The 72089-nt window shown below is 43.7% G+C and overlaps 6 non-coding genes across 6 annotated transcripts; 3 read left to right on the top strand and 3 right to left on the bottom strand.

The window, feature by feature from the left end:
* Positions 1-13980: 13980 nt before the first annotated feature.
* Positions 13981-14095, top strand: LOC136752076 (U5 spliceosomal RNA). Its single transcript, XR_010817245.1, has one exon. It is a non-coding gene; the product is annotated as a U5 spliceosomal RNA (small nuclear RNA).
* A 7073-nt stretch (positions 14096-21168) lies between these two features.
* LOC136752081 (U5 spliceosomal RNA) lies at positions 21169-21283 on the bottom strand. The gene has a single exon (XR_010817250.1). It is a non-coding gene; the product is annotated as a U5 spliceosomal RNA (small nuclear RNA).
* A 10359-nt stretch (positions 21284-31642) lies between these two features.
* Positions 31643-31757, top strand: LOC136752055 (U5 spliceosomal RNA). Its single transcript, XR_010817229.1, has one exon. It is a non-coding gene; the product is annotated as a U5 spliceosomal RNA (small nuclear RNA).
* A 12354-nt stretch (positions 31758-44111) lies between these two features.
* On the bottom strand, positions 44112-44226 carry LOC136752092 (U5 spliceosomal RNA). Its single transcript, XR_010817258.1, has one exon. It is a non-coding gene; the product is annotated as a U5 spliceosomal RNA (small nuclear RNA).
* Positions 44227-52032: 7806 nt separating this feature from the next.
* LOC136752116 (U5 spliceosomal RNA) lies at positions 52033-52147 on the bottom strand. Its single transcript, XR_010817279.1, has one exon. It is a non-coding gene; the product is annotated as a U5 spliceosomal RNA (small nuclear RNA).
* Positions 52148-57941: 5794 nt separating this feature from the next.
* On the top strand, positions 57942-58056 carry LOC136751964 (U5 spliceosomal RNA). Its single transcript, XR_010817147.1, has one exon. It is a non-coding gene; the product is annotated as a U5 spliceosomal RNA (small nuclear RNA).
* The last annotated feature ends 14033 nt before the right edge of the window (positions 58057-72089 follow it).

Genomic DNA, 72089 nt, shown 5'->3' with positions numbered 1-72089 from the left:
CTTTACGACCACTAGGTACATCCAGCAGGTAATGCCACAGGAGTCTGCGGTCGCTGAGGTAAGACACAGTCTCTGGGTGCACTGTGACTTGGGCATCCCGAAGGCTGGAAGAATGGGTGACACCTGGGCATGGCTCAAGTGCTAGAGCAGGCTGTGGAAAAACACCTGGAACAGGTAGTATATCCCTCTGGACAGGAGCTGTGGAAGAAAGAAGAGAGAGATACGGCATCGAGTGATGACTGGAGCTCGCTGGAACTGGAAGTGGGTAAGGGACGTCTCCAGACATGGCCGTCAGTGTTGATGGCGGACTGACAGGTGTATCATCAGGATCTCTAAACAGCTGTGGAGGTGCTTCTGGATGAGCAGGTAAGTCAGACCAAGGACCTTTGTATGCCTTCAGCCGATTGTATGATTTGGATCGTGGATCTTTTGGGTCATTGATTTCATAGGTCACGCCAGGACAACCGTCTTTATCCAACCTCTTCAGAACTCTATATGGCCCTTTCCATTTAGGACCAAGTTTATTCCTTTGATTGGCAGGATCATCAAGGAAAACAAGATCAAATTCAGCATAGGGGTTAAAAGCAAGCTTTTGATCATAGTGAGTCTTTTGCAGTAGTTTAGATTCTTTCGACTACTCGGTGGCCATGTCAAAAGCATGTGACAGGTGGTTAAAGACTTTCTGGGCATAAGCAGCTGGTGTGCCCGGAGTTGCTTGAGTAGTGAATGAACTGCAGTTCAACAAAACGTCCACAGGCAGACAAGGTTCCTGACCATGAGCAATGAAAAATTGAGTATATCCAGTACTGGAATGTATACTTGAATTGTACGCAAGTTCCACCTGTGAGAGGTATTTATCCCATTCTCCTCCATTTTGGTAGATTTATTTAGCTAATTGGTCTGTTAATGTCCGGTTCAGTCTTTCCACCATGCCATCTGATTGGGCATGGTACGGAGATGTTTGTGTCTTCTCAATTCCCAACTTGCTACACAGCTGCTTCACCAGATCAGACTCAAACTGTCTGCCCTGGTCAGTGTGGATGGACTCAGGTATACCATGTTGACGGATGAAGTCTTCAAACAAGCATTGAGCTACACTTGTTGCACACTGATCTTTTAAAGGAAAGAGATTCACATAGCATGTAAAATAATCCATTACAACAAGAACATACCTGTTTTGCAGCTTTTTGGGCAAAGTTTTTAACGAATCGTCTGTAATAGGAACAGAGACCCACAAAAGCTCTCACCTCAGTAGGTGTTCTTGGTGTTGGCCAATCTTTCACTTTGTCCAGCTTCCTGGAATCTGGTCTGAGACCACCCTTGGTGATTACATGTCCCAGGAAAGAGACTTCATCCCATGCAAGCTGACATTTACTGGCCTTCAGCTTTAGTCCTGCCTTTCAAAAGCGAAGAAAGACATCTTCCAAACTCTACAGATGTTCAGGAAAGGTTTTGCTAAAAACCAAAACATCATCCAAACAGATGAGGCAGATCTTCCAGTGTAGACCACGAAGCACAAGCTCCATTAAACGTTGGTAGGTGGTGCATTGGTCAGTCCCATTGGCATGACCTTAAAATGGTATAAGCCGCTGCCGGTGGTAAATGCGGTCTTCTCCTGGTCTTCTGATGCCAGCTGAACCTGCCAATAACCACTTGACAGGTCCATGGTACTAAACCAGCATGCCCCTGTCAGGCTGTCCAAAGCTTCAGAAATCCGTGGTAAGGGATGCGAGTCCCGTATGGTGACAGGGTTTAATTTCTTGAAGTCATTGCAAAATCTGTAGCTGCCGTCCTTTTTCTTGACTAAAACAACAGGTGAAGCCCAAGGGCTGCAGCTCTCCTCAATGAGGTCATGGGCCAGCAACTGCTGAACTTGTTTTTCTATTTCCTGCTTCAAAGCTGGAGAAGTCCTGTAAGCATGTTGGCGGATCGGTAGGGCATCTCCAGTTCGAATGTGGTGCTTTACAGCATCTGTGCAGCCATAGTCATGTTCATGTGAACTAAACGCATCACAATACTTCAAAAGTAAGTTCTCCAGCTGGTCCATTTGTGGATCACTCAATTTAGACTGACTGAAGTCCACTGTGGGTAACTTTGTGCCTTCTGTCTGCCTGATATTGTGCACAGTAGCCTCAATAAACTGGAACTCTTCACCTCCCTGATTTATCAGAGAGTAAAAGTTTCCCAGTGGTGTGTTACTTGGGACATGGCAGTCGTCATTGGTAGGATTCATGACACCAACGGTTGTTAATCCTTTCTTCGCTGGAGACATTGTTCTGGCAACAAACAGAACTGGGTAGTTGCATGCTTCAGGTTCCAGTATTCCTAAGTAATTTGGAGTTGAGATTTGATTTTCTGTAAATGGCTGCAACTTTGCCATGATATTCATCTCAGTCATTGCAGGAATGTTGATTGGCGCAAATGTCACAGCATTGCAACAAAGAGGTGTGATTTGCTTAGAAAACAACAGTGGGACTTTCCAGTTCCACAACTGTAATTGTCCTTGTACATCAATCACTGCATGGTGTTTCTGCAGAAAATCCCATCCGAGTATGACAGCTTGATTGGAATTTCTTATCACTTGAACATCATGATGAAAAACCTCCTCTCCAAGTCTAATACTAATGGTTAGTGTTCCAAGAGTATCAAGGCACTCACCAGTCACTGACCTTGCCAACACGTATGACTTTCTGATGGACTTTGTCTTCAGTGCTGGAATTGACACTCTTAAATTTTCACTGATCAAAGAAATTTGTGAACCAGTATCAATGAAGGCTTGAACAGCAGTGTCTTCAATAACAGCAAAACAATATGAGGTTGGAGACTCTTTTAACGCTGAAGCTTCAGACTCTGGGTCCCTGTTATTCAATGTAGCAGCTACTTGGCCCGCAGCACCTGCTACCACTCGTTTCCCTGATAGGTGGGATCCTCAGAATCAAAGCAAAGATGACGTTTGCTGTATCTGCAATCAGGCCTTCTCTCATGGTGATGTGGACTGGGTGTTCTCCTGGTGTACCTGTCCCTTGAGTGTGAGTAGGATGCAGATGGACTACGAGAATATCTTGAACTGCAGTGCTGATCAGGGTGAGATGAGTGATAGCGATTGCTAGGACTGTTAGTTCTTGAATAGTAATGGTTGCTAGGTGATGAAGACCACCTTTCATATTTTTGCCTATGTAGGGAATGATGTCCAGGTCATGGTCCAGGAGACATGTTTCTATAAAGGTGAAGAAACATCTCTTTGTGATCTAGAGGAAGAATTATACCCATCAGGGGATGCTTTTCTTGATGCACGATATTTCTCTTGTTTCATCCATTCTGGATAGGGCTGACGGTCCTTTCTCCCCTCTTTGTACTGGCTGTGCCCATGTTTGAGATTTTCTTGCTGTTGCTTCAACTGGCTCACCTCTACTCTGAATGCTTTAACATCTGCAGTTAAATCTGCAATAGCTTGTAGTAATTTGGGGGATTCCTCTGACGTAGATGAAATGGACTTGCTTGACACCATAGCTGTTAGGATATTTCCAGATTTACATATAGATGGTTGTTCCAGAACCTTCTCATTTATTGTGCTTTAGAAATGTGAAGAGGCAGTTCTTAATGCTTCCTGACCCGCTCCCACTTGCAAGCCATTTTTAGGGCTTCCTCCAATCTACTTGCACCATGCTCATAACACTTTGCCTGCAGCACTGGGTCTAAACCAGCAACAAAACGTCTAAAACGCTCCATTTCAATAGCTGGCTGTCCGTAATTGGGAAACGCCTCTTGCACAAGTCTGCTTACTTCGGCTGCATAAACTTCTAATGCTTCTTTAGGCTGACGGGGTCTTGCATTAACAAAAGTTTGAAAATGCAGTAGGTATTCTTTTCTTCCAAAGACTTATTTTAATGTCTCTACTGTTTTAGCATAGTCTTTTTGCATTTCAGAGGGTAAAGAAACCCAGTATGACAGTGCATCAGCACTTAAACGTGTTGGTACAATTGTTGCAAGATCCTGGTGCTGTTTGTGCAGCTTTTACAGCCAATTCCAGACGCGTGTTCCACAGAGAGAAACTTTCTTTATCCTTCCCATCTCCGTGAAAGCAAGGAGGCAGCTCAACACGATCATGTGTTACTCTGTCGTATTCGTGCGTCTTTCTGCATTAATCGCTTCATTTCCATTTGCTGCGTCAACATTAATCAATCTGTCTATCGGATTTTCCATGTTTTTTTTTTTATACTTGTGTAACTTAGCTATTTGCGGTTAAATGACTTGACATAGCGGTTTATTACTTTCGTAAGTTTTTTTTTATTATTATTTTCCGATTTTAACAGTACAGTTCACTCACCACCGACATGGTTTTGTCTCAGTCACCCGCAAGCACAGCTCACTGCATCCGGCCTCGGTAGAGAAAAAACAAAAGCAAACAATATCCCTCGCTGCCGCCAGTCTGTAAACCGTGAAACGAGTCTCTTCGGAGGTAGACATGTTGTTTGGGGTTCAGTTTACATCAGGACTCCTTGACACAATTTATTGTTCCTGGCACTTTTGTTTATGTCTCTTATGAACCGAGTTGCAGGTACAAATACAATGCCGAGCACAGCAGTGCAGCGCCACTACTCCTCTCTATCCAGAACACAAAGACGTGCGTCACTCTAACCTGTCCGGCTTTACAACATGCGACTCAAATAATATGTTCTTGGGGGAACAACATAACACATAGCGATTCCTCCCTGCTATAAAGTAAAATAATGTATACGGTGTTTCTAATTTCTTTTACGATACCTTTTCATATATATTTATATTTTTCAATAATAAACTAATGTCACAGTAATACCAATGAGCTCAAACAATGCCTAAAATAATAATGCGTTTATCTTTAATAGTGAAGATATTGTATAGATGTATATCTTTCATATACACAAATAGAACTGAAACTTTCAGACAATCCATGAAAATGTAATGTAAACATTTACACTTCTTAACAATTCTATATATCAATTATATTCATAACCCTAACCCTATCACTAACCCTAACTTTAAGTTACAATTGTTCCCTAAACACTTTTCCCAATTTTGCAGGATCAATAAAAAACTGTCAAGCAATGTGATGTAACTTTACGGAAAATAATAATCTGTATATATTTAATTGTTTTGACAATGTTAATATATAATGCATCTTTCACATAGGGAACATTTGTAACATGATATGAAAAACTAACAAATGATGTAACTTTGAAAATATTCAATATTACAGCATACAGTATAATCAACACAGAACTGTGTCTATACTGAAAAGCTGTTGACATTTGAAAAGTGACAGAGGTTTGAATTTGAAAGTATCAATTCATAAAAGATACAATGAGCAGGAGCAGGAGCTGTGCGATCCAGTACCCAGAGCACCTGAAGAACGCTCAGGCCAGGAAGAGTCTCAGACAACACATACTGAAGGACAACCCAGAGACTCTCAGAGCCGACTTCTCTCAGACTGGAGAGCAGCAAGTCACCAGCAACCTGGTCTTCTACACCGAGCACACCGACGCCTGGCACGCTGCCATCTGTCAACTGTACAGGCACATTAAAAAGAGAGGCATCAGTAAAGGAAGGCAGGTGTCAATCAGTGAGGAGGACGACCCAGACACCTCCATGCTGACAATCAATCTGTACCACACTGGAACAGTCTTAATACAGGGCAGCGAGGGCAGCCTGGGCACCTTTGAAAATCAGTTCCACTCACTGAAAACGCTGGCTGACAGAGAGAAAAAGGAGAGACGTGTCCAAAAGAGCACAGACGCAGCCACACAGGAGGAGAGTCCAGCCCCACACTGCCCTGCCAACGAAGGGGAGAGCGCCGCGCCAGAGAACAGCGAGGAATCCACACGCAGCCCAGCGCAGGACACCCCTCAGACACCTGACACAGTGTCCCAGCTGAGGGAGAATATGTCCCTGCTGGAGGTGGAGCTGATGGAGCTAAAAGAGCTGGTGCTGGCCAAGCTCACAACCTCCAACACCACAGAGCAGCTAACAGACCAGCTCAACAGAGTCCAAGACGAGCACAAGGTCACAGTGAGGGAGCTGAGGGAGGAGGTGAGGGAGCTGCAGCAGGACAGGGAGGCCATGAGGAGGGAGCTGACGGCCCTGAGAGAGGAACTGCAACGCAGAGACAAGACAGTGCAGAGCCTGAAGGAGAAGCTATACAAATTCACTGCCCACAACAACCAGCCCTCAAGAAACCCAGCAGTGCACAATGTGCAGAGCCCTCCCACCCCAATGACATACTGACATACTGACTCTCACACAACACACCACTCACACACTGCACCCAACACACACACACAACCCGACCCGAACACACAGAGTGCACCCAGCACACACACACACCCTGAGCACAACACACACAGTGCACCCAACACACACACACACCCTGACTCAGACACACACACTGCACCCAGCACTCACACACACCCTGAGCCCGACACACACAGTGCACCCAACACACACACACACCCTGACTCAGACACACACACTGCACCCAGCACTCACACACACCCTGAGCCCGAAACCACTCACAAAACCTGCGCACCACACACACAGGCTGAACCAAACACATATGAGACCCCCTCACGCAGAAAGACTACCATGAAGAAGAACACTGAAGTAGCCCTGCTGATAGACTCAAATGGCAAACTCATAAATGAGAGGCGGCTCTTCCCTGATGGCAAGATCTCCAAGGTCTGGTGTCCGACCACAGAGAGGGCCATTCAGCAGCTGTCCGAGGAGAGCCTCGGCTCCCCCAGCCATATTATTATACACACAGGCACAAACGACCTGAGGACCCAGCAGGACAAGGTGGCCAGCTCCATCAGAAGAGTGGCGGAGAGGGCCACTCAGACCTTCCCCCACGCCAAAATCATCATCTCCACCCTGCTGCCCAGGAAGGCCTTCCACCCCAACACCATCCACATGATCAACGCTGAGATCTCTCGGGGATGTGCTCTGATGCCAAATGTGCACCTGGCACACCACCCCACTCTTGGGGCCCACAGCTTGTTTGACAACGTCAATCTCCACAAACAAGCAGTGAGCGTCTTCGCAAAGACACTCAAAGACATTGCCCTGGGCCGAAACCCAGCCCGCCCCCCACATGGCCACAGAAGGTTCTCCAGCACCCACACCACCCAGAACAACCCAGAGCCAATTAGGAGAGCGGCCCCTGGGAGCCCCCACCCTCCACCTGCACACCACCTTCCCCAGCACGGACACCGCAGACCCCAGCCTGGATACGCCCGACCACAGAACAGCAGACCCAGAGTGGAGCCCATCCAGAACATGCACAGAGCAGCCCAGCAGCACAGCCAGCGCTACTACGCAGCAGCGGTCAGCAGAGTGGCCGACACCGACACCGGGGAGCCGCAGGAGATCCAACACCTGCTCAACCTCATCTGCACTGATAAGATTAGTAACTGTGCATAACAAAGAAACCACTGCAGGAGGTGACTAGCTATTACCACATCCGAAAATCACCCCTGTATAAATGTAGTTATATACTGATATATATGGACATATTTTTAAAAAATTATGTAGATATATGGATGCTTACATATATGTGTATATATGTAGATATATGTGTTTATGCGTATGTATATAGGAGTGTAAGTCAGGAGTTTTTTATTTTTTTATTTATTCATTTCCTATTTTTACATATCACCAGTATTACTATTTATTTATTTGTTACCTTTCAACCTCACACATTTCCAGATATATCTCATTCCAAAGGAGTATATAAATTGCTTAATTAGAGTAGAAAGAAATGCGATCCCTATCTATCACCATGTGGAACATCCAGGGCCTGGGCTCCTCAGTATTCGGGCTGAAGAACACAGACCTGGAGTTCAGAGAGAGAGTGAGAGACAAGGATGTCATCATCTTGCAAGAGACATGGTGTCGGGCAGACGTGTCCAGTCACTGTCCCTCAGGCTACAGAGAGGTCATAGTGCCCTCCCTGAAGAAGCCCTCCGTCAGACACGGCAGGGACTCCGGGGGCATAATAATCTGGTACAAAGCCGAGCTCAGTGACTCCATACAGCCCATCAAAACAGCAGAGTCACACATATGGCTTAAAATAAGCAAAGAAATCATTTCTACACAAACCGATGTGTTCCTGTGTGCCGTGTATGTTCCCCCCTCAGAATCCCCATATCACAATGAGGAGATCTTCCCCAACCTCCAGACTGAGGTCTGCCACTTCCAGGTCCAGGGAAGTGTGCTGATCTGTGGGGACCTGAACGCCCGGACAGGCAGCCTGCCTGACTTCACCAGCACACAGGGAGACAGCCACATATTCGGCCACACCCCCTTAAACACCCCCATCAGCTCCCTCAGACACAGCCACGACAGGGGAGTTAAAAAAAACGGGCAAAAATTACTGCAGCTCTGTCAGGGACTGGGCCTGTATATCGTGAATGGCAGGATCCGGGGAGACTCTCTGGGAAGATACACCTACAGCTCAGCTCTTGGCAGCAGCACGGTAGACTATGCCATCACAGACCTAGACCCCTTCTCTCTCAGTGCATTCACCTCTATCAGACCACAGCCAAATCACTGTGTTCCTGAAGAGGACAGAGCACAGCAGCAGCGCTCACACACAGCCCAGCAAGCTGTACAGCCTCAGACACTCCTACAGATGGGCTCCAGACAGCACAGAAGAGTACCAGAAAGCAACTGGCAATCAAGACATCCAATCACTAATACACACCTTTCTGGTCACCCCAAATCAACATAGTAAAGAAGTAATACATCTGGCTATAAAATACTTAAAACATATATTTGAAAAAGCAGCTTTACAGTCAAAATTGAAAATTGAAAAGAACATCCCAGCAAAATACAAAGAGGAGAATTGGTTTGACAAGGAGTGCAATACAATAAGGAAGGAACTGAGGAACGAAGGAACACTTAGATCAAAAAGAACAACACACTCGAAAGCAACTGACAATAATCGAAGAGTCTATTAACACAAATAGATTCTGGGAAAACTGGAAAAAATGTAATAAATTAAAACCTGAAGAATTGGCCATTCAAAATTGAGATATTTGGAAAAACCATTTTGAAAAACTTTATGAAAACATTCACCACACTGAGAAATCAGCTCAGCATGACATCAGTGTGAAACTAAAAAGAATGGAATTGGCATTTAAAGACACCCAGAATCCCCTGGACTCAACTATTACTGAGCAGGAGTTGCAGGAGAAGCTGCGCGCCCTGCTGCCCAGGAAAGTCTGCGGGCATACAATATTTGCATATTTCATAGATTTAAAAAAAGCATTTGATTCATTCTGGCACGAAGGTTTATTTTACAAACTTCTCCAAAGTGGTGTAGGGGGTAAAACATATGACATCATCAAATCAATGTATACAGGAAACGAGTGCGGAGTTAAAATTGGCAATAAAAGAACAGAGTTCTTCACTCAGAGGCGTGGGGTGAGGCAGGGCTGCAGTCTGAGCCCAACGCTATTCAATATTTACATCAACGAATTGGCCACAATGCTGCAGCAATCTGCAGCCCCCGGCCTCACTCTACATGACACAGAAGTCAAGTTCCTGCTCAACGCAGATGACCTGGTGCTGCTGTGGCCCACAGAGCAGGGGCTCCAGCAGAACCTGGCACTGCTGGAGCAGTACTGTCAGACCTGGGCCCTGGCAGTAAACATGAAAAAGACAAATACCATGATATTCCAGAAAAAGGCCAGGCCTCAGGGAACTTGGTACCACGTCACTTTAGCAAACAGCACCATCGAACACTGCACCCACTACACATACCTAGGCCTCACACTCAGCTCAACAGGAAGCTTCAACACGGCGGTGAAGACACTGAGAGAGAAAGCGCGCAGGGCCTTCTATTCCATAAAGAGATACATTTGCATAAAAATACCTGTACAAATCTGGCTAAAAATATTTGAATCCATAATCCTGCCCATTGCTCTCTATGGCAGTGAGGTGTGGGGTCCCCTCACAGGGCAGGAGTTTGCTCAATGGGACACACACCCAAAAGAAACCTTGCATGCAGAGTTCTGCAAAAATATCCTACAGGTGCAAAGGAAAACACCGAACAACGCATGCAGGGCAGAATTAGGCCAATACCCATTATTAATCAACATACACAAAAGGGCAATTAAATTCTGGCTCCATCTAATAAACAGCGACACACACTCCTACCACCACAAGGCCCTGCAATGCCAAGAGCTGAACCCAGAGAGGAGCCCCCTCAGCCAGCTGGTCCGCAGGCTCACTGCGCAGACACACACCGACACCGGCCAGCCTCAGGACAGCAACACACACATGCACACAATCAGAGTCAACCAAATTATCACACAGCACAAAGAAAACTACATCACCCATTGGGAAACACACACACAAGCACAAAGTAAACTGCAGTGCTATCGGGCCCTAAAAAGACACTACACATTGTCAGAAAACCTAAAATTAATAACGAACGAAAAACACAAAAGGATCCTGACCAAATACAGGCTCAGTGAGCACAGCCTGGCCATCGAGACGGGCCGACACAGGCAGACCTGGCTGCCCAGAGAGGACAGGCTGTGTCCCCACTGCCAACGCCGAGAGGTCGAGACAGAGCTGCACTTTATTCTAAAATGTGAAAAATATAAACATTTATGAGCAACATATTTCCCCAAAATAGCAGATCTCTATAAGAAATTTCCAGACCTGCCAGACTCGGAGAAAGTGCCAGTCCTTCTGGGAGAGGAGACCAGCTGCATATTACTGGCAGCCCAGTATACAGCTGCCTGCCACAGCCTGAGGGACACAGTGGACACTCAGTCCACTCACACAGGGGACACCCCTGGACACAGGCAATGACACCTATGCTACACCCAATTATTACTATCAATATCAGTTTTTTGTCTCTCTGAACTATGATTGAATTTAATTAATTGAAATTAATCAGTTACCTGTTTTTAACATACATATTGTGTATTTATGTATGCAAATGTACATATAAATGTTCAAAACTGTTGTTTGTCACCATTGCTTTGGCAATACTTCTTTTTGTTCATGCCAATAAAGCATGTTGAATTTGAATTTGAATTTTGGGAGAGAGAAAGAGAGAGAGATAGAGAGAGAGAGAGAGAGAGAGAGAGAGAGAGAGAGATAGTGTGTGTGTGTGTGTGTGTGTGTGTGTGTGTATGTGTGTGTGTGTGTGTGTGTGTGTGTGTGTGTGTGTGTGTGTGTGAGTGGGAGTGTTGGTGGCTGTGTTAGTGTCTGTCTGCCTGTCTGTCTGTCTGTCTGTCCGTCTGTCTATCTCTCTCTCTCTCGCTCTGTAGATGCATCATAGGGAACATATGTAACAATCTCTCTTTTTGTTTACCAAAAATGTGAATGAACGTATTTCAAGTTGATTTTGCCTTGGTTGGAAACGTTTTAAGATGATTTATGAAGTGTAAATTGGATAAGTCTCAATTCTCCGTAGTTTTCAATGTATGTGCCATTCAGTAGCGTTCATGTTACAGATGTGTCCTATGCAGTTGTAGTGTCAGTAAAATGTCAGTAAAACTTTATTTTAGCAATAATACAGGGAATCAATTGCAAATAGAGGGTCCTCACTAATTATCTAATTCACCAACAACATTTAAAATTAGGTCTTGCGAAGCTGTAACAAATGTTGTATAATCGTATGTGTGTTCATTCACCACGTGCTAAAGTCTGATAGCATTGATTATATATATTTTTTCTCATGAACAACAAATGCTATTTGCTTGATTTTTACAGAGTATGTCATAAATTCCATTATTATGAAGCCTGACAAATTGTATGCTGTAACATTAAATATATTCAAAATTACATCATTTGTATGTTTTTCCTATCATGTAACAAATGTTCCCTATGTGAAAGATGCATTATATCTTAATAATGTCAAAACAATTAAAGATATACGGATTATTATTTTTGGAAAAGTTATAACACATTGCTATTAACTATGTGTGTCAGTAAAAGTTTAAAAAATCCTGACAGTTTTTTATTGATCCTGCAAAATAAGTGTTTAGGGAACATTTGTAACTTAAAGTAAGGGTTAGTGTTATGAATATAATTGATATATAGAATTGTTAAGAAGTGTAAATGTTTACATTCCATTTTTCATGGACTGTCTGAAAGTTTCAGTTCTATATTCAGTTTGGAAACCGTTTTTTTTCTATTTGTGTATATGAAAGATATACATCTATACAATATCTTCACTATTAAAGATAAACGCATTATTAATTTTGGCATTGTTAAAGCACATTGGTATTACCTATGTGTATCTTTAAAAGCTTAAAATTCCTAAAGGTTCTTTATTGATCTTGCAAAATAAGTGTTTAGGGAACATTTGTAACATAGAGTTAGGGTTAGCCACTGGGTAAGGGTTACATCTGACACAAGGGTTACACAAGTGCCGGAATGAGGTCAAGGACTCTGCTGTTTTGACATCGGTGGTGGAATGACCTGCCCACCAAAGTCAAAACAGCAGAGTCCTTGACCTCATTCCGGCGCTTACTCAAGACGCATCTCTTCCGACCGCACTTGTAATATTAGTCCTCTATCCCTGCTAGATAGCACTTCAGCTTATTATGCTCCTCTCGTTCTTGAATGTTTTCCTCCTTGCTCCCTTTCCTGTAGCCCTAGTCTGTAACCCTACATCTTGACAGCACTTAGCTTTCACCGTCCAGGATGTAGGAAGTCTTTTACTGTACTTGTGTAAATTGTAATTGGAATTTTTAAAATGTATTTTGAATTGCGATATTTTTTTGCTAAGTTGAATTTGTAATGATTGATGCCTTGTACTTCTCTGTATTTTTGCACTTATGTTGTAAGTCGCCCTGGATAAGGGCGTCTGCCAAGAAATAAAAATAATGAAATAATAATCTTCAACAGTAAGTTTATTCATGTTAATTTTTCTCTTCGATGTTAAAGAACAGAATTAACCAGCTCACCACAAAGGAACATGGTAGGTGCTATTGCAACATGGATTACACAAAAACATTGAAATCCAAGTTTGCAGTGGTCCTTGGGCCATTGCGTGGTGATCCAGATCACTTCAGCACGAATTTTGCAGTGGTCTGGACTACAACTCCAGGGACTACTGTGCAGTGGTCCAGACCTCAGAAACTGTATGCATATGAACAGTGAAGTAGGCATCATAACTGTAGCCAATACTTTGTGGTTAAAATGCTTAATTTAATCCCTGTATTGTACAGAATAATAATAACAACTGTAAAACATAAGAGAAGGGCCTGATAATAAATACAATACACAATAGACTAGAACCCTTAGAATATAATAATATGAACATTTTCATTATTAGTTTTATTGTAGTTTGGATGATATATTAATGCATGTTGATAACATATTTTACAGAAAATGGGTTTAAGGAATTGTGTCAAAAAACTAAAAGAATTGCTTTAGGGACCATTGCTGCATTTTTCCAGACCAATGTATAGCCCACTTTTCTTTTAAATTATGTTTAAAACAAAATTGAGGAAGCAGTGGTTAGTTCTGAATCAAACATATTGACCCCCTCACTCAATCTGTAAGTCCTGCAGCAAACATTGGAATATGCATAGATATTTGCTCAGACTGGTATAAATGTCCCTAATAAATAACCAAATGCCATTTTTGTTGTTTCAAATGTGCCCAACAACTTACCAGTATATGTCCTTTTAGTATGTCACAAAGGTTCCCTAATTCGTTTTACAAATGTTCCCTGTATGATATGAATGTTCCCTAAGCATGTGACGAATGTTCCCTAGTTTATGTTACAGATGTGCCCTAGCACTCTCTCTCTCTCTCTCTCTCTCTCTCTCTCTCTCAATTTATTGCATTTGTATTGTCAAAGCAATAAACAATATCATTATAAATCACAATAAGATGTAATAAAGTACAGAAAAACAAAATGTAATAAAATGTGATCTTTAATACACACAAATATGTATGGCTGGTCAGAAGCGTCTTGGACTCGGGTTCCTCTGCATTACTTATAACGCTTTTGCCTTTTGTTAAAGCTTTCCATGGATGGGAATGTGGATGAGTTTGTACCATTCTTGAGAGGCTCTGCCTTGTTGGGGCGGAGCTGTGATCCAGGTGAACAGCAGATAGGTGGGCATGTGGGCCGAGGAGGAGGAAGGCCGGTCAAGCAAATAAGCTTGCTAAGGTACGCAGCAGCAGCAAACAGCCCCCCCATCCAGCCAGCCAGGCAGTCTGGCTGGCAGTGACTGAGTGGTTGACAGACGGCAAGCAACGGAATGCACGTGCTCTGTGATGTCATAACAGTCAGCTCAGAGAGAGGTTCGTGATGTCATCGCTGAGATGGCTGGCTCTGTGTGTCTTGCTGGGTTTGTCTATGTGTGTGTGTGTGTGTGTGTGTGAGAGACACAGAGAGAGAGAGAGATTTTTTGAATATTAACATGTTTATTTTACTAAAGAAATACTAACAAAACATTTAAAACAAACTAGAAACACCTAAAAAACATTAAAAAAACACAGCCTATTCTAAAAACCCTCAATAATAACCACTACACACGTGCTACCAGTAAAATATTCAAGTGAATTAAACCAGTTGGTTTAAATGTCCAAAGTCAATGGCACAGAGGGCAGCCCCGACCCCCCACATCTGCAGAAAAGTGTCCAGGTCTCCCGTCAGGCTGTAGAAATTGTAATCCAGTCGCACTCTGGAGCTTACAAGAGACCTGAAGAGGGAGAGTGCACACTGTTGCTGCCGCGTTCAGTCTGACTTCTCCTACTGCTCAGGATAGCCAGCTTAGCCTGCCCCACTAGAAAGTTTGCTAACTGACAAACATGTCTGTGGCGCTGCTTGTACTGGACTCCCAAAATAAACACAGTGCGTGAGATAAGGAGGCCCAGCTGCTTGAACAGGCTCTCCAGTGCAGTGAACAGCAGCTCTAATCTAGGGCAGTGGCAGAAACAGTGAAAAAGTGTCTCTATCTCCCCGCAGTAGGGGCAGGTGTCGCTCACTCTGGGGTCCAGTGTATGTGCAATAGAGTTTGTTGCGATGACGCCATGCAGAAGCCATGCAGAAGCGGGGGCTTGTTCAGGCTCCTCCAGGCCGGGCAGGCATCTTCCCCCAGAGCCAGGTGCTCCCTCCAGGGGGTCTCAGGGAGGGGCTGCAGCTGCTGATGGTGCAGCTCCCTCACACTGAGCTGATAGAGCTGCTGACGCTGAGCTGTGGAGACAGACACACTACAGAGACTGTGAGGTGACAGAAGGCGGCCTGATGAGCTAGGGGGGACTGAGAGACACAGACAAACAAGGGGAAAGACGGTGTCAGGGTCCTTGGGCCAGCAGTGCTGCGTGAGAGCCTGGAAAAGCCGCTCCACAGCGCCTATGGGAAGGGCGTTCTGTACTGCCCAGAGAAATCTGGTTACGACTCTCAGTGACCTCATACCCAGCCTGGCAGCCAGGCTGTCGGCACCAACCCACTGTCCCCTGTTAAAATCCAACAAATCCCTCAGCCGGATCACGTCGACCTTAAGCAGGACTGACCTGAGGCTGCTGGAGAGCAGGAGTGGACAGCTAAAACCGGGGTTCCAGAGCAAAGTTACAAATGTTCCCTAAAAGCTTATTTTGCAAGATCAGTAAAGAACCTTTAAGAATTTTAAACTTTTAAAGATACACATAGGTAATACCAATGTGCTTTCACAATGCCAAAAATAATAATGCGTTTTTCTTTAATATTGAAGATATTGTATAGATGTATATCTTTCATATACACATATAGAAAAAAAAACGGTTTCCAAACCGAATATAGAACTGAAACTTTCAGACAGTCCATGAAAAATGGAATGTAAACATTTACACTTCTTAACAATTCTATATATCAATTATATTCATAACACTAACCCTTACTTTAAGTTACAAATGTTCCCTAAACACTTATTTTGCAGGATCAATAAAAAACTGTCAGGATTTTTTAAACTTTTACTGACACACATAGTTAATAGCAATGTGTTATAACTTTTCCGAAAATAATAATCCGTATATCTTTAATTGTTTTGACATTATTAAGATATAATGCATCTATCACATAGGGAACATTTGTTACATGATAGGAAAAACATACAAATTATGTAACTTTGAATATATTTAATATTACAGCATACAATTTGGCAGGCTTCATAATAATGGAATTTATAACATACTCTGTAAAAATCAAGCAAATAACATTTGTTGTTCATGAGAAAAAATATATATAATCAATGCTATCAGACTTTAGCACGTGGTGAATGAACACACATAAGATTATACAGCAATTGTTGCAGCTTCGCAAAACCTAATTTTAAACGTTGTTGGTAAATTAGATACAAAGTGAGGACCCTCTATTTGCATTTGTTCCCCTGTATTATTGCTAAAATAAAGTTTTACTGACATTTTACTGACACTACAACTGCATAGGACACATCTGTAACATGAACGCTACTGAATGGCACATACATTGAAAACTACGGAGAATTGAGACTTATCCAATTTACACTTCATAAATCATCTTAAAACGTTTCCAACCAAGGCAAAACCAACTTGAAATACGTTCATTCACATTTTTGGTAAACAAAAAGAGAGATTGTTACATATGTTCCCTATGATGCATCTACAGAACGAGAGAGAGAGAGAGAGAGAGAGAGAGAGAGAGAGATAAGTCACTGAATGTATGAGCTCCTATCCACACAGCAATACCAACAGAGGCCAGCCAAACATACATCCCCCCGCACTGGAGCACACGTACCACGATGCCGCAGCACCGGCCAGCCCCCCATCACCCAGCCTCCCACCCGTCCCACGAGCACCAGGCACAGCGCCCATCAGAAGCCGCTCAGCTATGCCGCAGCCCTGACCCAGGCCGCCACTCCGGCCCCCACCGAGCTGGGGGAGATCAAGCACCTGCTCAGCCTCCTCTGCTCCAGACTGCTGAGCTGAGCCAGAGAACTCGGGTAGGGACGGACAACCCCACTTGTAAATTAAAAATAAATACCTGTGTACATACAATGTAACCATACTTTACATAAAACTAATAATTATTATATTTGAAATTCTAGTTTAAACAAAACCTTAGATTAAAAAGTTGTATTGTTGATAGGCATTTTATTCCACCAAGTACAATGTTAGCTAAAATGAGCTCATTTACAGTCAGCTGCTGGAACATTCAGGGCCTGAACTCCTCGCCTTTCGGGCTAAAGAGCACAGACCCTGAATTCATTAAAAGCATTAAGGAATTAGATATCATAGTTCTGTTGGAGACATGGTGTCGTGCAGAGGTGCCCACACACTGCCCCCTGGGCTACAGGGAGGTTATTGTGCCCTCAATTAAACTGAGCACAGTGCGGCGTGGCAGGGACTCTGGGGGGATCATAGTGTGGTACAAAGAGGAGCTGGCGAACCACATCAGCCCAGTCAAACAGGGCCCAACGCACACATGGCTTCAAATTAAGAAGGGAATAGCCCAGTGTGAGAACCATATATACCTTTGTACAGCGTATACCCCCACCTCTGAATCCCCCTATTACAATGGGGAATTTTTTAACACCCTCCACACAGAGATCGGCCATTTCCAGGCCCAGGGGATTTCAATGCCCGGATAGGCACCGAGCCCAACTTCATCGGCACACAGGGAAACAGCCATGTGTTCGGTCAGGCCCCTCTGTACCTCACCCCCACCACAACCCAGAGGAACATCCCCGACGGGGTTTAATGGCAGGATCAGAGGGGACTCTTTAGGGAGGTTCACGTATTGCTCAGCTCTTGGGACTAATGTAGTCGACTACGCCCTCACTGATATGGACCCCTCCTTCATCAGTGCATTCACTGTCAGGCAGCAAACCCCCCGTCAGACCACAACCAAATCACAGTGTTCCTGAAAAGAAGAAGTCAGGCCAGCAACACACAGACACAGCCCAGTAAGCTGTACAACCTTAATCAAACATACAGATGGGCTCCAAACAGCACAGAGGAATTTAACAAAGCAATCAGTTCTACAGAAATAACAGACATCATCAACACTTTCCTCAGCTCACAGTACCAGCCTGACGTGACAGGACTAAATCTGGCCATAAATGATATCAATCAAATATTTCAAATTGCAGCCACAATGGCAAATCTTAAAAAGACAAAGAAAAAGATCAACCAGAATCATACACACACACAGACATGGTTTGATGATGAGTGTAAATCAATAAGAAACAAATTTAAGGCACCTATCCAATCAAAAACATCATCAACCACAAGACACAGAACTATGCCAACAGTACTGTGAGACCCTTAAACACTACAAACACACCCTTAAAAATAAAAAACAGAAACACACAAACAAAACACTCAAAGACATAGAGAAATCTGTTGACCAAAACCAGTTCTGGGAAATGTAGAACAATTTAAATTCAACAAAACAACAAGAATTGGCAATACGAAACGGAACCATTTGGAAAAAATACTTTGAAAACCTTTATAAAGATATCCAACAAAATGATCTGACACACAAACAAATTGAAACCAGGGAAAAACTGAAAATACTCGAACAATCAATTAAAAATAATCAAAACCCAAATGACGCTCCAATCACCCTACAGGAACTATCTAAAAAGCTCCAGGCACTTCCACCCAGAAAAGCCTGCAGCCCAGACAGCATCAGCACTGAAATGCTCAAACACAGCAGCGCACAACTGCAGGAGGCTGTGCTTAAATTGTTCAACATGGTCCTCAGAACTGGTTACTTCCCTGACATCTGGAAGCAGGGGCTGATCACCCCAATCTATAAGAGTGGAGACAAATTCGAACCTAACAACTACCGGGGCATCTGTGTTAGCAGTAACCTGGGGAAGGTGTTCTGCAGTATCATCAACGCCCGGATACTGGCCTTCCTTACCGAGCACAGTGTCCTGAGTAAGAGTCAGATTGGCTTCCTCCCAAATCACCGCACTACAGATCATATTTACACCCTACACACCCTCATAGACAAACACGTCCACCAAAAAAGTAAAGGCAAAATCTTTGCCTGTTTCATTGATTTCAAAATGGCATTCGATTCCATTTGGCACGAGGGACTTTATTACAGAATTCTTCAAAGCGGTGTAGGGGGTAAAGTCTATGATATTATAAATACAATGTACACCGAAAACAAATGTGCAGTAAAAATTGGCAACAAAAGAACAGAATTCTTCACTCAGGGGCGGGGAGTGAGGCAGGGCTGCAGTCTTAGCCCAACACTGTTCAACATCTACATCAATGAGTTGGCAACGGTGTTGGAGCAGTCTGATGCCCCTGGCCTCACCCTAAATGACACAGAAGTCAAATTCCTGCTCTATGCGGATGACCTAGTCTTGCTGTCGTCCACAGAACAGGGGCTTCAGCAAAACCTTGCACTGCTAGAGCAGTACTGTTAGTCCTGGGCCCTGGCAGTAAACATGAAGAAGACAAAGATCATGATTTTCCAAAAAAAAATTCCTCAGGGAAACAAATACCACTTCACGCTAGGCAACACTACCCTAGAACACACCTCACACTACACTTACCTGGGCCTGACTATTAGTGCGTCAGGGGGCTTTAACCTGGCAGTGAAGGCACTCAAAGACAAAGCAAGAAGAGCTTTCTACGCAATCAGATTGTGAATGGGATATTAATGTTATAGAATCTTCTTCTGTCTCAAACTAATTGACAGTGTGATGCAGCCCATTGCGCTGTACGGTAATGAAGTATAGGGTCCACTCAGTCAACTGGACTACACTAGGTGGGACAAACATCCAATAGAGACCCTGCATGCTGAACTCTATAAAAACATACTGCAGGTGCACAGGAACACACCAAACCATGCATGCAGGGCAGAATTAGGCCGCTTCCCAACCCTCATTAATATAAAGAAAAGAACACTGAAATTCTGGATGCACCTGAAGAAAAGTGAGTCAGACTCACTCCAGTACAAGGCCCTCCAAACCCAAGAGCTCAGCCCTGAAAAGAGTCCACTGAGTCAGCTGGCCCTGAAGCTCACGGCACTGACCCCCGCTAATACTGCGAACAGAGACCAGCTTCAGGTCAGCACTGCTTACCTGCCCCCAATCAGAGTCAACCAAATCATAAAGATAACCAAAACCTCCTATCTGGAACATTGCAACAATAAAACCAAATCCCAAAGTAAACTGGATTGCTATCGGGCCCTAAACAGAGAATACACCCTGGCAGAATATCTCTTCACTGTCAGAGATATGAAGCAGAGATGGATCCTGACCAAGACCACAGCCTGGCCATAGAGACGGGCCGACACAGGCAGAGCTGGCTGCCCAGAGAGGAGCGGCGCTGTGGTCACTGCGAGACAGGAGAGGTCGAGACAGAGATGCACTTCCTCCTCCGATGCAATAAATATGCCAAATTAAGGGACACGTTCTATAATAAATTCATAAATATTATAAAATCATTCTCTGAATTGATGAACGAAAAAAAAAAAGCTATCCTCCTGGGGGAGGGACACACAGCCCCCCTGGCCGCCCAATATGTAGCCGCCTGCCACAGCCTGAGGGGCTCACTGTGAAAACATGACATACATGAGCACCAGCTGTAACCTGATAACTATAAAGTAAATGTACATGTCTATTAAGATTTAATTTATAAATTATAATGTTACTGTTTCATTTTTTTTGTTTCTTTTTTCCTACCTTTTATTATTTTTCAATGTATGTATATATCAACTGCTTTGGCAACACTACGAATCTGTTTGTCCTGCCAATAAAGCAACCTTGAATTGAATTGAATTGAATTGAGAGACAGAGAGAGACAGACAGACAGACAGACACTAACACAGCCACCCGCCCACTCACACACACACATACACACACACTCTATCTCTCTCTCTCACACACACACACACACATACACACAACCAGCAAGACACACAGAGCCAGCCAGCTCATCGATGACATCACAAATCTGAGCTGACTGCTATGACATCACAGAGCACGTGCATTCCATTGCTTGCCATCTGTCAACCACTCAGTCACTGCCAGCCAGACTGCCTGGCTGGCTGGATGGGGGGGCTGTTTGCTGCTGCTGTGTACCTTAGCAAGCTTATTTGCTTGACCGGCCTTCCTCCTCCTCTACCCACATGCCCACCTATGCCCGATCTACTGTTCACCTGGATCACAGCTCCGCCCCAACAAGGCAGAGCCTCCCAAGAATGGTACAAACTCATCCACGTTCCCCTCCATGGATAGCTTTAGCAACAGGCAACAGCGTTATAAGTAATGAAGAGGAACCCGAGTCCAAGACGCTTCCGACCAGCCATACATATTTGTGTGTATTAAAGATCAGATTTTATTACATTTTGTTTTTCTGTACTTTATTACATTTTATTGTGATTTTTAATTGTATTGTTTATTTTCCATATATATGTATGTATGTATATATGCATGTCCAATTGCTTTTAAAATACAAATGCACTGAATTGAGAGTGAGAGAGAGAGAGAGAGAGAGAAGTGCTAGGGCACATCTGTAACATAAACTAGGGAACATTCGTCACATGCTTAGGGAACCTTTGTGACATACTAAAAGAACATACTGGTAAGATGTTGGGCACATTTGAAACAACAAAAATCCTGCAGGTTTAATAAGTCTCTCTACACATCAGTCCCTGAGTACCTTCAACCAATGGTCATTTTGACCAATTAGTCCCAAGAATTGAGTCAATTAAGTTTTCAAGGACTACCCAGTAAAGACGTGAACTCACGACTAGGTCACACTGTGAGCTCTCCAGAGCAGACATTACACTGAGCTCAGTGTGAGCTCACTTAGCGCTTTTCCACCGACATGGTGCCGGTGCTGGAGGCCGAGTTGCAGTTACAAATATAATGCCGAGCACAGCAGTGCAGCGCCACTACTCCTCTCTATCCACCACACAAAGACATGCGTCACTCTAACCTGTCCGGCTTTACAACATGCAACTGAAATAATATGTTCTTCGGGGAACAACATAACACATAGCGATTTCTCCCTGCTATAAAGTGAAATAATGTATGAAGTGTTTCTAATTTCTTTTACGATACCTTTTCATAGATATTTATATTTTTCAATAATAAACTAATGTCACAGTAATACCAATGAGCTTTAACAATGCCGAAAATAATAATGCGTTTTCTTTAATAGTGAAGATATTGTATAGATGTATATCTTTCATATACACATATAGAAAAAAAAGGTTTCCAAACCGAATATAGAACTGAAACTTTCAGACAGTCCATGAAAAATGGAATGTAAACATTTACACTTCTTAACAATTCTATATATCAATTATATTCATAACCCTAACCCTAACACTAACCCTAACTTTAAGTTACAAATGTTCCCTAAACACTTATTTTGCAGGATCAATAAAAAACTGTCAGGATTTTTTAAACTTTTACTGACACACATAGTTAATAGCAATGTGTTATAACTTTTCCGAAAATAATAATCCGTATATCTATAATTGTTTTGACATTATTAAGATATAATGCATCTATCACATAGGGAACATTTGTTACATGATAGGAAAAACATACAAATGATGTAACTTTGAATATAGTTAATATTACAGCATACAATTTGGCAGGCTTCATAATAATGGAATTTATGACATACTCTGTAAAAATCAAGCAAATAACATTTGTTGTTCATGAGAAAAAATATATATAATCAAAGCTATCAGACTTTAGCACGTGGTGAATGAACACACATACGATTATACAGCATTTGTTGCAGCTTCGCAAAACATAATTTTAAACGTTGTTGGTAAATTAGATAAAAAAGTGAGGACCCTCTATTTGCATTTGTTCCCCTGTATGATTGCTAAAATAAAGTTTTACTGACATTTTACTGACACTACCACTGCATAGGACACATCTGTAACATGAACGCTACTGAATGGCACATACATTGAAAACTACGGAGAATTAAGACTTATCCAATTTACACTTCATAAATCATCTTAAAACGTTTCCAACCAAGGCAAAACCCACTTGAAATACGTTCATTCACATTTTTGGTAAACAAAAAGAGAGATTGTTACATATGTTCCCTATGATGCATCTACAGAGCGAGAGACAGAGAGAGAGAGAGAGAGAGAGAGAGAGAGAGAGAGAGAGACAGACAGACAGACAGACAGACAGGCAGACAGACACTAACACAGCCACCCACCCTCCCACTCACACACACACACACACACACACACACACACACACACACACACACACACTATCTCTCTCTCTCTCTCTCTCTCACACACACACACACACACACACACACACACACACTATCTCTCTCTCTCTCTCTCTCTCTTTCTCTCTCTCAAAATTCAAATTCAAATTCAACGTGCTTTATTGGCATGACCAAAAAGAAGTATTGCCAAAGCAATGGTGACAAACAACAGTTTTGAACATTTATATGTACATTTGCATACATAAATACACAATATATATGTTAAAAACAGGTAACTGATTAATTTCAATTAATAAAATTCAATCATAGTTCAGAGAGACAAAAAACTGATATTGATAGTAATAATTGGGTGTAGCATAGGTGTCATTGCCTGTGTCCAGGGGTGTCCCCTGTGTGAGTGGACTGAGTATCCACTGTGTCCCTCAGGCTGTGGCAGGCAGCTGTATACTGGGCTGCCAGTAATATGCAGCTGGTCTCCTCTCCCAGAATGACTGGCACTTTCTCCGAGTCTGGCAGGTCTGGAAATCTCTTATAGAGATCTGCTATTTTGGGGAAAAATTTTGCACATAAATGTTTATATTTTTCACATTTTAGAATAAAGTGCAGCTCTGTCTCGACCTCTCGGCGTTGGCAGTGGGGACACAGCCTGTCCTCTCTGGGCAGCCAGGTCTGCCTGTGTCGGCCCGTCTCGATGGCCAGGCTGTGCTCACTGAGCCTGTATTTGGTCAGGATCCTTTTGTGTTTTTCGTTCATTATTAATTTAAGGTTTTCTGACAATGTGTAGTGTCTTTTTAGGGCCCGATAGCACTGCAGTTTACTTTGTGCTTGTGTGTGTGTTTCCCAATGGGTGATGTAGTTTTCTTTGTGCTGTGTGATAATTTGGTTGACTCTGATTGTGTGCATGTGTGTGTTGCTGTCCTGAGGCTGGCCGGTGTCGGTGTGTGTCTGCGCAGTGAGCCTGCGGACCAGCTGGCTGAGGGGGCTCCTCTCTGGGTTCAGCTCTTGGCATTGCAGGGCCTTGTGGTGGTAGGAGTGTGTGTCGCTGTTTATTAGATGGAGCCAGAATTTAATTGCTCTTTTGTGTATGTTGATTAATAATGGGTATTGGCCTAATTCTGCCCTGCATGCGTTGTTCGGTGTTTTCCTTTGCACCTGTAGGATATTTTTGCAGAACTCTGCATGCAAGGTTTCTTTTGGGTGTTTGTCCCATTGAGCAAACTGCTGCCCTGTGAGGGGACCCCACACCTCACTGCCATAGAGAGCAATGGGCTTGATTATGGATTCAAATATTTTTAGCCAGATTTGTACAGGTATTTTTATGCAAATGTGTCTCTTTATGGCATAGAAGGCCCTGCGTGCTTTCTCTCTCAGTGTCTTCACTGCTGCGTTGAAGCTTCCTGTTGAGCTGAGTGTGAGGCCTAGGTATGTGTAGTGGGTGCAGTGTTCGTTGGTGCTGTTTGCTAAAGTGACGTGGTACCTAGTTCCCTGAGGCCTGGCCTTTTTCTGGAATATCATGGTATTTGTCTTTTTCATGTTTACTGCCAGGGCCCAGGTCTGACAGTACTGCTCCAGCAGTGCCAGGTTCTGCTGCAGCCCCTGCTCTGTGGGCCACAGCAGCACCAGGTCATCTGCGTTGAGCAGGAACTTGACTTCTGTGTCATGTAGAGTGAGGCCGGGGGCTGCAGATTGCTCCAGCATTGTGGCTAATTCATTGATGAAATATTGAATAGCGTTGGGCTCAGACTGCAGCCCTGCCTCACCCCACACCTCTGAGTGAAGAACTCTGTTCTTTTATTGCCAATTTTAACTCCGCACTCATTTCCTGTATACATTGATTTGATTATGTCATATGTTTCACCCCCTACACCACTTTGGAGAAGTTTGTAAAATAAACCTTCGTGCCAGAATGAATCAAATGCTTTTTTTAAATCTATGAAACAAGCAACTATTTTATTTTTATTTTGGTTGACGTGTTTGTCTATGAGGGTGTGTAGGGTGTAAATATGATCGGTTGTGCGGTGTTTTGGGAGGAAGCCAATCTGACTCTTACTCAGGACACTGTGCTCGGTAAGGAAGGCCAGTATCCGGGCGTTAATGATACTGCAGAACATCTTCCCCAGGTTGCTGCTCACACAGATTTGTCTCTACTCTTATGAATCGCGGTGATCAGTCCTTTATGCCAGCTGTCAGGGAAGTGGCCCACACTGAGCACCAGGTTGAACAGCCGTAGCAGGGCCTGCTGTAGCTCAGGGCTGCTGTGTTTCAGCATCTCGTTGGAGATGCCATCAGGCCCGCATGCTTTCCTGGGCAGCAGGGCGCGCAGCTTCTCCTGCAACTCCTGCTCAGTAATAGTTGAGTCCAGGGGATTCTGGGTTACTTTAAATGCCAATTCCATTCTTTTTAGTTTCACACTGATGTCATGCTGAGCTGATTTCTCAGTGTGGTGAATGTTTTCATAAAGTTTTTCAAAATGGTTTTTCCAAAAATCTCAATTTTGAATGGCCAATTCTTCAGGTTTTAATTTATTACATTTTTTCCAGTTTTCCCAGAATCTATTTGTGTTAATGGACTCTTCGATTATTGTCAGTTGCTTTCGGGTGTGTTGTTCTTTTTGATCTAAGTGTTCCTTCGTTCCTCAGTTCCTTCCTTATTGTATTGCACTCCTTGTCAAACCAATTCTCCTCTTTGTATTTTGTTGGGATGTTCTTTTTAATTTTCAATTTTGACTGTAAAGCTGCTTTTTCAAATATATGTTTTAAGTATTTTATAGCCAGATGTATTCCTTCTTTACTATGTTGATTTGGGGTGATCAGAAAGGTGTGTATTAGTGATTAGATGTCTTGATTGCCAATTGCTTTCTGGTACTCTTGTGTGCTGTCTGGAGCCCATCTGTAGGAGTGTCCGAGGCTGTACAGCTTGCTGGGCTGTGTGTGAGCGCTGCTGCTGTGCTCTGTCCTCTTCAGGAACACAGTGATTTGGCTGTGGTCTGATAGAGGTGAATGCACTGAGAGAGAAGGGGTCTAGGTCTGTGATAGCATAGTCTACCGTGCTGCTGCCAAGAGCTGAGCTGTAGGTGTATCTTCCCAGAGAGTCTCCCCGGATCCTGCCATTCACGATATACAGGCCCAGTCCCTGACAGAGCTGCAGTAATTTTTGCCCGTTTTTATTCACTCCCCTGTCGTGGCTGTGTCTGAGGGAGCTGATGGGGGTGTTTAAGGGGGTGTGGCCGAATATGTGGCTGTCTCCCTGTGTGCTGGTGAAGTCAGGCAGGCTGCCTGTCCGGGCGTTCAGGTCCCCACAGATCAGCACACTTCCCTGGACCTGGAAGTGGCAGACCTCAGTCTGAGGGTTGGGGAAGATCTCCTCATTGTGATATGGGGATTCTGAGGGGGGAACATACGTGGCACACAGGAACACATTGGTTTGTGTAGAAATGATTTCTTTGCTTATTTTAAGCCATATGTGTGACTCTGCTGTTATGATGGGCTGTATGGAGTCACTGAGCTCTGCTTTGTACCAGATTATTATGCCCCCGGAGTCCCTGCCGTGTCTGACGGAGGGCTTCTTCAGGGAGGGCACTATGACCTCTCTGTAGCCTGAGGGACAGTGACTGGACACGTCTGCCCGACACCATGTCTCTTGCAGGATGATGACATCCTTGTCTCTCACTCTCTCTCTGAACTCCAGGTCTGTGCTCTTCAGCCCGAACACTGAGGAGCCCAGGCCCTGGATGTTCCACATGGTGATAGATAGGGATCGCATTTCTTTCTACTCTAATTAAGCAATTTATATACTCCTTTGGAATGAGATATATCTGGAAATGTGTGAGGTGGAAAGTAAACAAATAAATAAATAGTAATACTGGTGATATATTAAAATAGGAAACGAATAAATAAAAAAATAAAAAAATAAAAAACTCCTGACTTACACTACTATATACATACCCATACACACATATATCTACATATATACACATATATGTAAGCATCCATATATCTACATAATTTTAAGAAAATATGTCCATATATATCAGTATATAACTACATTTATACAGGGGTGATTTTCAGATGTGGTAATAGCTAGTCACCTCCTGCAGTGGTTTCTTTGTTATGCACAGTTACTTATCTTATCAGTGCAGATGAGGTTGAGCAGGTGTCGGATCTCCTGCAGCTCCCCGGTGTCGGCCACTCTCCTGACCGCTGCTGCGTAGTTGCGCTGGCTGTGCTGCTGGGCTGTTCTGTCCATGTTCTGGATGGGCTCCACTCTGGGTCTGCTGTTCTGTGGTCGGGCGTATACAGGTTGGGGTCTGCAGTGTTCGGGCTGGGGAAGGTGGTGTGCAGGTGGAGAACCTGATAGGCTCGGGGTTGTTCTGGGTGGTGTGGGTGCTGGAGAACCTTCTGTGACCATGTGGGGGGCGGGCTGGGTTTCGGCCCAGAGCGATGTCTTTGAGTGTCTTTGCGAAGACGCTCACTGCTTGTTAGTGGAGATGGACTTGGTCAAACAAGCTGTGGGCCCCAAGAGTGGGGGTGGTGTGCCAGGTGCACATTTGGAATCAGAGCACATCCCCGAGAGATCTCAGCGTTGATCATGTGGATGGTGTTGGGGTGGAAGTCCTTCCTGGGCAGCAGGGTGGACATGATGATTTTGGCGTGGGGGAAGGTCTGGGTGGCCCTCTCCGCCACTCTTCTGATGGAGCTGGCCACCTTGTCCTGCTGGGTCCTCAGATCGTTTGTGCCTGTGTGTATAATAATATGGCTGGGGGAGCCGAGGCTCTCATCGGACAGCTGCTGAATGGCCCTCTCTGTGGTCGGACACCAGAACTTGGAGATCTTGCCATCAGGGAAGAGCCGCCTCTCATTTATGAGTTTGCCATTTGAATCTATCAGCAGGGCTACTTCAGTGTTCTTCTTCCTGGTAATCTTTCTGCGTGAGGGGGTCTCATCTGTGTTTGGTTCGGCCTGTGTGTGTGGTGCGCAGGTTTTGTGAGTGGTTTCGGGCTCAGGGTGTGTGTGTGCTGGGTGCAGTGTGTGTGTCTGAGTCAGGGTATGTGTGTATGTCGGGCTCAGGGGTGTGTGTGTGTGCTGGGTGCACTCTGTGTGTTCGGGTCAGGTTGTGTGTGTGTGTTGGGTGCAGTGTGTGTGTCAGGCTCAGGGTGTGTGTTGGATGCAGTGTGTGAGTGGTGTGTTGTGTGAGAGTCAGTATGTCTGGATGTCATTGGGGTGGGAGGGCTCTGCACATTGTGCACTGCTGGGTTTCTTGAGGGCTAGTTGTTGAGGGCAGTGAATTTGTATAGCTTCTCCTTCAGGCTCTGCACTGTCTTGTCTCTGCGTTGCAGTTCCTCTCTCAGGGCCGTCAGCTTCCTCCCCATGGCCTCCCTGTCCTGCTGCAGCTCCCTCACCTCCTCCCTCAGCTCCCTCACTGTGACCTTGTGCTCGTGTTGGACTCTGTTGAGCTGGTCTGTTAGCTGCTCTGTGGTGTTGGAGGTTGTGAGCATGGCCAGCACCAGCTCTTTTAGCTCCATCAGCTCCACCTCCAGCAGGGACATGTTCTCCCTCAGCTGGGACACTGTGTCGGGTGTCTGAGGGGTGTCCTGCGCTGGGCTGCGTGTGGATTCCTCGCTGTTCTCTGGCGCGGCGCTCTCCCCTCCGTTGGCAGGGCAGTGTGGGGCTGGACTCTCCTCCTGTAAGGCTGCGTCTGTGCTCTTTTGGACACGTCTCTCCTTTTTCTATCTGTCAGCCAGCGTTTTCAGTGAGTGGAACTGATTTTCAAAGGTGCCCAGGCTGCCCTCGCTGCCCTGTATTAAGACTGTTCCAGTGTGGTACAGATTGATTGTCAGCATGGAGGTGTCTGGGTCGTCCTCCTCACTGATTGACACCTGCCTTCCTTTACTGATGCCTCTCTTTTTAATGTGCCTGTACAGTTGACAGATGGCAGCGTGCCAGGCGTCGGTGTGCTCGGTGTAGAAGACCAGGTTGGTGGTGACTTGCTGGTCTCCAGACAAGTCGGCTCTGAAAGTCTCTGGGTTGTCCTTCAGTATGTGTTGTCTGAGACTCTTCCTGGCCTGAGCGTTCTTCAGGTGCTCTGGATAATGGATCGCACAGCTCCTGCTCCTGCTCATTGTATCTTTTATGAATTGATACTTTCAAATTCAAACCTCTGTCACTTTTCAAATGTCAACAGCTTTTCAGTATAGACACAGTTCTGTGTTGATTATACTGTATGCTGTAATATTGAATATTTTCAAAGTTACATCATTTGTATGTTTTTCCTATCATGTAACAAATGTTCCCTATGTGATAGATGCATTATATCATAATAATGTCAAAACAATTAAAGATATACGGATTATTATTTTTGGAAAAGTTATAACACATTGCTATTAACTATGTGTGTCAGTAAAAGTTTAAAAAATCCTGACAGTTTTTTATTGATCCTGCAAGATAAGTGTTTAGGGAACATTTGTAACTTAAAGTTAGGGTTAGTGTTAGGGTTAGGGTTATGAATATAATTGATACATAGAATTGTTAAGAAGTGTAAATGTTTACATTCCATTTTTCATGGACTGTCTGAAAGTTTCAGTTCTATATTCGGTTTGGAAACCGTTTTTTTTCTATTTGTGTATATGAAAGATATACATCTATACAATATCTTCACTATTAAAGATAAACGCATTATTATTTTCGGCATTGTTAAAGCTCATTGGTATTACCTATGTGTATCTTTAAAAGTTTAAAATTCCTAAAGGTTCTTTATTGATCTTGCAAAATAAGCTTTTAGGGAACATTTGTAACATAGAGTTAGGGTTAGCCACTGGGTAAGGGTTACACAAGTGCCAGAATGAGGTCAAGGACTCTGCTGTTTTGACTTCGGTGGTGTAATGACCTGCCCACCAAAGTCAAAACAGCAGAGTCCTTGACCTCATTCCGGCGCTTACTCAAGACGCATCTCTTCCGACCGCACTTCTAATATTAGTCCTCTATCCCTGCTAGATAGCACTTCAGCTTATTATGCTCCTCTCGTTCTTGAATGTTTTCCTCCTTGCTCCCTTTCCTGTAGCCCTAGTCTGTAATCCTACATCTTGACAGCACTTAGCTTTCACCGTCCAGGATGTAGGAAGTCTTGTACTGTACTTGTGTAAATTGTAATTGGAATTTTTAAAATGTATTTTGAATTGCGATATTTTTTAACTAAGTTGAATTTGTAATGATTGATGCCTTGTACTTCTCTGTATTTTTGCACTTATGTTGTAAGTCGCCCTGGATAAGGGCGTCTGCCAAGAAATAAAAATAATGAAATAATAATCTTCAACAGTAAGTTTATTCATGATAATTTTTCTCTTTAATGTTAAAGAACAGAATTAACCAGCTCACCACAAAGGAACATGGTAGGTGCTATTGCAACATGGATTACACAAAAACATTGAAATCCAAGTTTGCAGTGGTCCTTGGGCCATTGCGTGGTGATCCAGATCACTTCAGCACGAATTTTGCAGTGGTCTGGACTACAACTCCAGGGACTACTGTGCAGTGGTCCAGACCTCAGAAACTGTGTGCATATGAACACTGAAGTAGGCATCATAACTGTAGCCAATACTTTGTGGTTAAAATGCTTAATTTAATCCCTGTATTGTACGGAATAATAATAAGAACTGTAAAACATAAGAGAAGGGCCTGATAATAAATACAATACACAATAGACTAGAACCATTAGAATATAATAATATGAACATTTTCATTATTAGTATCATTGTAGTTTGGATGATATATTAATGCAAGTTGATAACATATTTTACAGAAAATGGGTTTAAGGAATTGTGTCAAAAAACTAAAAGAATTGCTTTAGGGACCATTGCTGCATTTTTCCAGACCAATGTATAGCCCACTTTTCTTTTAAATTATGTTTAAAACAAAATTGAGGAAGCAGTGGTTAGTTCTGAATCAAACATATTGACCCCCTCACTCAATCTGTAAGTCCTGCAGCAAACATTGGAATATGCATAGATATTTGCACAGACTGGTATTAATGTCCCTAATGAATAACCAAATGCCATTTTTGTTGTTTCAAATGTGCCCAACATCATACAAGTATATGTCCTTTTAGTATGTCACAAAGGTTCCCTAATTCATTTTACAAATGTTCCCTGTATGATATGAATGTTCCCTAAGCATGTGACGAATGTTCCCTAGTTTATGTTACAGATGTGCTCTAGCACTTCTCTCTCTCTCTCTCTCTCTCACTCTCTCTCTCTCTCTCTCTCTCTCTCTCTCTCTCTCTCTATCTCTCTCTCTCAATTCAGTGCATTTGTATTGTCAAAGCAATAAACAATATCATTATAAATCACAATAAGATGTAATATAGTACAGAAAAACAAAATGTAATAAAATGTGATCTTTAATACACACAAATACGTATGGCTGGTCGGAAGCGTCTTGGACTCGGGTTCCTCTTCATTACTTATAACGCTTTTGCCTTTTGTTAAAGCTTTCCATTGAGGGGAATGTGGATGAGTTTGTACCATTCTTGGGAGGCTCTGCCTTGTTGGGGTGGAGCTGTGATCCAGGTGAACAGCAGATCGGGCATAGGTGGGCATTGATGCCTTTACCATCAACAATCTTCCACCAACAAACTCTGTTTTCTTAAAATAATCCATTTTAAAAGTGTGTGAAAATAAAATCCCCACTCCCCCACTCACACTAGACCCTTGGCTAAACACACTCTCTCCTTTCCACTCCCGCTGCCACTCACACTCATTCACACTGTCTGCGTGCGTCTCTTGTACAAATAAAAATTGAGACATAAAAAAACATACTATTAACCATCATCATTAGATTGCAAAGCAGTCCTGACAACACTCTTTCCACTTCTTTAACTTGTAGCACTCCGGCTCACTAAACTCCGCGAGTGCCACATCCTGCAGGATCACTTGTGCAGATGCCAGGAACTGCTTTGCATAAGGGAAGAAGTTTTCTAAAACTATGTTCCTCTTCCCCTTGGTCTCTCTTAAAAAATCCTTAATGCTTTTAGCACTGTATCCCGCAGTGTCAGTGGAGACGGGCTCGCCCTGGGAGTCAGCGATGTCCCCCTCAGCAGCGCTGTCCGAGTCTGCGCTCTCCACAGCCGCAGCACTGCACTCAGACTCCTGGCGCCGCAGCCGGTCGGCCACCTTGGGTTGAGACGGCAGGTTCCCCCAGACAGACTCCCCTGACTGCGAGTCCCACCGCACCACAGCCCCCACACCGTCTCCGGGATCCTCCTCACCAGCCGCCCTAGCAATATTCGCCTTTTTAGACAACTGTATCAACGGCCTCAGAAGATGGGGCAGACTGCTTCTGCTGTCTTTTCCTGGGCACTTTAAACCCATCATCACTGGCTAAGTGTTCAGTCTTGGTGGCGGCCGCATCAGCAGCAACAGCAGCTCCCTCCTCGGCTAACTGAGCCCGTGGCTGCTCTGCATTCTCACTGCTAGCAGCTTCCCCACTAGGCTCCCCTACTCTGTCCCCACCGAGGCCAGTAGCGTTTGCCACCGCCTCCCCCTCATCGCTCCCCCGGACGGCAGAGTCGACACCAGACGGCCCTGCCTGCTCCTCACCTTCCTCTCGCCCGGCCGCCGGAGCCTCTCCCTGAGGGCAAGAGTGACTGATGTGCCCCTGCGCCCCGCACCTCAAACACCTCATGGTATCAGTTGACACGAACACCACGTACACTAACCCCTCGATCTTAAACTTCAGAGACAGGCTTAACTCATCGGCGCCGTCCGCCAGCACCATGAAACCCTGTCTGCGGTAAGAGAGGACGTGTTTCAGCTCCGGGGCGCTGCAGCCCAGCAGCACCCTCCTAATGGCGCAGGTGAGCCGGCCATAGCGACTCAGATCCCCCGCCAGCAGATCGTTGCTCAGGAAGGGGGGCACATTGGAAGTAACCACCTTTTCAGTCGGGGTGGACAGAGGGAGCGTGGGCAGGAAGGTCCCCTTCACTGTGACTTCCTCCTCCATCACATCCTTCACCAGCGCCTCAGAATTCAGAAAAACCACGATGCCCTTATTCATTCGAGCCGCAGAGACGATGTTCTGGAAGCCGACCATCCTTCCGATCTCCATCGCACAGTCCTCTACCGACACCTACTCCTGGGACACGAGTATAAGCCCATGCTTTCGGGTCAGCGTTTCGTAATTAAATGAAGGGGGGGTCTCCCCGTCCGCAACGCCATGCTGATCTAAATCGAAACACAACCCCCTAAACCCGAATCGTTTAAAACCAACCAACGATTAAAAGTATCTATAAAAAAACAAGAAAAGGAAAGAAAAAGAGCAGTAAAAACACACACACACACTCTCTCCAAACAAACCTCCCACCACCACTGACTCCTCCCATAAACTCCCAGCATGCAGAGAGAGAGAGAGAGAGAGAGAGAGAGAGAGAGAGAGAGAGAGAGTGTGTGTGTGTATGTGTGAGAGTGGGTGGGTGGGTGGGTGGCCTGTTTGTCTGTCTTCTGTGTCTGTCTGTCTCTGTCTCTCTCTCTGTCTCTCTCTCTCTCAATTCAGTGCATTTGTGTTGTCAAAGCAATTGGACATTCAAACATACATTTATACATACATTCATACATACATACAAACATATATATGGAAAAGAAACAATACAATTATAAATCACAATAAGATGTAATAAAGTACAGGAAAACAAAATGTAATAAAATGTGATCTTTAATACACACAAATATGTATAGTTGGTTGGAAGCGTCTTGGACTCGGGTTCCTCTTCATGGAGGGGAACGTCGATGAGTTTGTACCATTCTTGGGAGGCTCTGCCTTGTTGGGGTTTTGCTGTGATCCAGGTGAACAGCAGATCTGGCATAGGTGGGCATGTGGGTAGAGGAGGAGGAAGGCCGGTCAAGCAAATAAGCTTGCTAAGGTACGCAGCAGCAGCAAACAGCCCCCCCTTCCAGCCAGCCAGGCAGTCTGGCTGGCAGTGACTGAGTGGTTGACAGACGGCAAGCAACGGAATGCACGTGCTCTGTGATGTCATAGCAGTCAGCTCAGAGAGAGGTTTGTCATGTGATGTCAACGCTGAGCTGGCTGGCTCTGTGTGTCTTGCTGGCTGTGTGTATGTGTGTGTGAGAGAGAGAGAGAGAGAGATAGAGTGAGTGTGTGTGTGTATGTATGTATGTGTGAGTGGGTGGCTGTGTTAGTCTCTGTCTCTCTCTGTCTCTGTCTCTCGCTCTGTAGATGCATCATAGGGAACATATGTAACAATCTCTCTTTTTGTTTACCAATAATGTGAATGAACGTATTTCAAGTGGGTTTTGCCTTGTTTGGAAACGTTTTAAGATTATTTATGAAGTGTAAATTGGATTTGTCTCAATTCTCTGTAGTTTTCAATGTATGTGCCATTCAGTAGCGTTCATGTTACAGATGTGTCCTATGCAGTGGTAGGGTCAATTAAATGTCAGTAAAACTTTATTTTAGCATTTATGGAGGAAGAAATGCAAATAGAGGGTCCTCACTAATTACCTAATTTATCAACAACGTTTAAAATTAGGTCTTGCGAAGCTGCAGAAAATGCTGTATAATCGTATGTGTGTTCAAACACCAGCTGCTAAAGTCTGATAGCTTTTGAAGACTCTGTATAGGACATTGAAGAAAGTGTTTTGTGATAATTATATAATGTTTTATATTAATACTAGCATTAGAAGTAGTTTTGTTTACAGACTGAGCAGATTAGATTCAGCAGGACAAGTAAAGGGAGAAGAAGGTTGGTTTGTTAGAAACTCCTGTCAATAATGAAAGATTACACAGTGCCGAAATAGCCTACAGATGTCTGCTGTGAATTTGTTCATGACTTAATCATTTCTCCAGATAGGGAGGAATTGTTTTTGTTAAAGAGCGATTGACAATAGGTAAATGATGACCGTGGGATCGCATCTTCCTAGTGCACATTAAAGACGGACATCTGCTTTTGATCCATCACCTCTTCACAGGAGGACAGATCGTAAACGGAGCCAGACCTGTATCTTCTGATTGGATTAACGGCCATAAGATGTTATGTCATTTTTCCTATAAAGTTGTACTCATGTTTGTAAACATTAAGTCTCACTGAAGGAATTATTACTGACGTGGGGCTTCCGAGCGGCTCGATTAAAGTACTGTTTGCTTTATCTCCGCGACTTCTCCACTTATTTCTAAGACGGTTCAACACACACAGCCAGCAAGACACACAGAGCCAGCCAGCTCAGCGATGACATCATGAACCTCTCTCTGAGCTGACTGCTATGACATCACAGAGCACGTGCATTCCGTTGCTTGCCGTCTGTCAACCTCTCAGTCACTGCCAGCCAGACTGCCTGGCTGGCTGGATGGGGGTGCTGTTTGCTGCTGCTGCGTACCTTAGCAAGTTTATTTGCTTGACCGGCCTTCCTCCTCCTCCGCCCACATGCCCACCTATGCCCGATCTGCTGTTCACCTGGATCACAGCTCCGCCCCAACAAGGCAGAGCCTCCCAAGAATGGTACAAACTCATCCACGTTCTCCTCCATGGAAAGCTTTAGCAAAAGGCAAAAGCGTTATAAGAGGAACCCGAGTCCAAGACGCTTCCGACCAGCCATACATATTTGTGTGTATTAAAGATCACATTTTATTACATTTTGTTTTTCTGTACATTATTACATCTTATTGTGATTTATAATTGTATTGTTTATTTTCCATATATATGTATGTATGTATGTATGTATGTATGTTTGCATGTCCAATTGCTTTCACAATACAAATGCACTGAATTGAGAGAGAGAGAGAGAATGAGAGAGAGAGAATTGTGTGCAAATATCTATGCATATTCCAATGTTTGCTGCAGGACTTACAGATTGAGTGAGGGGGTCAATATGTTTGATTCAGAACTAACCACTGCTTCCTCAATTTTGTATTTGAGTAGAAGTGAAGAAACACAGCAATAATAATCAGCCCCGAGGCGATTGTGTTTCTAAACCCTATTTAACATCACAATCAAACTCATTCCACGTCTACACACAGCACAGATACATTGTAAAAACCAAACAAAAAACACGAAATCACATGTAGAAAACCAGAAACGAACATACAAGTATACGAATATGCAAAGATCAGCCTTTTATTTGTATTTATTTGTATTGATGCATTAAGGGATTTACACCGATTTGCTATTTCAGACACTTTCACTGTATTGACTAAAATACAGGATTAGTTCACATGCATTCGTCACCATGCACACAGTTCACATTTTCATTCATTTTGTGGCATATCTTTACTTTTATTCTTATTTAAAAAACAATTGGCTAGCCTATTGATTATGGATGCAACTGTTTTGTTGGTTTTTGCGGCACAATTGTGGGCAGATCAATAAACTGTTGGACCATCTCAGGTGATGTTAATGCTTTGATGGGATATTGTGCTTATTGATGAAGTCTGTGATGAAGGTCTAAAATCACTGTTGCATTGTCCCTGTTGCCAGACACACAGCAATGCTCCTATGTTTTGAAAGTCACCCTGGATAAGAGCGTCTGCTAACAAATACATGATAATAATAATAATAATAATAATAATAATAATAATAATAATAATAATAATAATAATAATAATAATAATAATAATAATACATTGTCGGAACTGCTGGCATGTGATCGCTCGCAAAGCACATCAGTGTAACAGATCTTACTGTGTATTTGATCTTCTCTTACTGTAGAATATGTATGTTTTGTGTAACTCGGCCATTGCTTAGAAAATGAATTTATTCATGCACAAACCAACCCGGGACACATGACTCGTAGGGGCACTGGATTCAGCGTGACACCGGACCAGATAATGACCATTTTATTAACAAACAACATATCTGTCCAATCTACACTCACCTAAAGGATTATTAGGAACACCATACTAATACTGTGTTTGACCCCCTTTTGCCTTCAGAACTGCCTTAACTCTACGTGGCATTGATTCAACAAGGTGCTGAAAGCATTCTTTAGAAATGTTGGCCCATATTGATAGGATAGCATCTTGCAGTTGATGGAGATTTGTGGGATGCACATCCAGGGCACATCCAGGGGGTGCTAAATGTCCTCTATGTAAATTAGATAGTCAACTCAGTCTAATTTACATGGGAACATTTGTGTTGCCCAAAATGGTGCATTATGGAAGTTGCATGCAGTTTCTGTGTTTTTTTTTCCCTCTCTACATAATGGAAAACCTGCATAATTTCTTACTCTTCTCTTTTAAAAATAATTGCTTATTTACAATAATTAGAACAGAAATAACTATTTAGAAGAATTATAGCTTTTTAAATAATTATGTAATAACATACTGTATATATATAATTATCAATTATAAAATTTGGTAAATGTTAAATAGAAGATTTAATGTAAAGGTTTTTAAATGTCATCTTTACTTAAAGAGGAAACCGATATGAATGTGTGCAGCGCATACTCTTGATAGTACTGTATAGGAGCGTACAGTACACCAGACTGACGGGTAACAGTAATGGCTGTTATGTTTTTTGATTAGGTAACAGAATTTATTTAAATATAAGCAATGGACAGTTCCTTTGTAGCCACTGGTAGCCTCTGGTAGCCCCTGGTAACCTTGTCTGTATGTCCAGAAGACCAAAAGGGACCTGTCCTCTTATCGGTTCCTAGCCAAATTCGAAGGGACCCCCACTTCATAATTACATTATCATAAAGCACCCAAGTCATGGTGGTGGCAAAATGCTATTGGTTGGAAGGAAACCTTATAAAAGGGAAAACAACGAGAATTTGAGTTTTCTTTTAACTTCTTCATCCTGCAACGATAAGACTGAGCTGGAGAGGAGAGACAGACAGAGACACATTGCTTCCTGCCTGACCAGACTGGCCTATAAGCTGTACTGTGAGGAGAAAGAAGAAAATGGGTATTATCTGTTTCTTACTGTAATCCAGCAGAAGCTTAATATTACTTATTTTCAGTAATATAATTGAATGATATTAGTTTCCTATTTTTGTCAAAATAAATGATTATTGCACATCTGTGACTTGAACGCATCTTCCCTCTAAAAAGAATCTTAAAAGAGAAACCAATTGACCTATGAGTTTTCAGTTCAACTATTTATTTAAATTGACTGAAAAAACGAGCATTCAAAATTCTCTTACAATTGTTTATTAACAATTATTGTTGCTCGGTTATTTGGCTTCACGGCTGTGCTGTCACCACCGTTGTTATTATTGTCTGTGTCTATTTGTGTTATTAGTTATTATCTTTGATAGCTAATCCGACTCTGTTCCGTCTGCGCTCCGGGGCTCCGGTGTGCTTCGGTTTCGGCTACAAATTGCACACTTTCAAAATAATAGTTCTGTTTATTGTAGCGTAAGGTACACTTATAAATTTCAATTCAAGTAGTGAATTTATAGTATCACCTTATCACGAATCCTGGAATCTTGTAGAACTCAATTTCTGTAATAATTGGACGCAGACTCCAATTCCAAAGATATAAATTGTCAAATTTATTCAAAAACAAAGACTAAATGTAGCACTACACTAATTATACAAAAGGGCAAAACTAATTAACATTCATCTCTAGATCAACAACTCAAAGACAAATCACTTCCTTGACCAAATCAAAGACCATGTGATCGCATATGATATCACACAAATGGTTAAACAAAAAAGGTTATAAACACATTGACCACAATACCGGTTAGTAAGACGAAGGTGAGTCTCTCATTAGTATTGTTAGTCAGACATTAAATAACTACGCAGGATAGTATTTATGTCAGGTAACTTCTCGTTATATATATATCAGTCTCATTTACGTAGGTGCCGAGAAAGATCCTATCATTACTTGTTACCACAATTTCCCTTAACTGATTATTATTCAATGATTAAGGATAGGCAGGGCAACCTATAATCTGGTGTCTATTAACTTGTGTCAATTTCAGACTAAACAGTTAAACAGGAATGAGAAGATATTTCTCGGCGTTGACAGATTTTATTTCTAAAATTATCAACATAACAGTTTAATGCAACACACATTTATATTGAAGAAAACTAAATGATATTACACATTCTAGAGTTATGAATCACAGATTAACATTTCTAATTGATTTCTCAAATGTCATGAATCATGAACTCCAAACTGTTAAACTTATCTGAACTTCGTCGCAGAGAGGCCTCTCTGGCTTCGGGCTCAGATAACAGCACACGGCACGAGGTCCGTGTGGTTTGGAACAAAGGCAGTCCGGTTCGGCTTTGTCCAAGAACTTTCACTCAGTCGATGCACCTGGAAGTTGGGGTTTCGCGAATGTAGAGTCTTTTCCAAACCGATTTTCCAGTGGTTTGAAGGCTCCAAGGTTGTGTACAAAATCTTCTTTGTAAGCAGGGTTTCCACCATAGTTACTTGAAGACAAAGTCTTTGAGGAAAGCAGGGCCCTGTTCGTTCCAAGGATCGAGTTTCTTAAGACTCAGTAGCTATTTAAATGACTGACACTTTCGTATACAGTCGACTTAGTCAATTGTCCAGCTGTAAAAACTCCACTGATCAGGTGGGCACAGGCGGGCAGTGCAGTCTGTAAAATTCTTTATTTGATAAAGTCCTTTAAAAGAATTCTTCGTACGGCTCAATCTCCTTCTCCCAGTTTAACTCTTCTGTTGCCAGAAAAGACTTAGTTGGTTTCTGGTTCTGGTTCTGGCAACAGAGCTACAGGTTGAGCTGTTGCAGCGAGTTTCTGGTTCAGGTGAGAGAGAGAGAGAGAGAGAGAGAGAGAGAGAGAGAGAGAGAGAGAGAGAGAGAGAGAGAGAGAGATAGATAGAGAGAGAGAGAGAGAGAGAGACCGTGTGCTGTTCTGTATACGCCTGTCAGATCAATAGGTGATTGGTTCTTGAGTTTGTGAGATTGGATTTCCAGTTCAAAGAGTTATATTACCTACAGGCCCACTTCTCCAGACATGCCACAGCAGGATTCCAAACTATTTGGCCTATTCTTGGTGCTATCCTCCCCAAAACTGTCACTTTGATGCAAAACAGTTCCAAGCTGATGAGTTAAGAAAATCTGATAACTTTGGGGGGAGAGGTCAGTGCTTCAGCTCAGAGCTAAAATGCTCTTATAAAAATACACCCAACATAATGCTACAGTGTTTATTAATATCTATGCTCCCAATGCTGTGAGAGACAGACTGTCAGTGTTTTTGGTGCTCAGCAAAGCGCTAGCAGACTGTGGGGCTGAGGAGATCCTGGTTTTGGGGGGGTGATTGGAACTGTACTGTGGACTATAGATTAGATAGGAATCATTTGGAGCCCAGTCCACAGTCGGCAAAACAGCTGGAAGGTAATACACAGTTGCACAATCTGGTCGATGTCTGGAGGAATGCCAACCCAAAGGTGAAACAGTACACCTGGGTGAGGCCGGGTACTAGCATTATGTCGCTAGCCAGGCTGGATAGATTTTATACCTTTAGACATCATGTCAATCTGATCGGTGGCTTCCATATCACCCCCACCTGACCACTGACCACTGTCTCATCACTGTGAGTGTCACCCTGCCTCCTGTCCGGCTGCGCAGTGCCTACTGGCTTTTCAATAATAGCTTGCTGCAGGACAGGATTTTTTGTCATTCTTTTCTTTTCTTTTGGCAGAGATCAGAGCGCCCTAGGTTTGCCTCCCTGAGACAGTGGTGGGACATTGGCAAGGTTCAGACCAGGCTCTTCTGCCAGAAGTACACTGAGCATAGGACTGACAGCTTGAATGAATCTAAGAAGGAGTTAGAAGGAGCCTTGGACTCTGGAGATTCAGGAGCATTAGAGGACCTCAAAGCTATGCAGCAGGCATTGTCAGAGCTGCTAAGGACGCGGGCTCGAGGAGCAATGGTGCGCTCGCAGTTCCAGAGCCTGACACAGATGGATGCGCCCATCAAGTTCTTCTTTGGGTTGGAATGCAGGCGGCAGCAGAGCAGGGTGATGCTCTGCCTGAGGACGGCTGAGGGCCGCGTGCTGCAGGATGGGCAAGAGATGTGTAGTCATGCCGCCCAGTTCTATAGGGAGCTGTACTCCGCAGAGCCAGGCAGCCTGGAGCAGCAGCAGCAGTTTCTGCAGGGTCTGCCTAAGTTCCCACAGGATGGGGTCAAGGGGCTGGAGGCCCTTCTAAATCTGGCAGAACTGACCTGCGCAATGCAAGAGCTCAATAAGGGCTGGGCACTGGGGCTGGATGGGCTCACTGTGGAGTTTTTCTCAGAGTTTTGGACTGAGCTGGGCCCGGACCTGCTCTCAGTGCTGCAGGAGGGACTGTGAGCTGGGCTGCTGCCCATTAGCTGTCGTAGAGCTATTCTGACCCTGCTGCCCAAGAAGGGGAATCTGTCCTCCATTGTGAACATGAGGCCAGTGGCGCTACTGTGTCAGGACTATAAGATCCTGTCTAAGGCTCTGGCTAAGCGGCTCAGAGACATCATGCCGGCCGCAGTGCCTGTTTCAGGTGCTGAGAGCAGTTGGTGTCGGCCCGCGGTTCATAGAATTTATTCAGCTGCTGTACTGTCGTGTGTTTAGTGTGCTGAAGATCAATGGTGGCCTGAGTGAGCCTATCCCCATCCATCGAGACATCAGACAGGGCTGCAGTCTGTCAGGGATGCTATACTTCCTTTCTATCGAGCCCCTGCTGCACAGGCTGCTAGCCGGGCTGTCCATCCCTTGTCACCCAAGGGTGTCGGCCTATGCTGCTGAGACACGCAGTCTGGGCAGCGAGACGTCCAGGTCATTGTGGGAGTGTCTGGAGGAGTTCAGCAGGGCCTCCTCAGCCAGGGTCAACTGGGGCAAGAGCAGCGCTCATCTGGTTGGGGTGTGGGAGGTTTCTGCACCCCCTGCCCTCCCTGCGGGGCTGCAGTGGTCTCTCTCAGACCCTCGGGTGCTGGGTGTGACTTTGGGGGAGACGCAGGAGAACTGGGCTGGCCTGCTGGAGAGGGTACAGGGCCGGTTGAGGGCATGGCACTGGCTGCTGCCCCAGCTCTCCTTTAGGGGGAGAGCAATTGTTATTAATATCTTGGTGGCCTCCATGCTCTGGCACACTTATGCATGTCTGGACCCCCCACCGGCCCTGGTGTCCCAGATACAGACCCTGCTCCTGGATTTCTTCTGGGACGGGCTGCACTGGGTGCGCAAAGCAGTGCTGTACCTGCCGCTCCAGGAGGGGGGACAGGGGTTGGTAGATCTGTTAAGCAGGCTGAGTGCCTTTCGGCTGCAGGCAGCTCAGAGGCTCCAGTACCCTCCAGATCCCCTGTGTCTCCCGCCCTGGACACTTGTTATGACAGACACGTGTTTTTACTTAAGACACGTCCCAATATACTTCCGTCCCTGCCTGTATTTTATAGTTCTGTTTTAGAGGTGTGGCAGTGCTTCTCCCTGGGTAGGGAGCTGGGGGGCAGCAGTCTGTATTGGCAGTTAGAGGAGCCACTGCTGTATAACCCCGGTTTTAGCTGTCCACTCCTGCTCTCCAGCAGCCTCAGGTCAGTCCTGCTTAAGGTCGACGTGATCCGGCTGAGGGATTTGTTGGATTTTAACAGGGGACAGTGGGTTGGTGCCGACAGCCTGGCTGCCAGGCTGGGTATGAGGTCACTGAGAGTCGTAACCAGATTTCTCTGGGCAGTACAGAACGCCCTTTCCATAGGCGCTGTGGAGCGGCTTTTCCAGGCTCTCACGCAGCACTGCTGGCCCAAGGACCCTTACACCGTCTTTCCCCTTGTTTGTCTGTGTCTCTCAGTCCCCCCTAGCTCATCAGGCCGCCTTCTGTAGCCTCACAGTCTCTGTAGTGTGTCTGTTTTCACAGCTCAGCATCAGGAGCTCTATCAGCTCAGTGTGAGGGAGCTGCACCATCAGCAGCTGCAGCCCCTCCCTGACACCCCCTGGAGGGAGCACCTGGCTCTGGGGGAAGATGCCTGCCCGGCCTGGAGGAGCCTGAACAAGCCCCCGCTTCTGCATGGCTTCTGCATGGCGTCATCGCAACAAACTCTTTTGCACATACACTGGACCCCAGAGTGAGCGACACCTGCCCCTACTGCGGGGAGAGAGAGACACTTTTTCACTGTTTCTGCCACTGCCCTAGATTAGAGCTGCTGTTCACTGCACTGGAGAGCCTGTTCAAGCAGCTGGGCCTCCTTTTCTCACGCTCTGTGTTTATTTTGGGAGTCCAGTACAAGCAGCGCCACAGACATGTTTGTCAGTTAGCAAACTTTCTAGTGGGGCAGGCTAAGCTGGCTATCCTGAGCAGTAGGAGAAGTCAGACTTAGCGGGTGCAGCAACAGTGTGCACTCTCCCTCTTCAGGTCTCTTGTAAGCTCCAGAGTGCGACTGGATTACAATTTCTACAGCCTGACGGGAGACCTGGACACTTTTCTGCAGATGTGGGGGGTCGGGGCGGCCCTCTGTGCCATTGACTTTGGACATTTTAACCAACTGGTTTAATTCACTTGAATATTTTATAGGTAGCACATGTGTAGTGGTTTTTATTGAGCGTTTTTAGAATAGGTTGTGTTTTTATGTCGGGAGTTTTTTTCATGTCTTTTATGTGTTTCTAGTTTGTTTTAATTGTTTTTTGTAGTAAAATAAAGGTGTTAAAAATCAAAAAATCTCTCTCTCTCTCACACACACACATACACACAGCCAGCAAGACACACAGAGCCAGCCAGCTCAGCGATGACATCACGAACCTCTCTCTGAGCTGACTGCTATGACATCACAGAGCACGTGCATTCCGTTGCTTGCCGTCTGTCAACCACTCAGTCACTGCCAGCCAGACTGCCTGGCTGGCTGGATGGGGGGGCTGTTTGCTGCTGCTGCGTACATTAGCAAGCTTATTTGCTTGACCGGCCTTCCTCTTCCTCCGCCCACATGCCCACCTATGCCCGATCTGCTGTTCACCTGGATCACAGCTCCGCCCCAACAAGGCAGAGCCTCCCAAGAATGGTACAAACTCATCCACGTTCCCCTCCATGGAAAGCTTAAACAAAAGGCAATAGCGTTATAAGTAATGAAGAGGAACCCGAGTCCAAGACGCTTCCGACCAGCCATACATATTTGTGTGTATTAAAGATCACATTTTATTACATTTTGTTTTTCTGTACTTCATTACATCTTATTGTGATTGATAATTTTATTCATTATTTTCCATATGTATGTATGTATGTTTGAATGTCCAATTGCTTTGACAATACAACTGCACTAATTTGAGAGACAGAGAGAGAGAGAGAGAGAAGTGCTAGGGCACATCTGTAACATAAACTAGGGATCATTCATCACATACTTAGGGAACATTCATATCATACAGGGAACATTTGTAAAACAAATTAGGGAACCTTTGTGACATACTAAAAGGACATATACTGGTATGATGTTGGGCACATTTGAAACAACAAAAATGGCATTTGGTTATTTATTAGGGACATTAATACCAGTCTGTGCAAATATCTATGCATATTCCAATGTTTGCTGCAGGACTTACAGATTGAGTGAGGGGGTCAATATGTTTGATTCAGAACTAACCACTGCTTACTCAATTTTGTTTTAAACATAATTTAAAAGAAAAGTGGGCTATACATTGGTCTGGAAAAAGGAGCAGTGGTCCCTAATACAATTCTTTAATTTTTGGACACAATTCCTAAAACCCATTTTCTGTAAAATATTTTATCAACTTGCATTAATATATCATCCAATCTACAATCATACTAATCATGAAGATGTTCATATTATTATATTCTAAGGGTTCTAGTCTATTGTGTATTGTATTTATTATCAGGCCCTTCTCTTATGTTTTACAGTTGTTATTATTATTCCTTACAATACAGGGATTAAATTAAGTTTTTTAACCACAAAGTATTGGCTACAGTTATGATGCCTACTTCACTGTTCATATGCATACAGTTTCTGAGGTCTGGACCACTGCACAGTAGTCCCTGGAGTTGTAGTCCAGACCACTGCAAAATTCGTGCTGAAGTGATCTGGATCACCACGCAATGGCCCAAGGACCACTGCAAACTTGGATTTCAATGTTTTTGTGTAATCCATGTTGCAATAGCACCTACCATGTTCCTTTGTGGTGAGCTGGTTAATTCTGTTCTGGGAAAACCACAATCCTGCAGGTTTAATAAGTCTCTCTACACATCAGTCCCTGAGTACCTTCAACCAATGGTAATTTTGACCAATTAAGCCAAAGAATTGAGTCGATTAAGTTGTCAAGGACTACCCAGTAAAGACATGAACTCACGAATAGGTCACACTGTGAGCTCTCCAGAGCAGTCATTACACTGAGCTCAGTGTGAGCTCATGTAGCGCTTTTCCTCCGACATGGTGCCGGTGCTGGAGCCAGAGCCGCTGCTCGGCCTGGGATCCAGCTGATCTTTTTGTGAACTGGCCCACTTTTCCACCGGTCTTGGAATCGAACGCTGACGTCACTGGATGTGGGCGTTCCCAAGCGTGGAGAAACACAGCAATAATAATCAGCACCGAGGCGACTGCGTTTCTAAACCCTATTTAACATCACAATCAAACTCATTCTGCGTTTACACACAGCACAGATACATTGTAAAAACCAAATAAAAAACTCGAAATCACATGTAGACAACCAGAAACGAACATACAAGTATACAAATATGCTAAGATCAGCCTTTTATTTGTATTTATTTTTATTGATGCATTAAGGGATTAACACCGATTTGCTATTTCAGATACTTTTACTGTATTGAATAAAATTGATGAGAATAATTAACATGAATTAACTTACTGTTGAAGATGTAATCCTTACCCAGTGGCTAACTCTAACTCTATGTTACAAATTTTCCCTAAACACTTATTTTGCAAGATTAATAAAAAACCTTTAGGAATTTAAAACTTTAAAAGATACACATAGGTAATACCAATGTGCTTTAACACTGCCGAAAATAATAATGCGTTTATCTTTAATAGTGAAGATATTGTATAGAATAAAGTATATATATATATATATATATATATATATATATATATATATATATATATATATATATATATATATAAAAAAACGGTTTCCAAACCGAATATAGAACTGAAACTTTCAGACAAACCATGAAAAATGGAATGTAAACATTTACACTTTTTAACAATTCTATATATCAAATATATTAATTACCCTAACCCTAACACTAACCCTAACTTTAAGTTACAAATCTTCCCTAAGCACTTATTTTGCAGGATCAATAAAAAACTGTCAGGATTTTTTAAACTTTTACTGACACACATAGTTAATGGCAATGTGTTATAACTTTACCGAAAATAATAATCCGTATATCTTTAATTGTTTTGACGTTATTAAGATATAATGCATCTTTCACATAGGGAACATTTGTAACATGATAGGAAAAGCAAACAATTGATATAACTGAAAATATTCAATATTACAGCATACAATTTGTCAGGCTTCATAAAAATGGAATTTATGACATACTCTGTAAAAATCAAGCAAACAGCATTTGTTGTTCATGAGAAAAAAAATAATAATCAAAGTTATCAGAATAATGTTTTACTGACATTTTATTGACCCTACCACTGCATAGGACACATCTGTAACATGAACGCTACTGAATGGCACATACATTGAAAACTACGGAGAATTGAGACAAATCCAATTTACACTTCATAAATAATCTTAAAACGTTTCCAACCAAGGCATAACCCACTTGAAATACGTTCATTCACATTTTTGGTAACAAAAAGAGAGATTGTTACATATGTTCCCTATGATGCATCTACAGAGCGAGAGACAGAGAGAGAGAGAGAGAGAGGGGGAGACAGAAAGAGACAGACAGACACTAACACAGCCACCCACCAACCCACTCACACACACACACACACACACAAAGCCAGCAAGACACACAGAGCCAGCCATCTCAGCGATGACATCACGAACCTCTCTCTGAGCTGACTGCTATGACATCACAGAGCACGTGCATTCCGTTGCTTGCAGTCTGTCAACCACTCAGTCACTGCCAGCCAGACTGCCTGGCTGGCTGGATGGGGGGGCTGTTTGCTGCTGCTGCGTACCTTAGCAAGCTTATTTGCTTGACCGGCCTTCCTCCTCCTCCGCCCTCATGCCCAGCTCTGCCCGATCAGCTGTTCTCCTGGATCACAGCAAAACCCCAACAAGGCAGAGCCTCCCAAGGCTCCCACTCTTCATAATTTATCTTAAAACGTTTCCAACCAAGGCAAAACCCACTTGAAATACTTTCATTCACATTTTTGGTAAACAAAAAGAGAGATTGTTACATATGTTCCCTATGATGCATCTACAGAACGAGAGAGGGAGAGAAGTCACTGAATGTATGAGCTCCTATCCACACAGCAATACCAACAGAGGCCAGCCAAACATACAACCCCCCCGCACTGGAGCACACGTACCACGATGCCGCAGCACCAGCCAGCCCCCCATCACCCAGCCTCCCACCCGCCCCACGAGCACCAGGCACAGCGCCCATCAGAAGCCGCTCAGCTATGCCGCAGCCCTGACCCAGGCCGCCACTCCGGCCCCCACCGAGCTGGGGGAGATCAAGCACCTGCTCAGCCTCCTCTGCTCCAGACTGCTGAGCTGAGCCAGAGAACTCGGGTAGGGACGGACAACCCCACTTGTAAATTAAAAATAAATACCTGTGTACATACAATGTAACCATACTTTACATAAAACTAATAATTATTATATTTGAAATTCTAGTTTAAACAAAACCTTAGATTAAAAAGTTGTATTGTTGATAGGCATTTTATTCCACCAAGTACAATGTTAGCTAAAATGAGCTCATTTACAGTCAGCTGCTGGAACATTCAGGGCCTGAACTCCTCGCCTTTCGGGCTAAAGAGCACAGACCCTGAATTCATTAAAAGCATTAAAGAATTAGATATCATAGTTCTGTTGGAGACATGGTGCCGTGCAGAGGTGCCCACACACTGCCCCCTGGGCTACAGGGAGGTTATTGTGCCCTCAATTAAACTGAGCACAGTGCGGCGTGGCAGGGACTCTGGGGGGATCATAGTGTGGTACAAAGAGGAGCTGGCGAACCACATCAGCCCAGTCAAACAGGGCCCAACGCACACATGGCTTCAAATTAAGAAGGGAATAGCCCAGTGTGAGAACCATATATACCTTTGTACAGCGTATACCCCCACCTCTGAATCCCCCTATTACAATGGGGAATTTTTGAACACCCTCCACACAGAGATCGGCCATTTCCAGGCCCAGGGGAATGTGCTGCTCTGTGGGGACTTCAATGCCCGGACAGGCACCGAGCCCAACTGCATCGGCACACAGGGAAACAGCCATGTGTTCGGCCAGGTCCCTCTGTACCTCACCCCCACCACAACCCAGAGGAACATCCCCGACGGGGTTTAATGGCACGATCAGAGGGGACTCTTTAGGGAGGTTCACGTATTGCTCAGCTCTTGCGACTAATGTAGTCGACTACGCCCTCACTGACATGGACCCCTCCTTCATCAGTGCATTCACTGTCAGGCAGCAAACCCCCCTGTCAGACCACAACCAAATCACAGTGTTCCTGAAAAGAAGAAGTCAGGCCAGCAACACACAGACACAGCCCAGTAAGCTGTACAACCTTAATCAAACATACAGATGGGCTCCAAACAGCACAGAGGAATTTAACCAAGCAATCAGTTCTACAGAAATAACAGACATCATCAACACTTTCCTCAGCTCACAGTACCAGCCTGATGTGACAGGATTAAATCTGGCCATAAATGATATCAATCAAATATTTCAAATTGCAGCCACAATGGCAAATCTTAAAAAGACAAAGAAAAAGATCAACCAGAATCATACACACACACAGACATGGTTTGATGATGAGTGTAAATCAATAAAAAACAAATTCAAGGCACCTATCCAATCAAAAACATCATCAACCACAAGACACAGAACTATGCCAACAGTACTGTGAGACCCTAAAACACTACAAACACACCCTTAATAATAAAAAACAGAAACACACAAACAAAACACTCACAGACATAGAGAAATCTGTTGACCAAAACCAGTTCTGGGAAATGTGGAACAATTTAAATCAACAAAACAACAAGAATTGGCAATACGAAACAGAACCATTTGGAAAAAATACTTTGAAAACCTTTATAAAGATATCCAACAAAATGACCTGACACACAAACAAATTGAAACCAGGGAAAAACTGAAAATACTCGAACAATCAATTAAAAATAATCAAAACCCAAATGACGCTCCAATCACCCTACAGGAACTATCTAAAAAGCTCCAGGCACTTCCACCCAGAAAAGCCTGCAGCCCGGACAGCATCAGCACTGAAATGCTCAAACACAGCAGCGCACAACTGCAGGAGGCTGTGCTTAAATTGTTCAACATGGTCCTCAGTACTGGTTACTTCCCTGACATCTGGAAGCAGGGGCTGATCACCCCAATCTATAAGAGTGGAGACAAATTCGACCCTAACAACTACCGGGGCATCTGTGTTAGCAGTAACCTTGGGAAGGTGTTCTGCAGTATCATCAACGCCTGGATACTGGCCTTCCTTACCGAGCACAGTGTCCTGAGTAAGAGTCAGATTGGCTTCCTCCCAAATCACCGCACTACAGATCATATTTACACCCTACACACCCTCATAGACAAACACGTCCACTAAACAAGTAAAGGCAAAATCTTTGCCTGTTTCATTGATTTCAAAATGGCATTCGATTCCATTTGGCACGAGGGACTTTATTACAGAATTCTTCAAAGCGGTGTAGGGAGTAAATTCTATGATATTATAAATACAATGTACACCGAAAACAAATGTGCAGTAAAAAATTGGCAACAAAAGAACAGAATTCTTCACTCAGGGGCGGGGAGTGAGGCAGGGCTGCAGTCTGAGCCCAACACTGTTCAACATCTACATCAATGAGTTGGCAACGGTGTTGGAGCAGTCTGATGCCCCTGGCCTCACCCTAAATGACACAGAAGTCAAATTCCTGCTCTATGCGGATGACCTAGTCTTGCTGTCGTCCACAGAACAGGGGCTTCAGCAAAACCTTGCACTGCTTGAGCAGTACTGTTAGTCCTGGGCCCTGGCAGTAAACATGAAGAAGACAAAGATCATGATTTTCCAAAAAAAAATTCCTCAGGGAAACAAATACCACTTCACGCTAGGCAACACTACCCTAGAACACACCTCACACTACACTTACCTGAGCCTGACTATTAGTGCGTCAGGGGGCTTTAACCTGGCAGTGAAGGCACTCAAAGACAAAGCAAGAAGAGCTTTCTACACAATCAGATTGTGAATGGGATATTAATGTTATAGAATCTTCTTCTGTCTCAAACTAATTGACAGTGTGATCCAGCCCATTGCGCTGTACGGTAATGAAGTACAGGGTCCACTCAGTCAACAGGACTACACTAGGTGGGACAAACATCCAATAGAGACCCTGCATGCTGAACTCAATAAAAACATACTGCAGGTGCACAGGAGCACACCAAACCACGCATGCAGGGCAGAATTAGGCCACTTCCCAACCCTCATTAATATAAAGAAAAGAACACTGAAATTCTGGATGCACCTGAAGAAAAGTGAGTCAGACTCACTCCAGTACAAGGCCCTCCAAACCCAAGAGCTCAGCCCTGAAAAGAGTCCACTGAGTCAGCTGGCCCTGAAGCTCACGGCACTGACCCCCGCTAATACTGCGAACAGAGACCAGCTTCAGGTCAGCACTGCTTACCTGCCCCCAATCAGAGTCAACCAAATCATAAAGATAACCAAAACCTCCTATCTGGAACATTGGAACAATGAAACCAAATCCCAAAGTAAACTGGATTGCTATCGGGCCCTAAACAGAGAATACACCCTGGCAGAATATCTCTTCACTGTCAGAGATATGAAGCAGAGATGGATCCTGACCAAGTACAGGCTCAGTGACCACAGCCTGGCCATAGAGACGGGCCGACACAGGCAGAGCTGGCTACCCAGAGAGGAGCGGCGCTGTGGTCACTGCGAGACAGGAGAGGTCGAGACAGAGATGCACTTCCTCCTCCGATGCAATAAATATGCCAAATTAAGGGACACGTTCTATAATAAATTCATAAATATTATAAAATCATTCTCTGAATTGATGAATGAAAAAAAAAAAGCTATCCTCCTGGGGGAGGGACACACAGCCCCCCTGGCCGCCCAATATGTAGCCGCCTGCCACAGCCTGAGGGGCTCACTGTGAAAACATGACATACATGAGCACCAGCTGTAACCTGATAACTATAAAGTAAATGTACATGTCTATTAAGATTTAATTTATAAATTATAATGTTACTGTTTCATTTTTTTTGTTTCTTTTTTCTTACCTTTTATTATTTTTCAATGTATGTATATATCAACTGCTTTGGCAACACTACGAATCTGTTTGTCCTGCCAATAAAGCAACCTTGAATTGAATTGAATTGAATTGAGAGACAGAGAGAGACAGACAGACAGACACTAACACAGCCACCCGCCCACTCACACACACTCTATCTCTCTCTCTCTCACACACACACACACACACATACACACAACCAGCAAGACACACAGAGCCAGCCAGCTTAGCGATGACATCACGAACCTCTCTCTGAGCTGACTGCTATGACATCACAGAGCACGTGCATTCCGTTGCTTGCCGTCTGTCAACCACTCAGTCACTGCCAGCCAGACTGCCTGGCTGGCTGGATGGGGGGGCTGTTTGCTGCTGCTGCGTACCTTAGCAAGCTTATCTGCTTGACCGGCCTTCCTCCTCCTCCGCCCACATGCCCACCTATGCCCGATCTGCTGTTCACCTGGATCACAGCTCCGCCCCAACAAGGCAGAGCCTCCCAAGAATGGTACAAACTCATCCACGTTCCCCTCCATGGAAAGCTTTAGCAAAAGGCAAAAGCGTTATAAGTAATGAAGAGGAACCCGAGTCCAAGACGCTTCCGACCAGCCATACATATTTGTGTGTATTAAAGATCACATTTTATTACATTTTGTTTTTCTGTACTTTATTACATCTTATTGTGATTTTTAATTGTATTGTTAATTTTCCATATATATGTATGTATGTATGTATGTATGTATGTATGTATGTATGTATGTATGTATGTATGTATGTATGCATGTCCAATTGCTTTTAAAATACAAATGCACTGAATTCAGAGTGAGAGACAGAGAAAGAGAGAGATAGAAGTGCTAGGGCACATCTGTAACATAAACTAGGGAACATTCGTCACATGCTTAGGGAACATTCATATCATACAGGGAACATTTGTAAAACGAATTAGGGAACCTTTGTGTCATACTAAAAGGACATACTGGTAAGATGTTGGACACATTTGAAACAACAAAAATGGCATTTGGTTATTTATTACGGACATTTATACCAGTCTGTGCAAATATCTATGCATATTCCAATGTTTGCTGCAGGACTTACAGATTGAGTGAGGGGGTCAATATGTTTGATTCAGAACAAACCACTGATTCCTCAATTTTGTTTTAAACATAATTTAAAAGAAAAGTGGGCTATACATTGGTCTGGAAAAAAGGAGCAGTGGTCCCTAAGACAATTCTTTTAGTTTTTGGACACAATTCCTAAAACCCATTTTCTGTAAAATATGTTATCAACTTGCATTAATATATCATCCAAACCACAATCATAATAATCATGAAAATGTTCATATTATTACATTCTAAGGGTTCTAGTCTATTGTGTATTGTATTTATTATCAGGCCCTTCTCTTATGTTTTACAGTTGTTATTATTATTCCGTACAATACAGGGATTAAATTAAGTATTTTAACCACAAAGTATTGGCTACAGTTATGATGCCTACTTCACTGTTCATATGCATACAGTTTCTGAGGTCTGGACCACTGCACAGTAGTCCCTGGAGTTGTAGTCCAGACCACTGCAAAATTCATGCTTGGATTTCATTTTTTTTGTGTAATCCATGTTGCAATAGCACCTACCATGTTCCTTTGTGGTGAGCTGGTTAATTCTGTTCTGGGAAAACCACAATCCTGCAGGTTTAATAAGTCTCTCTACACATCAGTCCCTGAGTACCTTCAACCAATGGTCATTTTGACCAATTAAGCCCAAGAATTGAGTCGATTAAGATCTCCTCATTGTGATATGGGGATTCTGACGGGGGAACATACACGGCACACAGGAACACATCGGCTTGTGTAGAAATGATTTCTTTGCTTATTTTAAGCCATATGTGTGACTCTGCTGTTTTGATGGGCTGTATGGAGTCACTGAGCTCTGCTTTGTACCAGATTATTATGTCCCCGGAGTCCCTGCCATGTCTGACGGAGGGCTTCTTCAGGGAGGGCACTATAAGCTCTCTGTAGCCTGAGGGACAGTGACTGGACACGTCTGCCCGACACCATGTCCCTTGCAGGATGATGACATCCTTGTCTCTCACTCTATCTCAGAACCCCGAACACTGAGGAGCCCAGGCCCTGGATGTTCCACATGGTGATAGATTGGGATCGCATTTCTTTCTACTCTAATTAAGCAATTTATATACTCCTTTGGAATTAGATATATCTGGAAATGTGTGAGGTGGAAAGGAAACAAATAAATAAATATTAATACTGGTGATATGAAAAAATAGGAAACGAATAAATAAAAAACAAACAAAAAAAAAAACTCCTGTCTTACACTCCTATATACATACACATACACACATATATCTACATATATACACATATATGTAAGCATCCATATATCTACATAATTTTTAGAAAATATGTCCATATATATCAGTATATAACTACATTTATACAGGGGTGATTTTCGGATGTGGTAATAGCTAGTCACCTCCTGCAGTGGTTTCTTTGTTATGCACAGTTACTAATCTTATCAGTCGGGTGCAGATGAGGTTGAGCAGGTGTCGGATCTCCTGCAGCTCCCCGGTGTCGGTGTCGGCCACTCTGCTGACCGCTGCTGCGTAGTTGCGCTGGCTGTGCTGCTGGGCTGCTCTGTGCATGTTCTGGATGGGCTCCACTCTGGGTCTGCTGTACTGTGGTCGGGCGTATCCAGGCTGGGGTCTGCGGTGTCCGGGCTGGGGAAGGTGGTGTGCAGGTGGAGGGTGGGGGCTCCCAGGGGCCGCTCTCCTGATTGGCTCGGGGTTGTTCTGGGTGGTGTGGGTGCTGGAGAACCTTCTGTGGCCATGTGGGGTGCGGGCTGGGTTTCGGCCCAGGGCGATGTCTTTGAGTGTCTTTGCGAAGACGCTCACTGCTTGTTTGTGGAGATGGACGTGGTCAAACAAGCTGTGGGCCCCAAGAGTGGGGTGGTGTGCCAGGTGCACATTTGGCATCAGAGCACATCCCCGAGAGATCTCAGCGTTGATCATGTGGATGGTGTTGGGGTGGAAGTCCTTCCTGGGCTGCAGGGTGGAGATGGAGCTGGCCACCTTGTCCTGCTGGGTCCTCAGGTCGTTTGTGCCTGTGTGTATAATAATATGGCTGGGGGAGCCGAGGCTCTCCTCGGACAGCTGAGTCAGGGTGTGTGTGTGTGTTGGGTGCACTGTGTGTGTCTGAGTCAGGGTATGTGTGTATGTCGGGCTCAGGGGTGTGTGTGTGTGCTGGGTGCACTCTGTGTGTTCGGGTCGGGTTGTTTGTGTGTGTTGGGTGCAGTGTGTGTGTCAGGCTCAGGGTGTGTGTTGGATGCAGTGTGTGAGTGGTGTGTTGTGTGAGAGTCAGTATGTCTGGATGTCATTGGGGTGGGAGGGCTCTGCACATTGTGCACTGCTGGGTTTCTTGAGGGCTAGTTGTTGTGGGCAGTGAATTTGTATAGCTGCTCCTTCAGGCTCTGCACTGTCTTGTCTCTGCGTTGCAGTTCCTCTCTCAGGGCCGTCAGCTCCCTCCTCATGGCCTCCCTGTCCTGCTGCAGCTCCCTCACCTCCTCCCTCAGCTCCCTCACTGTGACCTTGTGCTCGTGTTGGACTCTGTTGAGCTGGTCTGTTAGCTGCTCTGTGGTGTTGGAGGTTGTGAGCATGGCCAGCACCAACTCTTTTAGCTCCATCAGCTCCACCTCCAGCAGGGACATGTTCTCCCTCAGCTGGGACACTGTGTCGGTGTCTGAGGGGTGTCCTGTGCTGGGATGCGTGTGGATTCCTCGCTGTTCTCTGGCGCGGCGCTCTCCCCTCCGTTGGCAGGGCAGTGTGGGGCTGGACTCTCCTCCTGTGTGGCTGCGTCTGTGCTCTTTTGGACACGTCTCTCCTTTTTCTCTCTGTCAGCCAGCGTTTTCAGTGAGTGGAACTGATTTTCAAAGGTGCCCAGGCTGCCCTCGCTGCCCTGTATTAAGACTGTTCCAGTGTGGTACAGATTGATTGTCAGCATGGAGGTGTCTGGGTCGTCCTCCTCACTGATTGACACCTGCCTTCCTTTACTGATGCCTCTCTTTTTAATGTGCCTGTACAGTTGACAGATGGCAGCGTGCCAGGCGTCGGTGTGCTCGGTGTAGAAGACCAGGTTGCTGGTGACTTGCTGCTCACTAGTCTGAGAGAAGTCGGCTCTGAGAGTCTCTGGGTTGTCCTTCAGTATGTGTTGTCTGAGACTCTTCCTGGCCTGAGCGTTCTTCAGGTGCTCTGGGTAATGGATCGCACAGCTCCTGCTCATTGTATCTTTTATGAATTGATACTTTCAAATTCAAACCTCTGTCACTTTTCAAATATCAACAGCTTTTCAGTATAGACACAGTTCTGTGTTGATTATACTGTATGCTGTAATATTGAATATTTTCAAAGTTACATCATTTGTTTGTTTTTCCTATCATGTTACAAATGTTCCCTATGTGAAAGATGCATTATATATTAACATTGTCAAAACAATTAAATATATACAGATTATTATTTTCCGTAAAGTTATATCACATTGCTTGACAGTTTTTTATTGATCCTGCAAAATTGGGAAAAGTGTTTAGGGAACAATTGTAACTTAAAGTTAGGGTTAGTGTTAGGGTTAGGGTTATGAATATAATTGATATATAGAATTGTTATGAAGTGTAAATGTTTACATTACATTTTTCATGGATTGTCTGAAAGTTTCAGTTCTATATTCGATTTGGAAACCGTTTTTTCTATTTGTGTATATGAAAGATATACATCTATGCAATATCTTCACTATTAAAGATAAACGCATTATTATTTTCGGCATTGTTGAAGCTCATTGGTATTACTGTGACATTAGGTTATTATTGAAAAATATAAATATATATGAAAAGGTATCGAAAAAGAAATTAGAAACACCGTATACATTATTTTACTTTATAGCAGGGAGGAATCGCTATGTGTTATGTTGTTCCCCTAAGAACATATTTCAGTTGCATGTTGTAAAGCCGGACAGGTTAGAGTGACGCACGTCTTTGTGTTCTGGATAGAGAGGAGTAGTGGCGCTGCACTGCTGTGCTCGGCATTGTATTTGTAACTGCAACTCGGGCTCCAGCACCGGCACCATGTCGGTGGAAAAACGCTAAGTAAGCTCACACTGAGCTCAGTGTAATGTCTGCTCTGGAGAGCTCACAGTGTGACCTAGTCGTGAGTTCACATCTTTACTGGGTAGTCCTTGACAACTTAATTAACTCAATTCTTGGGCTTAATTGGTCAAAATGACCATTTGTTGAAGGTACTCAGGGACTGATGTGTAGAGAGACTTATTAAACCTGCAGGATTGTGGTTTTCCCAGATCAGAATTAACCAGCTCACCACAAAGGAACATGGTAGTTGCTATTGCAACATGGATTACACAAAAACATTGAAATCCAAGTTTGCAGTGGTCCTTGGGCCATTGCGTGGTGATCCAGATCACTTCAGCATGAATTTTGCAGTGGTCTGGACTACAGAAACTGTATGCATATGAACACTGAAGTAGGCATCATAACTGTAGCCAATACTTTGTGGTTTAAATGCTTAATTTAATCCCTGTATTGTACGGAATAATAATAACAACTGTAAAACATAAGAGAAGGGCCTGATAATAAATACAATACACAATAGACTAGAACCCTTAGAATATAATAATATGAACATCTTCATGATTAGTATGATTGTAGTTTGGATGATATATTAATGCAAGTTGATAACATATTTTACTGAAAATGGGTTTTAGGAATTGTGTCAAAAAACTAAAAGAATTGTCTTAGGGACCACTGCTCCTTTTTTCCAGACCAATGTATAGCCCACTTTTCTTTTAAATTATGTTTAAAACAAAATTGAGGAAGCAGTGGTTAGTTCTGAATCAAACATATTGACCCCCTCACTCAATCTGTAAGTCCTGCAGCAAACATTGGAATATGCATAGATATTTGCTCAGACTGGTATAAATGTCCCTAATAAATAACCAAATGCCATTTTTGTTGTTTCAAATGTGCCCAACATCTTACCAGTATATGTCCTTTTAGTATGTCACAAAGGTTCCCTGTATGTTATGAATGTTCCCTAAGCATGTGACAAATGTTCCCTAGTTTATGTTACAGATGTGCCCTAGCACTTCTCTCTCTCTCTCTTTCTCTGTCTCTAACTCTCAATTCAGTGCATTTGTATTTTAAAAGCAATTGGACATGCATACATACATACATACATACATACATACATATATTTGGAAAATAAACAATACAATTAAAAATCACAATAAGATGTAATAAAGTACAGAAAAACAAAATGTAATAAAATGTGATCTTTAATACACACAAATATGTATGGCTGGTCGGTAGCGTCTTGGACTCGGGTTCCTCTTCATTACTTATAATGCTTTTGCCTTTTGCTAAAGCTTTCCATGGAAGAGAACGTGGATGAGTTTGTACCATTCTTGGGAGGCTCTGCCTTGTTGGGGCGGAGCTGTGATCCAGGTGAACAGCAGATCGGGCATAGGTGGGCATGTGGGCGGAGGAGGAGGAAGGCCGGTCAAACAAATAAGCTTGCTAAGGTACGCAGCAGCAGCAAACAGCCCCCCCATCCAGCCAGCCAGGCAGTCTGGCTGGCAGTGACTGAGTGGTTGACAGACGGCAAGCAACGGAATGCACGTGCTCTGTGATGTCATAGCAGTCAGCTCAGAGAGAGGTTCGTGATGTCATCGCTGAGCTGGCTGGCTCTGTGTGTCTTGCTGGCTGTGTGTGTGTGTGAGAGAGAGAGATAGAGTGTGTGTGTGTGTGTGTGAGTGGGTGGGTGGGTGGCTGTGTTAGTGTCTGTCTGTCTGTCTGTCTTTCTGTCTCTCTCTGTCTCTCGCTCTGTAGATGCATCATAGGGAACATTTGTAATAATCTCTCTTTTTGTTTTTCAAAAATGTGAATGAACGTATTTCACGTGGGTTTTGCATTGGTTGGAAACGTTTTAAGATTATTTATGAAGTGTAAATTGGATTTGTCTCAATTCTCCGTAGTTTTCAATGTATGTGCCATTCAGTAGCATTCATGTTACAGATGTGTCCTATGCAGTGGTAGGGTCAATAAAATGTCAATAAAATTTTATTTTAGCAATTATGGAGGAAGAAATGGAAATAGAGGGTCCTCACTAATTATCTAATTTACCAACAACGTTTAAAATTAGGTCTTGCGAAGCTGCAGAAAATGCTGTATAATTGTATGTGTGTTCATACAGCAGCTGCTATAGTCTGATAGCTTTTGAAGACTCTGTATAGGAAGTTGAAGAAAGTGTTTTGTGATAATTATATTATGTTTTATATTAATACTAGCATTAGAAATAGTTTTGTATATAGACTGAGCAGATTAGATTTAGCAGGACAAGTAAAGGGTCAACAAGGTCGATTTGTTAGAAACTCCTGTCAGTAATGAAAGATTACACAGTGCCGAAATAGCCTACAGATGTCTGCTGTGAATTTGTTTATGACTTAATCATTTCTCCAGATAGGGAGGAATTGTTTTTGTTAAAGAGCGATTGACACTAGGTAAATGACGACCGTGGGATCGCATCTTCCTAGTGCACATCAAAGACAGACATCTGCTTTGGATCCATCACCTCTTCACGGGAGGACAGATCGTAAAACGGACCCGGACCTGTATCTTCTGATTGGATGAACGGCCATAAGATGTTACGTCATTTTTCCAATAAAGTTGTACTCATGTCTGTAAACATTAAGCCTCACTTAAGGAATTATTTCTGACAGTGGAGCTTCCGAGCGGCCCGATTAAAGTTCTGTTTGCTTTGTCTCCACGACTCTCCACTTATTTCAGACACGGTTCTACAGGGTGAATGTGGAGTCCATTGTTTCGGATTTAAAACAGTTTGTTAACTCGGCACAAGCTCTGTTGCGGGGCTCTGCGGAGCTTGAGAATCCGGAAAGGTTTAGATTGAGAATACTAGAAAAAAAACTAGAAAACAGTGTTGCCCTGCAGGGCCTGAACAACGGAAAGGCTCCAGGACTGGACGGGCTGCTGGTGGAGTTCTTATAAGACTCTGTGGCCAGTACTAGGGATGGACTTACTCAGTGTGTGTGAAGAGGGTGTGCTGGACGGTGTGCTGCCATTGAGCTGCAGGAGGGCAGTACTTACACTGCTCCCTAAAAAGGGTGATTTATGTTAAATCTCCAACTGGAGACCTGTGTCATTGTTGTGCTGTGACTTTAAGATCTTGTCAAAGGCCCTTGCCAACCGTCTCAATCCAGTTATGGGATCCCTAGTGCACCCAGATCAGACTTATTGTGTCCCACAGCGCTCTATATTTGATCATTTTTGGCGAGGTACCTGATGTCGGCATCCAGGTTGTTTGGCTTTCAAGCAGGTTTGATCTCCTTGGATCAAGAAAAAGCATTTGATCGTGTGGATCATAAGTATTTGTTCCATACCTTGGAAGCTTTTGGTTTGGGCCCTAATTTCTAGGCACTGATTAAATGTTTGTATAATAATGTTTTTAGTGTGTTAAAAATCAATGGCGGGTTGAGTACCCCATTTCCAGTGCAGAGAGGGATTAGACAAGGCTGCTTGCTATCGGGAATGCTGTATTCCTTGTCCATAGAGCCTCTCTTGCACACGCTGAGGACTGTGTTAACTGGTCTGAGCATCCCGTCCTGCAGTGTGGTGTGTGTTCGGTTGTGTGCATATGCAGACGATGTGTGTGTGTGTAGTGGGGGACTTGGACGTTGTGCTTTTGGAAGAGAGCCTAGAGAGATATGGGCAGGTGTCATCAGCAAGAGTTAATTGAATGAAGAGCAGTGCGGTGCTGCTCGTAGAGTGGGGGGGGGGGGCGGCAGCCCCTGGCTTTGCAAGCTGGGCTGCAGTGGAGTAGTGGGGAGTTAAAGTGTCTGGGGGTGTTTCTGGGGGGAGAGAAGGCAAAGCAGAGGAACTGGGAGAGGATAGAGGAGCAAGTACAGGAGAGGTTGGGGCGCTGGCGATGGCTGCTCCCCCAGCTCTCGTACAGAGGGAGGGTGCTGGTCATTAGTAATCTGGTGGCTTCAATGCTGTAGCACAGGCTAGTGTGTGAAGCCGCCAGCAGGTGTGCTCACCAGACTCCAGAGGATCCTGCTCCATTTCTTTTGGGACGGGCTGCACTGGATCAGGCAGAGAGTGCTTTTTCTACCAGTAGCAGAAGGTGGGCAGGGACTTTTAGACCTGACCAGCAGGGTGGCAGTGTTCAGGTTACAGACAGTTCAGAAGCTGCTGTTCTCAGAGGCTGTAGCTGGACAGGCAGTTGTTTGTGACAGACATGTCTCAGTTGGATCTCAGAGGGGTTCCACTTTTTTACCATAGTGTTTTGAAAGCGTGGCGGCTAGTGCGGGTGCGAAGAGACATGGAGAGGTTGGGGGCTTATTGGCTTTTGAGAGAGCCGTTGCTGTGTAACCCTGCACTGCGGCTCCCTGTGTTGGAGTCTCAGGGCTTGCACAGCAGGCTGGTTAAGGCAGGTGTGACCAGGCTGGGGCAGGTTGTGATGGGGAGGGGGGGTGGCTGGATGAGTGTGGAGACCTTGGCAGGAAGGCTGCAGGTGCACTCAGTGCGAGTGGTAGGGGTGTTGCTGTCTCAGTAGAGTGTGGCCCTGCAGGAGTAGGGGCTGGGTGTACAGGGGGAGGTTTGGATGGGCAGCAATGAATCCGATAGACAGAGGCTTTTCATTGAGCTGAAGCTTTCCCCTTCCATGCGGCTCAGGCAGGATAAGCCAGATCTGATTTTACAGATGAAGGAAGTCTCCGATGTTGTTTTTTCTAGTGCCAATAATAAGACACTGTATCAATTTGTATTGAAAACAACTCATTTTGCACAGTTAAAAGATGTCCCTGATTCACCCTGGAGAGGGAAGCTGCTAGTTGAGAGTGCAGTTCGCCCAGCTTGGGGAACCCTGTATACAGCCCCCCTGAATAAGAGAGCTGGGGATTTACACTGGCACTTAGCAGTGAATTCCTTTCTGTCCATTATTGATCATGATGTGACTGATGCCTGTGTGTTTTGTGATCAAACGAAAACTGTTGCTCACCGTTATTTAGACTGTAATAGATTACAACCTTTATTTCTATGGTTAAAAGTTCCTTTTTCAACTCTCATTGTGTTTTTCTCCACTGAAGTTCCACTGAAAGACAAGGTCAAGTTAACCAATTTTTTGATAGGGCAAAAAGAGTAGGAAACGGAAATTGAGTGGCCATGTGTTTTTTGAGGTTTTGACTGTTTTTAAAATTAGTGTAGCTGTACAAATCACTGTCGATTATGAATACCACAAAACAATGTGTAGTGTGGATCAGTTTGAGAAGGTATGGTGCCTTGATAGGGTTCTCTGCCTGGTTGGGAAGGAGGGTTTGGTTTTAAATATATAAAGAGTGATGTCTGTTCTGTTTTTATGGTAATTGGATAGTTGTTTAACAGCTGCATTTTTTGGAGGCTGCATTGTTTTAATTTTTTAATGCTTTTTGTTGATTTTGTGTGTTGAATGATGCACTTTTGTAATAAAGTACATTTTAAAGTAAAAAAAATCTCTCTCTCTCTCTCTGTCTCTCGCTCTGTAGATGCATCATAGGGAACATATGTAACAATCTCTCTATTTGTTTACCAAAAATGTGAATGTCCTATGCAGTGGTAGGGTCAATAAAATGTCAGTAAAACTTTATTTTAGCATTCATGGAGGAAGAAATGCAAATAGAGGGTCCTCACTAATTATCTAATTTATCAACAACGTTTAAAATTAGGTCTTGCGAAGCTGCAGAAAATGCTGTATACTCGTATGTGTGTTCAAACACCAGCTGCTAAAGTCTGAAAGCTTTTGACGACTCTGTATAGGACATTGAAGAAAGTGTTTTGTGATAATTATATAATGTTTTATATTAATACTAGCTTTAGAAGTAGTTTTGTTTACAGACTGAGCAGATTAGATTCAGCAGGACAAGTAAAGGGTCAAGAAGGTTGGTTTGTTAGAAACTCCTGTCAGTAATGAAAGATTACACAGTGCCGAAATACCCTACAGCTGTCTGCTGAGAATTTGTTTATGACTGAATTGTTTCTCCAGATAGGGAGGAATTGTTTTTGTTAAAGAGCGATTGACACAAGGTAAATGAAGACCGTGGGATCGCATCTTCCTAGTGCACATCAAAGACGGACATCTGCTTTGGATCCATCACCTCTTCACGGGAGGACAGATCGTAAACGGACCCGGACCTGTATCTTCTGATTGGATGAACGGCCATAAGATGTTATGTCATTTTCCTATAAAGTTGTACTCATGTTTGTAAACATTAAGTCTCACTGAAGGAATTATTCCTGATGTGGGGCTTCCGAGCGGCTTGATTAAAGTTCTGTTTGCTTTATCTCCGCGACTTCTACACTTATTTCTAAGACGGTTCAACACACACAGCCAGCAAGACACACAGAGCCAGCCAGCTCAGCGATGACATCACGAACCTCTCTCTGAGCTGACTGCTATGACATCACAGAGCATGTGCATTCCGTTGCTTGCCATCTGTCAACCACTCAGTCACTGTCAGCCAGACTGCCTGGCTGGCTGGATGGGGGGGCTGTTTGCTGCTGCTGCGTACCTTAGCAAGCTTATTTGCTTGACCGGCCTTCCTCCTCCTCCGCCCACATGCCCACCTATGCCCGATCTACTGTTCACCTGGATCACAGCTCCGCCCCAACAAGGCAGAGCCTCCCAAGAATGGTACAAACTCATCCACGTTCCCCTCCATGGAAGCTTTAGCAAAAGGCAAATACATTCATATTTGTGTGTATTAAAGATCACATTTTATTACATTTTGTTTTTCTGTACTTTATTACATCTTATTGTGATTTATAATTATATTGTTTATTTTCCATACATATGTATGTATGTATGTATGTATGTATGCATGTATGTATGTATGTATGTTTGCATGTCCAATTGCTTTGACAATACAAATGCACTGAATTGAGAGAGAGAGAGAGAGAGAGAGAGAGAGAGAGAGAGAGAGAGAGAGAGAGAGAGTGCTAGGGCACATCTGTAACATAAACTAGGGAACATTCGTCACATGCTTAGGGAACATTCATAACATACAGGGAACATTTGTAAAACGAATTAGGGAACCTTTGTGACATACTAAAAGGACATACTGGTAAGATGTTGGGCACATTTGAAACAACAAAAATGGCATTTGGTTATTTATTACGGACATTTATACCAGTCTGAGCAAATATCTATGCATATTCCAATGTTTGTTGCAGGACTTACAGATTGAGTGAGGGGGTCAATATGTTTGATTCAGAACTAACCACTGCTTCCTCAATTTTGTTTTAATCATAATTTAAAAGAGAAGTGGGCTATACATTGGTCTGGAAAAAAGGAGCAGTGGTCCCTAAGACAATTCTTTTAGTTTTTGGACACAATTCCTAAAACCCATTTTCAGTAAAATATGTTAACAACTTGCATTAATAGATCATCCAAACTACAATCATACTAATCATGAAAATGTTCATATTATTACATTCTAAGGGTTCTAGTCTATTGTGTATTGTATTTATTATCAGGCCCTTCTCTTATGTTTTACAGTTGTTATTATTATTCCGTACAATACAGGGATTAAATTAAGCATTTTAACCACAAAGTATTGGCTACAGTTATGATGCCTACTTCAGTGTTCATATGCATACAGTTTCTGAGGTCTGGACCACTGCACAGTAGTCCCTGGAGTTGTAGTCCAGACCACTGCAAAATTCGTGCTGAAGTGATCTGGATCACCACACAATGGCCCAATGACCACTACATACTTGGATTTCATTTTTTGTGTGTCATCCATGTTGCAATAGCACCTACCATGTTCCTTTGTGGTGAGCTGGTTAATTCTGATCTGGGAAAACCACAATCCTGCAGGTTTAATAAGTCTCTCTACACATCAGGCCCTGAGTACCTTCAACCAATGGTCATTTTGACCAATTAAGCCCAAGAATTTAGTCAATTAAGTTGTCAAGAACTACCCAGTAAAGACGTGAACTCACGACTAGGTCACACTGTGAGCTCTCCAGAGCAGACATTACACTGAGCTCAGTGTGAGCTCACTTAGCGCTTTTCCACCGACATGGTGCCGGTGCTGGAGCCCGAGTTGCAGTTACAAATACAATGCCGAGCACAGCAGTGCAGCGCCACCTCCTCTCTATCCAGAACACAAAGACGTGCGTCACTCTAACCTGTCCGGCTTTACAACATGCAACTGAAATATGTTCTTAGGGGAACAACATAACACATAGCGATTTCTCTCGGTTATAAAGTAAAATAATGCTTAAAGTGTTTCTAATTTCTTTTACGATACCTTTTCATAGATATTTAAATTTTTCAAAAATAGACTAATGTCTCAGTCTTCCCCCACTTTATTATAAACGATCTCGTTTCTTAATTAATTAAATCATACAGTATTTCTAATGTTACATTTTTATACATTTACATATATATATATATATATATATATATATATATACTTAGATTTTCCAAATGATAAACTGATGTTGCAGTAATTAAATCACAATAGATGTATATCAGTACAATAGGAACTTTTTTTTTTTTTTTTAAGAATGACAAATTAGAAGCCATTACTGAATTGAACTGTAATGTAACATGAAAACAGGTATGTACTACGAAATAACTAAATCTTTAAACTTGTCAGGTTTCATAACTTTACGACCACTAGGTACATCCAGCAGGTAATGCCACAGGAGTCTGCGGTCGCTGAGGTAAGACACAGTCTCTGGGTGCACTGTGACTTGGGCATCCCGAAGGCTGGAAGAATGGGTGACACCTGGGCATGGCTCAAGTGCTAGAGCAGGCTGTGGAAAAACACCTGGAACAGGTAGTATATCCCTCTGGACAGGAGCTGTGGAAGAAAGAAGAGAGAGATACGGCATCGAGTGATGACTGGAGCTCGCTGGAACTGGAAGTGGGTAAGGGACGTCTCCAGACATGGCCGTCAGTGTTGATGGCGGACTGACAGGTGTATCATCAGGATCTCTAAACAGCTGTGGAGGTGCTTCTGGATGAGCAGGTAAGTCAGACCAAGGACCTTTGTATGCCTTCAGCCGATTGTATGATTTGGATCGTGGATCTTTTGGGTCATTGATTTCATAGGTCACGCCAGGACAACCGTCTTTATCCAACCTCTTCAGAACTCTATATGGCCCTTTCCATTTAGGACCAAGTTTATTCCTTTGATTGGCAGGATCATCAAGGAAAACAAGATCAAATTCAGCATAGGGGTTAAAAGCAAGCTTTTGATCATAGTGAGTCTTTTGCAGTAGTTTAGATTCTTTCGACTACTCGGTGGCCATGTCAAAAGCATGTGACAGGCGGTTAAAGACTTTCTGGGCATAAGCAGCTGGTGTGCCCGGAGTTGCTTGAGTAGTGAATGAACTGCAGTTCAACAAAACGTCCACAGGCAGACAAGGTTCCTGACCATGAGCAATGAAAAATTGAGTATATCCAGTACTGGAATGTATACTTGAATTGTACGCAAGTTCCACCTGTGAGAGGTATTTATCCCATTCTCCTCCATTTTGGTAGATTTATTTAGCTAATTGGTCTGTTAATGTCCGGTTCAGTCTTTCCACCATGCCATCTGATTGGGCATGGTACGGAGATGTTTGTGTCTTCTCAATTCCCAACTTGCTACACAGCTGCTTCACCAGATCAGACTCAAACTGTCTGCCCTGGTCAGTGTGGATGGACTCAGGTATACCATGTTGACGGATGAAGTCTTCAAACTTGTTGCACACTGATCTTTTAAAGGAAAGAGATTCACATAGCATGTAAAATAATCCATTACAACAAGAACATACCTGTTTTGCAGCTTTTTGGGCAAAGTTTTTAACGAATCGTCTGTAATAGGAACAGAGACCCACAAAAGCTCTCACCTCAGTAGGTGTTCTTGGTGTTGGCCAATCTTTCACTTTGTCCAGCTTCCTGGAATCTGGTCTGAGACCACCCTTGGTGATTACATGTCCCAGGAAAGAGACTTCATCCCATGCAAGCTGACATTTACTGGCCTTCAGCTTTAGTCCTGCCTTTCAAAAGCGAAGAAAGACATCTTCCAAACTCTACAGATGTTCAGGAAAGGTTTTGCTAAAAACCAAAACATCATCCAAACAGATGAGGCAGATCTTCCAGTGTAGACCACGAAGCACAAGCTCCATTAAACGTTGGTAGGTGGTGCATTGGTCAGTCCCATTGGCATGACCTTAAAATGGTATAAGCCGCTGCCGGTGGTAAATGCGGTCTTCTCCTGGTCTTCTGATGCCAGCTGAACCTGCCAATAACCACTTGACAGGTCCATGGTACTAAACCAGCATGCCCCTGTCAGGCTGTCCAAAGCTTCAGAAATCCGTGGTAAGGGATGCGAGTCCCGTATGGTGACAGGGTTTAATTTCTTGAAGTCATTGCAAAATCTGTAGCTGCCGTCCTTTTTCTTGACTAAAACAACAGGTGAAGCCCAAGGGCTGCAGCTCTCCTCAATGAGGTCATGGGCCAGCAACTGCTGAACTTGTTTTTCTATTTCCTGCTTCAAAGCTGGAGAAGTCCTGTAAGCATGTTGGCGGATCGGTAGGGCATCTCCAGTTCGAATGTGGTGCTTTACAGCATCTGTGCAGCCATAGTCATGTTCATGTGAACTAAACGCATCACAATACTTCAAAAGTAAGTTCTCCAGCTGGTCCATTTGTGGATCACTCAATTTAGACTGACTGAAGTCCACTGTGGGTAACTTTGTGCCTTCTGTCTGCCTGATATTGTGCACAGTAGCCTCAATAAACTGGAACTCTTCACCTCCCTGATTTATCAGAGAGTAAAAGTTTCCCAGTGGTGTGTTACTTGGGACATGGCAGTCGTCATTGGTAGGATTCATGACACCAACGGTTGTTAATCCTTTCTTCGCTGGAGACATTGTTCTGGCAACAAACAGAACTGGGTAGTTGCATGCTTCAGGTTCCAGTATTCCTAAGTAATTTGGAGTTGAGATTTGATTTTCTGTAAATGGCTGCAACTTTGCCATGATATTCATCTCAGTCATTGCAGGAATGTTGATTGGCGCAAATGTCACAGCATTGCAACAAAGAGGTGTGATTTGCTTAGAAAACAACAGTGGGACTTTCCAGTTCCACAACTGTAATTGTCCTTGTACATCAATCACTGCATGGTGTTTCTGCAGAAAATCCCATCCGAGTATGACAGCTTGATTGGAATTTCTTATCACTTGAACATCATGATGAAAAACCTCCTCTCCAAGTCTAATACTAATGGTTAGTGTTCCAAGAGTATCAAGGCACTCACCAGTCACTGACCTTGCCAACACGTATGACTTTCTGATGGACTTTGTCTTCAGTGCTGGAATTGACACTCTTAAATTTTCACTGATCAAAGAAATTTGTGAACCAGTATCAATGAAGGCTTGAACAGCAGTGTCTTCAATAACAGCAAAACAATATGAGGTTGGAGACTCTTTTAACGCTGAAGCTTCAGACTCTGGGTCCCTGTTATTCAATGTAGTAGCTACTTGGCCCGCAGCACCTGCTACCACTCGTTTCCCTGATAGGTGGGATCCTCAGAAACAAAGCAAAGATGACGTTTGCTGTATCTGCAATCAGGCCTTCTCTCATGGTGATGTGGACTGGGTGTTCTCCTGGTGTACCTGTCCCTTGAGTGTGAGTAGGATGCAGATGGACTACGAGAATATCTTGAACTGCAGTGCTGATCAGGGTGAGATGAGTGATAGCGATTGCTAGGACTGTTAGTTATTGAATAGTAACGGTTGCTTGGTGATGGAGGCCACCTTTCATATTTTTGCCTATGTAGGGAATGATGTCCGGGTCTTGGTCCAGGAGACATGTTTCTATAAAGGCGAAGAAACATCTCCTTGTGATCTAGAGGAAGAATTATACCCATCACGGGATGCTTTTCTTGATGCACGATATTTCTCGTTTCATCCATTCTGGAGAGGGCTGACGGTCCTTTTTCCCCTCTTTGTACTGGCTGTGCACATGTTTGAGATTTTCTTGCTGTTGCTTCAACTGGCTCACCTCTACTCTGAGTGCTTTAACATCTGCAGTTAAATCTGCAATAGCTTGTAGTAATTTGGGGGATTCCTCCAACGTAGATGAAATAGACTTGCTTGACACCATAGCTGTTAGGATATTTCCAGATTTACATATAGATGGTTGTTCCAGAACCTTCTCATTTATTGTGCTTTAGAAATGTGAAGAGGCAGTTCTTAATGCTTCCTGACCCGCTCCCACTTGCAAGCCATTTTTAGGGCTTCCTCCAATCTACTTGCACCATGCTCATAACACTTTGCCTGCAGCACTGGGTCTAAACCAGCAACAAAACGTCTAAAACGCTCCATTTCAACAGCTGGCTGTCCGTAATTGGGAATCGCCTCTTGCACAAGTCTGCTTACTTCGGCTGCATAAACTTCTAATGCTTCTTTAGGCTGACGGGGTCTTGCATTAACAAAAGTTTGAAAATGCAGTAGGTTTTCTTTTCTTCCAAAGACTTATTTTAATGTCTCTACTGTTTTAGCATAGTCTTTTTTGCATTTCAGAGGGTAAAGAAACCCAGTATGACAGTGCATCAGCACTTAAACGTGTTGGTACAATTGTTGCAAGATCCTGGTGCTGTTTGTGCAGCTTTTACAGCCAATTCCAGACGCGTGTTCCACAGAGAGAAACTTTCTTTATCCTTCCCATCTCCGTGAAAGCAAGGAGGCAGCTCAACACGATCATGTGTTACTCTGTCGTATTCGTGCGTCTTTCTGCATTAATCGCTTAATTTTCATTTGCTGCGTCAACATTAATCAATCTGTCTATCGGATTATTTTTTTTTATACTTGTGTAATTTAGCTATTTGCGGTTAAATGACTTGACATAGCGGTTTATTACTTTCGTACGTTTTTTTTTATTATTATTTTCCGATTTTAACAGTACAGTTCAATCACCACCGACATGGTTTTGTCTCAGTCACCCGCAAGCACAGCTCACTGCATCCGGCCTCGGTAGAGAAAAAACAAAAGCAAACAATATCCCTCGCTGCCGCCAGTCTGTAAACCGTGAAACGAGTCTCTTCGGAGGTAGACATGTTGTTTGGGGTTCAGTTTACATCAGGACTCCTTGACACAATTTATTGTTCCTGGCACTTTTGTTTATGTCTCTTATGAACCGAGTTGCAGGTACAAATACAATGCCGAGCACAGCAGTGCAGCGCCACTACTCCTCTCTATCCAGAACACAAAGACGTGCGTCACTCTAACCTGTCCGGCTTTACAACATGCGACTCAAATAATATGTTCTTGGGGGAACAACATAACACATAGCGATTCCTCCCTGCTATAAAGTAAAATAATGTATACGGTGTTTCTAATTTCTTTTACGATACCTTTTCATATATATTTATATTTTTCAATAATAAACTAATGTCACAATAATACCAATGAGCTTCAACAATGCCGAAAATAATAATGCGTTTATCTTTAATAGTGAAGATATTGTATAGATGTATATCTTTCATAAACACAAATAGGAATGCAACCTTCAGACAATCCATGAAAATGTAATGTAAACATTTACACTTCTTATAAATTCTATATATCAATTATATTCATAACCCTAACCCTATCAATAACCCTAACTTTAAGTTACAATTGTTCCCTAAACACTTATTTTGCAGGATCAATAAAAAACTGTCAGGATTTTTTAAACTTTTACTGACACACATAGTTAATAGCAATGTGATATAACTTTACGGAAAATAATAATCTGTATATATTTAATTGATTTGACAATGTTAAGATATAATGCATCTTTCACATAGGGAACATTTGTAACATGATAGGAAAAACAAACAAATGATGTAACTTTGAAAATATTCAATATTACAGCATACAGTATAATCAACACAGAACTGTGTCTATACTGAAAAGCTGTTGACATTTGAAAAGTGACAGAGGTTTGAATTTGAAAGTATCAATTCATAAAAGATACAATGAGCAGGAGCAGGAGCTGTGCGATCCATTACCCAGAGCACCTGAAGAACGCTCAGGCCAGGAAGAGTCTCAGACAACACATACTGAAGGACAACCCAGAGACTCTCAGAGCCGACTTCTCTCAGACTGGAGACCAGCAAGTCACCAGCAACCTGGTCTTCTACACCGAGCACACCGACGCCTGGCACGCTGCCATCTGTCAACTGTACAGGCACATTAAAAATAGAGGCATCAGTAAAGGAAGGCAGGTGTCAATCAGTGAGGAGGACGACCCAGACACCTCCATGCTGACAATCAATCTGTACCACACTGGAACAGTCTTAATACAGGGCAGCGAGAGCAGCCTGGGCACCTTTGAAAATCAGTTCCACTCACTGAAAACGCTGGCTGACAGAGAGAAAAAGGAGAGACATGTCCAAAAGAGCACAGACGCAGCCACACAGGAGGACAGTCCAGCCCCACACTGCCCTGCCAACGGAGGGGAGAGCGCCGCGCCAGAGAACAGCGAGGAATCCACACGCATCCCAGCACAGGACACCCCTCAGACACCGACACAGTGTCCCAGCTGAGGGAGAACATGTCCCTGCTGGAGGTGGAGCTGATGGAGCTAAAAGAGCTGGTGCTGGCCATGCTCACAACCTCCAACACCACAGAGCAGCTAACAGACCAGCTCAACAGAGTCCAACACGAGCACAAGGTCATAGTGAGGGAGCTGAGGGAGGAGGTGAGGGAGCTGCAGCAGGTCAGGGAGGCCATGAGGAGGGAGCTGACAGCCCTGAGAGAGGAACTGCAACGCAGAGACAAGACAGTGCAGAGCCTGAAGGAGCAGCTATACAAATTCACTGCCCAGAACAACTAGCCCTCAAGAAACCCAGCAGTGCACAATGTGCAGAGCCCTCCCACCCCAATGACATCCAGACATACTGACTCTCACACAACACACCACTCACACACTGCACCCAACACACACACACAACCCGACCCGAACACACAGAATGCACCCAGCACACACACACACCCTGAGCACAACACACACAGTGCACCCAACACACACACACACCCTGACTCAGACACACACACTGCACCCAGCACTCACACACACCCTGAGCCCGAAACCACTCACAAAACCTGCGCACCCCACACACAGGCCGAACCAAACTCAGATGAGCCCCACTCACGCAGAAAGACTACCATGATGAAGAACACTGAAGTAGCCCTGCTGATAGACTCAAATGGCAAACTCATAAATGAGAGGCGGCTCTTCCCTGATGGCAAGATCTCCAAGGTCTGGTGTCCGACCACACAGAGGGCCATTCAGCAGCTGTCCGAGGAGAGCCTCGGCTCCCCCAGCCATATTATTATACACACAGGCACAAACGACCTGAGGACCCAGCAGGACAAGGTGGCCAGCTCCATCTCCACCCTGCTGCCCAGGAAGGACTTCCACCCCAAC

This window comes from Amia ocellicauda, chromosome 6, assembly GCF_036373705.1.
Source record: "Amia ocellicauda isolate fAmiCal2 chromosome 6, fAmiCal2.hap1, whole genome shotgun sequence".
NCBI lineage: Eukaryota > Metazoa > Chordata > Actinopteri > Amiiformes > Amiidae > Amia > Amia ocellicauda.
Note: the sequence above shows the minus strand (reverse complement) of the source record. Positions and strands in the feature narration are given on the sequence as shown.